Source organism: Chenopodium album, chromosome 3 (assembly GCF_948465745.1).
Source record: "Chenopodium album chromosome 3, dcCheAlbu1.1, whole genome shotgun sequence".
Taxonomy (NCBI): domain Eukaryota; kingdom Viridiplantae; phylum Streptophyta; class Magnoliopsida; order Caryophyllales; family Amaranthaceae; genus Chenopodium; species Chenopodium album.
In genome coordinates, this window is record NC_137836.1 from 70442275 (window position 1) to 70514363 (window position 72089).

At 32.6% G+C, this 72089-nt stretch overlaps 4 protein-coding genes across 4 annotated transcripts; 3 read left to right on the forward strand and 1 right to left on the reverse strand.

Moving 5' to 3' along the window:
• The first annotated feature begins 14778 nt into the window (after nucleotides 1–14778).
• LOC145624107 (endoglucanase 17-like) lies at nucleotides 14779–17564 on the forward strand. Its single transcript, XM_081677066.1, has 8 exons — nucleotides 14779–15087; nucleotides 15208–15414; nucleotides 15550–15750; nucleotides 15861–15953; nucleotides 16050–16211; nucleotides 16355–16466; nucleotides 16589–16752; nucleotides 16852–17564. Exons 1-8 carry the CDS (start codon nucleotides 14836–14838, stop codon nucleotides 17182–17184), a joined length of 1524 nt encoding a protein of 507 aa, XP_081533192.1. The 5' UTR covers nucleotides 14779–14835; the 3' UTR covers nucleotides 17185–17564.
• Nucleotides 17565–23637: 6073 nt separating this feature from the next.
• Nucleotides 23638–33546, reverse strand: LOC145624108 (sucrose synthase-like). The gene is made up of 15 exons (XM_081677067.1): nucleotides 33304–33546; nucleotides 32895–33027; nucleotides 31102–31253; nucleotides 30828–31020; nucleotides 30345–30463; nucleotides 29972–30188; nucleotides 29219–29314; nucleotides 28905–29078; nucleotides 27154–27270; nucleotides 26890–27056; nucleotides 25790–26014; nucleotides 25119–25440; nucleotides 24642–24886; nucleotides 24424–24562; nucleotides 23638–24040 (listed from the first exon to the last, which is right to left on the reverse strand). Exons 1-15 carry the CDS (start codon nucleotides 33396–33398, stop codon nucleotides 23966–23968), a joined length of 2469 nt encoding a protein of 822 aa, XP_081533193.1. The 5' UTR covers nucleotides 33399–33546; the 3' UTR covers nucleotides 23638–23965.
• Nucleotides 33547–36355: 2809 nt separating this feature from the next.
• LOC145615540 (exopolygalacturonase-like) lies at nucleotides 36356–42767 on the forward strand. The gene is made up of 5 exons (XM_081670615.1): nucleotides 36356–36722; nucleotides 37905–38213; nucleotides 38644–38933; nucleotides 40630–40849; nucleotides 41741–42767. Exons 1-5 carry the CDS (start codon nucleotides 36522–36524, stop codon nucleotides 41999–42001), a joined length of 1281 nt encoding a protein of 426 aa, XP_081526741.1. The 5' UTR covers nucleotides 36356–36521; the 3' UTR covers nucleotides 42002–42767.
• Nucleotides 42768–49702: 6935 nt separating this feature from the next.
• On the forward strand, nucleotides 49703–53386 carry LOC145615550 (exopolygalacturonase-like). Its single transcript, XM_081670627.1, has 5 exons — nucleotides 49703–49900; nucleotides 51465–51776; nucleotides 52194–52489; nucleotides 52645–52867; nucleotides 53104–53386. The coding sequence occupies exons 1-5, from the start codon at nucleotides 49703–49705 to the stop codon at nucleotides 53380–53382; spliced, it is 1308 nt and encodes a 435-aa protein (XP_081526753.1). The 3' UTR covers nucleotides 53383–53386.
• The last annotated feature ends 18703 nt before the right edge of the window (nucleotides 53387–72089 follow it).

The following is a 72089-nucleotide window of genomic DNA, read 5'->3' on the forward strand; positions in this document are numbered from 1 at the left end:
TTAAATTCTCTAATGATAATTGCAATTGATTTGCTTAATTGATTGTGCTCATGCCAATACTATATTAGGGATAATTGGTATTGTTATTAATCCATTGTTTTAATCGCAACGGGAGTTGGGTTTTGACGGGTTTGAATAAATCAATTAAGGGTTTGAAGTTCATCACGGGAGTAGTTGAATGGATGATTAGGAAGTTAGAGTAATGTGCTCAAGGTCTTTAATTTACATGATTCCACGGAAGTAGGCTTGATTGTGATTAGAGAAGCCATTGATAACTCGGGAGAGACCAATGGTACTATTTAGGGATTACTTTTCCTCTTTAATCAATTGAATTATATGTTAGGGGTAGAACTATTATTGCATTAATTGTATTCGTGGTAATGCTTGATCTTGGATGTTTTTAGTATTTGATTATCATTTTATTTAGTTTAATCCTCGCTCTTGATATTTAATTATTAATTCTCAATTATTTGATTTGGTTACTTGCTTAGTATTTACTTGAGTCTATTTAATTAGTTGAACCATAGTCTCGTGAGATCCGACTGTAATCCCCCATATTTATAAATATATTATAAATGAATTTTTGTTTTATTAATAATATTTATATGTGTTTTTCCGGGATTTAAGTTTTAAAGTTCCAAATTATTTTTGGGTTGATGATTGATTTTGTTCTAAAAGGATTTTTAATTGTCCATTCAACAATTTATGCCATACATATTAAACAAAGCTAGCCCATTTCATTTATCTTATGAGGCCCATTAATTTTATGAGGCCCAATCTTAAAACTAACCCTACACCACTCTCTCTCCTATAAATACCCCATACATCCCCAAATTTTTCCCTACACAAAAGGTTAGTCTTATTTTTCCTCCTCTTTACTTTCTTTATTTTATTTTTCCCTTTATTTTATTTATTTCCTTTTTCCTTTATTTTATTTTCTTTTCTTTTCCTTTTTCTTTATTTTTGTTCCTTTCTTTCTTTTCTTTTCCTCCTCCTTCCTACGTGAGTTTGCACTCACCTTGCTGCCACCCTTATGCCGCCAGCCACCACCGGCGCGCCCCCCCTGCCGCCGCCGACGACCTTGCCGGCCCACCAGGCAGCCCAGCCATGGCCACCCCCCTTTCTTCTTCCTCCTTTGTTTCTTTTGCTTGATACTTGATTTAATTGTTTTGGGTTTTGTCTTTGTAGTATAAAGATTATATTTTTAGTATCAAAATCATGTTTTTGATGTTTTAAACTAATAATTTCAAATTATAATTGTTGTTATAATTTTCAGATTTTATAATTTTAAAACCTAGGGTTTCAATTTATTTAAATTGAGATTTTAGGGTTCTTATGACTAATTAAATTGGGGCTTTTGTTCCTATTGGATTTCTATTGATTAATTAAGCATACAAACATGTTTTTGATGAAGTTTTAAGGAGTTTTAATCTAAATTATAATGCTGGAAATTTGGTTAAGTATTAATTTATTGTTGTTGGTTGTTTTCTAGGAAGTGATTATTTCTTAGGAGACTTTTAAGTGATTAAAAGTGGCACAAAGGATTGTTTATATGAGGTACGTACATGTCTACTTCGTTATAAGTAGTATCATGTTTAGGTACCAAAGAAAAGAACTTAGTTTCATGATTAGAGAACACTTGGATGAAAATTGTTTGGTTATACATTTAATTAATTCATTTGCTTATGTTTATGAAACATGTTTTGGTGAATTGATTATGTTTGTATGGAATTAAGGATGCAAACATGTTGAATTATATTGGATTAATTGTTTGTATGGAATGTTGATACAAGCATATTTTTATTGGATCGGTTTGTTAACCACATTTGGATTATTAAAGGATTGAAACTGAATGGTTTAAGTGGAATGAATTTATTAATTATTCCACAAGGTTGTTATTTATTTTATTACTCAATCATGAATTGTTAGTATGTTGAGTAAAGGTGGATTAAGCCGAAATGGCTAGGTGGGTTGACTATGTTCAACAATTTTGAATAATTTGGAAGTTTAATGGAATTAAAGGTCAACTTGTGATGGGATCACCATTGTCCTAAATAAGATTAAAAGTAAATTGATGTATGATTTTTATGTATGGTCTATTTGATTGAGTCGACTATTAATTAAAATTGTAATCACGTAAAGTGAAACATGGATGAGCAATAAAACTCTGGAAAGCGTGCACTTCTAGAGTATTGACAATTATGGGTTGGGATACACGGTGGTAGCCCGTGGCTTTCCGAGGCTTGTTTGATCAACATGTCCTCTTCTCTTTTGGTATTTACATTTTTATTTTACAATGAAAGTTAGATGGGATCCTAGACTAACTTTGTGAGAATGGAGTCGCGCCCATTCTTGCATCGCGCTAAACTTTTATTTTAAATAGTCATTTGGGACCAAAATGATTTGGTGGATTGGACAACCTCGTTTATTGCTTACTCCAAACTAAATTGATTAAATTAAATATAAAGAGTCGAGTGTTTAGAATTGATTAGCAAGTATGTTGAGTCAATTGAATTGTTTAAGTGTGGAGTCTTGATTAATGAATTCGTGTTGTATGTTTATTTACTTTAATTAGTTGAGCATGTCAGGTTTTGTGCGTTGTAGCTTGTATGTACTCAGCTTTGCTGATTGCGTGCTTTTGTGTGTTTTCTTTTGGTCATGACCTTCGCCTTTAAATGACCCTGTGATGATCCAATTATTACACTTGTATTATTGGAGAGCAGTATTGCACAGGTTAGCTTGATGATGTGAAGTTCGGGGATTTGACATACGCATTGTCCAGGGATTGGTGTGATTGAGAGTATTCGTTCTTTGTGTTAAACTTATTTATGTTTTACTATTCTAATTATGTTTTGGGATTTTGATTATTGGTTTTTAAATAAGGGTCTTTATGGTTCCAATTTGCAAGCTTTGACTTATTGGTTTTCTAAATTATATTATTTTAATATTTAAGTTGGACTTCCGCTGCAATACTTTGATAAAGCCTTAACGTTTTAACACGTGGCGGTAACATGCCAATGGTTCTCCTCTATTTTTATTTAAAGTAAGTGGTTTGGAAAAGGGAGAATTATTGGGGTGTTACACCGACCCTTGCTTGCCCGTCTACATAGTAGTGGTCTAGTTAGGTTTATTTTTGTTAGGTACGCGACACGCCTATCAAGGAAAGAGGAGAAGAGGCGGCTGAGAGAGAAAGTGAGTTAGGGTTGGGGGGATTTAAGGGGCGGTTTTTTTTTAATAATAAATGGCACCGATTCACTTTAAACCGGTGGGCTATATGTTTTTGCGACCGGTTTGAAGTGAATCGGTGCCATTATAACCGGTTCATTTACTCGCCCATTTTTTAGCCTATTTTTGCCACCGGTTTGGAATGAACCGGTGGCAATTAGGGGGTGTCTTTTTGCTTTTTTCTACTAGTGAATTTAATTTGTATTAATGATATGTGTAGCTTCGTTTAACCAAATATATATGACTAAGTCTTTATAACCACAGAAGTAAAAATTAAAGATTAAGTGATAAGAAAACATAAATTATTTTTTAAAAAAAAATGATCTTAAATGATGTTCATTTTGAAATAATAAGCAAATATTTAGTTGAATTGATCAACATAGTTGTAGCTTTAAAAAATTTGTATTTAATTTACAATTTTTTTTTTTGCTCATCTGATCTGATTTGAACTTTTTTTTTTTTTTCATCTGATTTTTTTTTTTTTTTAATCTGAAATAAGTATATTAAAGGACTTAAACAAGTAGAACTAAACATAGCCTTAGTTTTAAAATGATGATCAAACTCAAAAATCTGAAATAAGCATTAGTTGCTTGTTGATGAATTTTCTCACTAACAATTTATTTATTTATTTTAATAATCCTCACTAACAAATCTCCAAATATGATAATGTAACTTTTTTTTGTAATGAAAAAGTAAGGGCCTGTTTTGATTGAAGCAGAAATGAACTGAACTGAACTAATTGAAGCTGAACTGAACTGAACTGAATATTTTATGAGAGAAGGAAATTAGGAACTGAAATGAACTGATTGGAGCTGAACTAAACTGAACTAAAAATAAGCTGAAGAGAACATGCCCTAAAATAGTTAAATTTATTTTGTTATCTATCCTAATCCCTAATGTATGTCTCTTGTACATACGTTTTGTCAAAATCATGATCTAGCATGTGGGATAGCTTATACGCTTTATTTTTTTGAGTTTATGGGCAGAGAAGAGCAGAGGTCAACAAAATAGGGCATATTTTAGTAGAATAGAGCAGAGCTTTCAACATTGCAGAGCAATGCAGGACAGATCATAAAACAATAAGTCAAAAGAATAGGGCCTAAGTCTATATTATCGATTTATGTTAAGCAAGTTAGCAACTCACTATTGATTATTTATTCAATTCTCTAACATTTTGTTAATCATTTTTTCAATTTTATAGGTGTTAAGGCCAAAATCTAACTGCTAGATTCAACCAGGTTCTATAAGACAATAGCTAGATTAATAAGTATGCAAATAATAGTGTAGGTTCAATGAATGAGGGTGAATAACCTACGAAAGATGAACAAAGGGGAAAGGAAAGAAGAGACACGAAATGATGACGCAGAAAACCCCAGGAATAAGGTAAAAACCTCAGGTGGCATTGAGTCCACCAATCTACTAGTTTGAGAATTAAGTACAGGTACAATGCAAGTTGTTTTTTGATCAAAAACGAACCTGTAATTTAGTGCTAATTACTAACTACTATAGAATATAATGCCTAGGGCTCGTATCTTGTGTTTTTACAATGGTTTTTTTTTATCCTATTTATAATAGAAGAGCCTTTTGAAGTCTTGTAACAGCTTCTTTGATGATTCATTGAAAGTAGGAGTTAGCTACTAGGTTCAGCTTCGAGATTCATGCCACATTCTTCATGCTCTTAGTTGGAGAGTGGTGGGAGTATCCTCTGTAAAAATAGGAGAAGTAGTTTGGCTCTTTGATTTGGTTTTCAACGAATGTGAGCTGATTTGTGGTGCAGATACAATTAACATTTCCAATTGACTTATTTCTGGTGGGAAATATCCCTTCCTTAATCGTAAAAAAAAACTTATAATAACTTTGACTTGTTCAAACTTGGTTTCTCTTAGAATAATCCTTGGAAATATCTTTGTTTAACTTCGTTTAATACCTGGAACCTGATCACGTAGCAATCTGTAACTCACTAACTTGCAATCTAGCAACCGGCGGACATCTAAACATGTAATGAAAATTTAGGCACAACAGTAGGATCCTACTTCAATTCAGTCCAATTTTACCAATTCAAATCTATTTCATATACAAATAATTATTTACTGATTCAAAGTAGAATCTCAATCCTAATAACATTTTCTCTCCATTCATTCTCACCCTACTATTAACCAATTTTATACATCCTAATTTACATAGTATATCCAACCTGGATAAGCATTTTATTCTCTCCTTGACTCGAGGAAGTCAAAGATCCATATAAATAAATTAAACAAGAGGACGTGATATGATAATACATAGTCATACGTAGCTCCCAAAATATACACACAACACATTGGCCTGTTTGACAGTTAATACAGCTCATATTCCTACATCCAATGAGAGATGGCACATGCTCATGGATATACTCTACTTAATTATTTATACAATAATGTTATTTTTTTTGTATTTTATTATTAAATTGCATGTGAAAAAAATAAAGATATGAGGTTATCACATGATGCTATGATATATTTATGTAAATGTGGCATTCTGTTATCATGCCAATTGCCAAATGCTAGAAAACATGATGAAAAGCTCAATCAGAGATCGAGCTCTTTTGTGTGGACCCTTATGGTTTATTTGCTGACCTAAACTTATTGAATCTTCTTTTATCATCCTTTTATCTTTTATTGAGTTATTTATACTCTTTTTTATATGTTATGTTGTGTTATCCAGACTGCCAAATTATATTCTTAGTCTTTTTAATGTAAATTTGTTCCATTTTGGATGTTCTTTAGATGTGACAAAATTGAACCAAATTGATTGATTGATCAGAGTTTAGGCCAATAAAAACTACTTTAGATATAATTTACAATTATGTTTTTAGATCAAGGTTAGACCGGTAATATTATATTGGTCAAAATGTTTGACATTTACAAAGAGACATGTAAATAAGATGAGCGCATGTAGTAAAGAAATAAAATTATAGGAATGACGGTACTTTAACAAATTGAATTAAAGTTGGAACATTGATATTGAATGATATATATGAGAATTGGCTATGATTAGCCATACTTCTTACATAAATTGGCTGATTGGTTAATTATTTTCAACATGTTAGACGTTGGTCAAAGGGTGGATAAAGAAGATCGAGATAATAAAAAGTTCTAAAAAAAACAAAGGAATTACGGAGATGACCAGATTGTATAACAATAGTTAAGAATGATGCCAATTAAGAAAGTGAGTTTGCAACAACATGTATCATAGTGTACTTGTTAATAGATGGGGTAAGAGGATTTTTGTGGATGATTATATGAGAGCGAGATAGATTACCAATTCATGCACACATGGGTAGTCGACTCCATCATCTTTAAGAATACGACTTTGGTTTTTTTGCTCTTTGTGTGTGTGTGTGTGTTATCGTTGCATGTATTAAGTTCAAGCATAGCTAAATTAGGGTTAGTAAAATTATTATCTAGTAATTAGATCATAACAAATTTGAAGAAGGAAAAAAATAACATACAGTATAAGTAAAATTATAAAATTATTCAAGACGACTTAAAATAGTTAGTAATATGACCCAACCCAACTTATCCTAGCCGAAGTAGCTTGGTAAATTGACAGACTCATCAACTTAGATCAACATGACCTAAATACTGAATTATTATTGACTATTTCTTGGCTACATATAATGTTAAATTGTTAATTAATTATAGTAGCATGTACTTGTATATATTATCGTAGTTTATTATCATCTACTCGTACACTTTATCCGAAGGAGTATTCATAATTCATAGAAAAAATTCGTTATGTCCCTTATTAATTGGTTCAATTGATGATTGTATCGCACTTCTCCATGTTATGCTCAGCTGGCTTTATATTCCTCTCTTCATGGCTGTCCCGTGCCATTGCGTATGTTGGTCGTGCGGAATTTCTGTCTCAAATTAAAGTCACTCAATTATTTTGATCTCATTTTTAAATTCCAATTATTGTTACTTTTATTTTTAATTTTATTTGTTTGTCTAAGATTATTTTAAAAAGAATATTAATCATAGTAAACCGATAAACATTGGAAGTTAATAATTAGCCTTGAGTACTTGAGATCATGCATGGTTGTAAAATTTATGTAGTACAGAAATCAGTGTGCATGGGGTAAACTCTTTTTTAAGGGGATTATAAATATTAGTACACATATTATTATTATTATTAAAAAAATGACTCAATACTTATTATTATTATTATTATTATTATTATTATTATTATTATTATTATTATTATTATTATTATTATTATTATTATTATTATTATTATTATTATTATTATTATTATTATTATTATTATTATTATTATTACTATTATTATTATTAATTTATTATTATTATTATTATCTAAAAAAAATATAATTATAATCCACTTAAAAAACATAAATAGCTTTAACTTAATAGTTTATGACACTCAATGACTCAATACTTCAAATAGTGAAATAACATGTATATAAACATATAATACCTATAAAACAACATATAGGGTATTTCATAACAAATTTTTTAATATATATTATTAAAGATGAATGGTCAAAATAAGTATATGAATATTGAACAGTCAAACGTGCTAATTATTTTGAAACAATAAGAATAATTTAGATGAACCTAAGTGCTTGATTATGTACTTCAACTGGAATAATAGTTTGAATTGAATTGAATTGATCAACAACGGTTAACTCAAATTTGATTCACTACGTGCATAAATTGTGATTAGCTAACTACCCTACTCACAAAAGTCACAATACTTTTATTTGTTGTTGGTTATGTACTCATTCCATAATTCCATTATATTCATAAAAATCGAATTCTAGGTTAGTCATTGTTCACAACAAAAGTTTGTTAGAATTGTTAGACCACAGAAAAAATATTCATGCAGTAATAGTCAATGTAAAAAGTATAACTTCCCAATTTGTTATCTAGTCATAAGAAGTAAACATTTATACAATCTACTTTAATTTTAAAAAGTTCAAGACCTCGGATTTTGTCTTCCAATCACCTCACGCAAATTCTATGTTTTACAATAAATAAGTTGTTCCATTATTTCATTATTCCCAGCATCCAATAATAGTAATCATGCTATAAGCCTGTAAAAGTATAAATAGAACGTTTGATCTGCAAAGTTCTTCATTCTTTCTCCAAATTCATGAATGTAAACCTTTAAAAATTGATGAATGCATTCAACTTTTATTTCATTGTCTTTATTTCGAGGGCTATCCAGTTAATTCCCCAGATAAATAAAATTTGTTTATCTGGGATTATAAATGTCTTTTCAAGTATTAATAGCGGGGTACATGAGTCTTTTCATGTACTAGTTGAGGGGCACATGTGTAATTTCCTTATCAAACAGTAAAAGCAAGTTGCAAACAGTAATTGGACAGCTCACCAAAAGTACAGAATAAATAACCATGTTTTTTCAACATATTTACAAAAATATCACCAGATTAACAAAAATTCGTTTATCTGGCAGATAAACTTGTATTTGCCCCTTTACTCGTACTTCTATATTAATTATTGTTTATGTGGACAAATTGAATGCACTTCATGTTAATACTACGTAATAATAATAATAATAACTATAATAATATCCTAATAATAATAATATTACTAAAGGTACTAAATAAACAGATTATAACTAAGACTTTTTGCACAAACTCAATGCATTACCACTATAACAAAGCTAATTTAATGTTATTTATTGTATTAAAATTGTATTTAACGTATAAAGTTATTTATTGTATTTAATGTCGGCGTCGGGGAATAGGTGGGGGAGGGTCACCGGCGCCAGGGGATGGAAGGAGAGGGTGGTCGCCGGCCGCCGACAAGTGGCTAGGTAATGGCAGTGAATGGGGGATGAGTGTGTATATTATAAACCGGACTCACATGAAACGGGCTCACGCAAAACCTTCTTATTAAATAAAGCTATATAATACTGTAATAAGTAAACGAAATATTGTATAGTCACTGACATAGATATTTATGATTTGATTTGATTTGATGTGATGTGATGTGATGTGATTTTGATGAGAATAAGTCACAAATTTTTTACTAGTAAATAAGTTCAAGAAATCAAGTTTCTATTTGAATTCATATAATATTATTCGAGTACATATTAAGCCACAAATTAATTAAGTGTGGTTTCACATAAGCAACCCGAGGCATTCATAGATTAAACTACAAACTTTAATGATATCAAAATTGTATCTCGTTAAAATCTAATTATTCATTTTCTTTTTAATTAAGGAGTTTTTTTTTTTTTTTTTTTTTTTTTTGGTGAAATAGAGGGGCAAGCCCCAAAAAGGAAGAAATAGAAACACAAACTAGAAAGACAAAAAACACAAAGAACAGAAAACAAAGAAAGCAAAAATAAAAAACAGCACAGCTCAAGATTAGCTAGGCTCGCTTCAAAGGCACCAATCTCGCACGAGCTACTCCACTTATATCCTCCAATAAAACGGCGCGAAGACCCCTGGGAATCGCCTCAAAAAGCACTATTTTCTGGTCCGAGAGTTTGCTAACCAGTCAGCAGCTTGGTTAGTTTCTCTATAGCAGTGACTAATCGTCACCTCCCACCCTTGACGAGAAATAAGAGCTCTACATTTTCGAACAATGTGAATTAATTAAGGAGTTATAGGAATAAAGAAAATGATATATGCTACTATGCTAGTTTAGGGGTGGTTTTAAGCTTTAACTTTCTCAATCAGTGAATTAATTTCATAAACAAATTCATATAGTACTCTTTCTATCTCATAATATCTGGGACATTAAACTTTTTTATTTTAACTATTTATCTATTGGTTTTGACCATAATTTTTTTACTAATATAATAAAAAACATATATTGTCATAAAATATGTTGTTAGATAAGTATTAGTAAAAAACTTTATAATGTAATTTTTTGAATATTTTTCATTAAAATTTAATTATATAAAAATAATGTGAAAGTAGTACATTGACATGTGTACGTTACCGTGTTAGGCATTTCGGAACATAGGGATTGGAGTAGTAATTTGTACTCTAAGTCTGTTCACATTCACTAAACTGAACTGAATTGATTGGAGCTGAACTGAACTGAAATTAAGGTGAAATGAATAGGCCCATCACGACACCACATTAAATACATCTTGATCATCAAAAAAAAAAAAAAAAAAAAGTGGATGGATGGGGTTGTAGTCTGAAATCTGAACCAAAATTAAACAGAGAAATGGGAAACTGATGGAAACCCTGAATTGACAATTGTAAGTATTAGGGTGGAATGAAGTAAATAATTGATATTGATCTTCCATATTGCATGTGATATATACGACCATACCATATACTATAAGTCCTTTTATCACTGCAAAACTATAGATGGCATGGGCCTATTAGATCTCGACCGTATTGTGGTCCAGTCAATGAACTTGAGGATGATACTTGAAAAGTGGGTCTTAAACCTTGAACCTAAACAACCCCATAAACTAAGACATCTCTTTTTTCCGACACCATTTTCGGTGTTACTATTACTATACTCGTCTTATTCTTTACTCTATATTTCTTCAGATCGATCACCCATGTGATTCTCTGACGACTTGAGTTTAGTTTTGCTCCTACTTAATGGGAATGCAACCAAGTTTTTGAGTATTTTCCATGCTTGTAAGATTTCTTGGCTTCTTGTAATGATACTTGAGGTGAAAATCGGGTTATAGAAATGAGAATCGATTTGGTTAATTTAGGTTAATTGGTTGAATAGTTTGATCTCCTCGTAATAACTACGTAGTATTTAATTGTGAGTACATCCATATCATACAAGGTTGAACTCGATCTTACCTTAAGAAAATACTATGCATAAATCAAAGGACTTTTTGTAAAAAATTACCTAAGCTAATAAAATCTAGAATTTGTGAGAAACTACCTAATAGAAAAATTGTTGTAAAAAATTACCTAATAAAAGACTACCTCTAGCAAGATTTTCTATACTGACCAATTATTTCAGCATTGACACGCCACAAAATACACCTCGAGAACCACATTTATATTACGATATATCTATCTTTTTCCTTATATTACGATATATCTATCTTTCGGAGGGTGGTTTTGTTCTAATGGAGGTTTTGACCAATTTTACCCTTCTATTACAATATATCTATCTTTTTTTTTTTTTTTGCAATAACTAATCCTAGACAATAAATTAAAACATGTCATTATCCTTATTGGTCATTTTGCATATTCAAATAGCTTTAATTAATTAGGTATATATCAAATGTTTTTATACAAGCAGGCAAGCAGCTAATACATACAATAACATAATATAACCAAGTAATCAAAATCAGCTAACACAATTAGCATTAACTTTTAGTTATTCACCAAAAATGGTACAATCAATATTTACTTTCAAGGTTCATCAAATGAGAATACCAATTGACATTATATACTTTAGCCATCAATAATGTTACGTAAACTCATCATACTACATGAAAAATATAGCTAATTAAAGTCAATATCAACCTGTTGTGGCAGTGTCTGAATATTAAAATGCGTCTAAGTTTGAGGGGATAAACTTACTCTTATGCTACTCCGTAATATATTATTAGTGTCAAAGTAGGGCTTGAAGCTTACCCTTGTTCATTGATTGATCCTCAAATATATAGAGTACATAGTTTCCTAAAGCATAACAAATTAATATCTTCAAGATATATCTTAAGCCTATAAACTAGGAAACTAAGTATATGATAATAATCACAAATATATGATAAGATTTCCTAAATATATTTCTAACACCCCCCCTCAAGTTGGAGCAGGTGGAATGAAGATGCCCAACTTTCCAAGCAATATATCGAATTGAGCCTTGCCAAGAGCCTTGGTAAAGATGTCGGCTAGTTGTTCACGTGTAGGAACATAGGATGGATCAATCAAACCCTCAGAAATAGCATCACGGACGAAGTGACAATCAACTTCAATGTGCTTCGTCCGTTCATGGAAAACCAGATTCTTTGCAATGTGCAAAGCGGATTGACTATCACAAAATAGCTTGATAGCCTTCGGATGTTGTACCCCTAAGCTCAAAAGTAGTCGTTTCAACCACTTTAACTCTATTGTGGTAGCACACATGCAACGATACTCGGCTTCCGAAGAGCTTGTAGAAACCGTCTTCTGCTTTTTGGTTTTCCAAGAAATAGGTGACTTTCCAAGAAATATTAGCCACCCAGTCAAAGATCTACGTGCCAAGGGACATGCGGCCCAATTTGAATCGCACCAACCCTGCAAGGTTAATTCACAGTCCGAGCGTAGCAAAATACCTTGACCCGGAGTTCCTTTCAAATATTTGACAACTCGCAGAGCTGCCTCCTAATGTTCAGTTCTCAGAGCATGCATGAACTGAGACAAAATATGAACTGAATATGCTAAATCGGGCCTAGTGACAGCAAGATAAATCAACCTTCCAACAAGTTTGCGATACGGTTATGGATCATCGAGAAGAGGACCACTGGCTAAGCCGAGCTTGTGATTCTACTCCATGGGAAAGTCGGTTGGCTTTGATCCTAATAATCCTGCTTCTGAAATGATATCAAGAGTATATTTTCTCTGGCATAGGAACAAGCCCGGTGAACTACGAGTCACTTCAATTCCCAAAAAATATTTCAAAGCACCAAGATCTTTCATATGAAAACAATCACTAAGATATGCCTTGAAAGCCCTTCACGCAACGGAATTATTACCAGAAACAATGAGATCATCCACATATACAAGAACATTAATTTGCACGGCACCCTTTGTATACTAACAATTAGGCTTGATGTGTGAGCTTTACAAGGAGACATCAATGGAGTTTATCTATTTTGTTGACTGAAAAGAGACAAAAATTCTATCTTTTTGTCTTTTCGATAACAGTTTATTTACAAGAGTTGAACTCTGTATGAGATCTATCTAAACCGAACATGATTCTCGCTACCAAGAATACCATGCAAGTACTTTGTATTAGTTTGTGTTATTAATCACCTAGCAAATACTCAAATTAGAGAGAGAGAGAGAGAGATTATTATTGTTAGCAAAATATAGGTGAGGGAGGAGTAAATATTGAGAAAGTCCCTTTCCTTGGAATGTATCCTAAAGAAAGACAATATTGTTGACCGTTTTGCAACTTAACTACTTGTACAGTTGTACTACTATTATGAAGTTAGTCACGAGACCACACTTTTGTGAGTAACGTCCCTAACTGACCGGTCCTAATCTAACATCCACGGCCATTAGTCCATCTTGCCCAATTACCGTGATTAACGGCAAGATGATTATATTCTGTTTTTTTCGTTACATGAATTGTTACATTCAAGTTATTCGTTAATTATTATTACCAAGTACTATTTTATACAGTAATATGGAGTATATTCGCCACAATACAATTTTTTTTTTTTTAATTATAAGGATACAATATACTACCTCCGTTTCATATTACTCGCAACAAATGGGTATTATTTGTGAGACATAAAATATTTATTTGTTGTGAATAACATGAATTGGAGGTAGTAATACTTACTAGAATTTGGATAATCTTGTCTTAGTAAAAGTATAGTTTACATTTTGCTCAAACTTGTTTTTTAAAATAGTGTTGAATGTAATGTGTAATTGAGGCAATAAATTTCGCTACTTTGTTGACCTCGAAGTACACCGTACACATTATGCTTGATAAATGAAAATGACAATGTTGTATAGAGCCATTTTTTCTTTTTATCACGAATATTTAGTTTAACATATGAAACATTTATGAAAGTTGGTATGAACCCTGCAAAATATGGATTAGTATGGATCAATTTACCTATTTGAAAAGTATACTATTGGAATTCTAAAACACAATTTTGGCTATATAGAATTTGTATTGTGGTTGTAATAGTGACTGTGTTTTATTTGAAACTCCAAATGTTGACATGAATGGCTAAGGGAACAATATTGTTATCGATAGCTAGAGTAAACCATTATTTTAAATTCCGTTAGACACAATTAAACTTTACTACTATAATTGTTGTGAGAGTGTGAGACATTGTACTATGAAGATAAGTTGGTTTCCACACTCGAACCTGAATTATCTAAAGGCAAAATCTTGTAATCTATGCTACATTACACGACACCAAAACTACACAACTATACAAATTTAATATATCATCCTTGTATACAACATTCTCGGTTCAATCTTGAATCAATTATATCTACCACCAAATGTTATCCAAAACAAACATAATTACCATGGCATGGAATTGATACAAGACCATCCAAAGAGCATGGCATACTGACCTAGAATAAATCATTAATATTGATCATATCCAATCCAATTCAAGATAAAGAAATTAATTGTTGCAAAAAGCACCCTCCTAAAAAAAAATAAAAAAAAAAAAAAAAAAAAGAAAAGAAAAAACACAATCATAGAATGCAAAACCCCTTTTCCCCCACTATAAAACTGAAGCAGAGCACTCTGTTTCCTCTGCCCATCTCATACTCATTTTCTCTCTCCTCTAACTTTTTTCTCTGAAGAAGAGGGCAGTTGTTGGTTACTTAGTCAATTCCAACACTACCCTTTTTTCTCTCCCACTAAAAATCCCTATTTTTACCTCCATTTTCCCTCCAAAAATCCAACAATGGCTTCTTCTTCTTCAACCTCCCCTGTTTTTTTACTGCTCTGTTTTTTCACCTTCTTCCTCCTCTGCAATGGAAACCCTTTCAGAAGCTACCACCACCCCCGCCATTCTCGCTTCGCTTCTCACAATTACCGAGATGCCCTCACAAAATCCATCCTCTTTTTCGAAGGCCAAAGATCAGGAAAACTCCCAGCTAACCAAAGAGTTTCTTGGAGAAAAGACTCTGGTCTTTCTGATGGTGCTCAAGCTCATGTACTTTCCTACATTTTCTCCCTCATTTTTTATAATTTTTTCTTTATTTTTCTGGGAATTTTCTAAGGTTTAATGGGTATTTTTCTGATTATTTTTTGGTGCTGTAAAATTAAAATGCAGGTTGATTTAGTAGGAGGGTATTATGATGCAGGGGACAATGTTAAGTTTGGGTTTCCAATGGCATTTACAACAACAATGTTATCATGGAGTGTGATTGAATTTGGTGGTCTTATGAAAGGAGAACTCCAACATGCTAAACAAGCTGTTCGTTGGGGAACTGATTACCTCCTAAAAGCAACCGCACATCCTGACACCATCTATGTTCAGGTACCCGTAATTAGTTGTCGCGTTGATAGCATAATTTGAACTAGTATTGTGATAACTAAATCCGAACATAACATGTGCCATAATTTTTTTTTATGACAATTGTTAAAATTGGTGTTTTATTAATTTTTTGTTTAGGTGGGAGATGCACAAAAGGATCATGCTTGTTGGGAAAGACCAGAAGATATGGACACACCAAGAACTGTATTAAAAGTTGACAAAAATACCCCTGGTACTGAGGTTGCTGCTGAAACTGCTGCTGCTCTTGCTGCTGCTTCTATGGTCTTTAGGAAGAGTGACCGTGCCTATTCAAGGGTTCTCATTAGCCGTGCCATTAGGGTAATTTAGTACTTTCACACCCTTCATTTTCTTTTTTTTTTTTAATTTATTTAAAATTTTCATTAACATTTTAACTATTTTATTAATTATTTGTTACTTTTTGGGTGAAGGTTTTTGAGTTTGCTGATAAGTACAGAGGGACTTACAGTGATGGGCTCAAGAGCTATGTTTGTCCCTTCTATTGCTCTTACTCTGGTTATCAGGTAACCAAGATTTTCTAATCAAAATATTAAATTACCAATATTCTAATAAACTATTTTAATAATAATAATTTTTAAATTACTTTTTAAATATTTTAGGATGAGCTTTTATGGGGTGCTGCTTGGTTACATAGAGCAACAAGGAACCCAATGTACCTAAACTACATTCAAAGAAATGGTCAAGTTCTTGGTGCTAGTGAAGAAGATAACACTTTTGGTTGGGATAACAAGCATGCTGGTGCTAGAATTCTTCTTTCTAAGGTACTTTCACTCTTTTTTGAGTCTTTTTATACCCTTTAATTACATTAAATATAATTCATATTTCCCGAAGTAGCATAATTGATCAAACAAATCACGCATTGATCGGTGTAATTAATAATGGTATATGCTTACTATTTGGGCAGTCTTTCCTTGTTCAAAGAATGCAAGGACTCCATGAATACAAAAGCCACTCTGATAATTTCATTTGTTCCCTCATTCCTGGTGCACCATTCTCAACTGCCCAATACACTCCAGGTGGGCCCCCTTAACACTCTTTAACAGTAATGTTTTTTTGTTTTTGATATGAATTTTGTTGGTGAATCATGAAATTGGCATTTTCTAACGGCTAAGTTAATAAATACAATGTGTATTTGTAGGAGGACTATTGTTTAAGATGAGTGATGACAACATGCAATATGTGACATCTACCTCATTCCTTCTATTAACCTATGCTAAGTACCTTAAACGTTCTCGCATGACCGTGTCGTGTGGTGGCACCGTTGTTTCTGCCCGAACCCTTCGATCAATCGCCAAAAAACAGGTATATAAGTAAATTCGTGCTTGTATCGACATTTTAATATGTTAACGTGTAACAATAGTTGTTAGATGACTAACATGTTACGTGACTATTAAATTACAGGTAGACTATCTATTGGGTACGAACCCAAAAAAGATGTCCTACATGGTAGGCTACGGACCGAACTACCCGAAACGAATCCATCACCGGGGAGCATCGCTACCGTCGATCACATCACACCCACAAAAGATCCAATGCTCAGCAGGATTTGATTTCATGAAAACAGAATCACCAAACCCAAATGTTCATGTTGGTGCAATTGTTGGTGGGCCAGATCTTCATGATAATTTCCCAGATGAAAGGTCTGATTATGAACAATCTGAGCCATCAACTTACATCAATGCTCCTCTTGTGGGTGCCCTAGCTTACTTGGCTCATTCTTATGGACAACTCTAAAGTAACCCAATTATTTTGGGCACCTTCCCTAATTATTTAGGGCACTTTCCCTAACTACTTTTTTTAAGGGTTTTTTTTAAAAATTAAATGAAGTGTAATTAGTGGGTTTAGGATCTAAAGTTGGAGCCCCTTGAGAAAAGAGTGGTTCTGCTTTTTTTTTTTTTTTTTTTACTACTAATATTATTAATGTTTTAGTAGTACAATAGTTTGAAGAATTTAAGGAGAAATGTTATTAGGGTGGAATTTCCTATTTAACGGGTAATATTTGCTGGTTTCGTGCCACAAACGGCGTGTTCGTTATTGTAAAGTCCATATTGTCAGTGTTTGTATTGGGCATTGGACTTTATTTTCATATTATTATAATATACTCTTTTATCTAAGTTTGCAAATTGTAGATTATTTTTATATTATTAGTTAAAAAAATTAGTGTTCATGTAGATGTATGCTTGATTGTTTAAAGTTATTCTACTATGAAACTTGCAAATTTTTCTTGGGAAGTAATGTGAAAATCTTTTGCTTAATGTGTTGGTTGTTTGATGTTGTTAGATTAATCAGAGTAATCTTCTTCGATGAAGGCAATTGTACCTAAAATAGAGAAGGTTATGGTTTTAAAGAAATTGGTGAAAACCATACAAGTACGGGAGTATAAAATAGTGCTAAAATGTACTTCAAAAAAATAATTGAACAAATTATTTCACCCTTATAATCCTTGATCCTTCGTTTATCACTTTCAAATAATTAGAGTTTTCAAACAACATTCATGTGATCTTAAAAGTGTATCACATTAATGTGTACTCCATCTGTCTTTAAATATAAGTTTAACTACATTTTTATATCTAAATACAAATTTTAATTTTTTTTATATTCAACTTTAATCAATTAAAGCTCAACCTCTTATTTACAATTTCACCTATAATCAGCTAAATTTCAATTATTTTTCATTCACCTTCTCAAAACATACACATGCAAATGTGTAATGAGACTTTTATTTAGTGATTTGATAGAAAGAGCATAAATGTCTGAAGAATAAGTACTACCTCCGTTAAAAGTTATTTGCAACATTTGCCATTTTCGGTTGCTATCTATTATGTGCAACATTTTTTTTTTCTTTCCACTTTCAGTAACTTTTGCCAATTAAATGACCATATTACCCTTACTCAAACAACTTAGACATCTAATTAAATCACTAACTTGATTTAACTCTTTACCTAATGAATCTGATTTTTGTAATCATTTTCACCAAAAATCATTTTCATCAAAATCATTCATCTGCCTCACCATTCATCTCCATCAGAGTAATTCATCTCCCTCACCCTTCTTCATCTTCATCAAAATCATTCATCTCCCTCACCATTCAACTTCATCAAAAGCATCCATCTTCTCTTGCAATTTGGGTTCGTGTGGTCATGGGTTCAAATTCGCGGAATTGCGTTCGCCTGGTTCGTGGGTCTGAGTTCGTGGGGGTGGCTTGAGTTTCGTGGGGATGGGTTTCAGATCTGGTTTGTAGGGGTGGCGTGAGTTTCGTGGGGGTGGTTTTAGATCTGGTTTCATGTTGGTGGCTTAATTGGGAGTAAATTCAATTCGTGGTGGTTTCGATTTAATTGAATTTCGTGGTGGTTTCTTGGGTCGTGGTGGTTTTGTCTGGTTGTGGTGGTTATGGGTGGGTTCGTGGAGGTTTTCTGGGTTTTTATGTGTTCATGGTGGTTTGCTAGGTTCGTGGGTGGTTTGTTGGGTTCGTGGTTGGGTTTTGGTGTTTCTGGCTGGTTCGTGGTTGAGTTTCGGCGGTTTGGGTTCTGAGTGTCGGTGGTGGTCTGGTGGTTGTCGGTGGCGGTCTGGTGGTTGTCGGTGATGGTTCTGGGTTTATGTGGTTATTATGGGTTTTTGTTTATTTCTTTTTGTAGGTAGGATTAATAGTTAATCAAGTGCCCTTAGTTTTTAATAATCATCCTTTAAAAGTTTTGCCTAGGAGTCCGTGCTACCCCCTTGTTGCAAATAACTGTTAACGGAGGTAGTGATTAAGTTGTTCAAGTTCTGTTCATACCACAAGGGTTTGCTTTTAAAAAATTGAAAAAAAATTGTAAGAGAAAAAACTTTAAAACCTAATCTAACCTAAGCTATTGAAAAACTCACTTATCTAGAAACTGACATGTGAAGTTCTAAGTTGTAACATCCTAAGCTTTCTAGTTGTAGATGATTGTAGGCTTGTTCTAGCAATTGGGCTGGACCATTTTCTATAACAATTCTTCAAGAGGGGGAGTTGAAAAGATCTTGATTCCATTAAATTAAGAAACATTTTTAGTTACCTACTACATTATTGTCTTAAGTGTGGGTAAAATTGTTCCAAAATTTCTCCATATTTTGTTTGAAATTGTATCTAAACTTATTTTTTACTAACGCCTTGTTTGTTTCGCCTTAATTTTACTTATTTAAACTTATCTGATCTAATCTGGTCTGATCTAAATGTCATATATGACCAAACTTTGACCTTATATATACGATAATCTATACGGAAAAAATATATCAAGTGGGGTCTTGTTAGATTCGTAATAATGTGTATTTTATTAATATGCGATTTTTATAATTTTTTCATTATGAAATTAAAGATACTTAGCGATAAAAAATCGCACATAAAACGATGATCAAATCTGAACTTTTTTTTTTTTTTTTTGAAATAAGTAAAAATAAGGTGAACTAAACAAGGCCTAAATTTAGTCAAAATAATTTTTATTGGCAAATAATGTGAACAAGATTTGATCTCATGTCTTGTCATTGCATGAGTACACTCTTGGTCAAAGTATGTGTTGTCTACCTCTGATTGCTTGTAACTATGCATTAGGCACATGTAATGATCCACAGAGAAATATTGGCGCATAGGGCCTATGTACCAATGAAACAAATAGGATGACATTTTTGTAAATAATGGGAACATGAGAAAAAGCGGTGGTACAAAATTTGATGGCAAAAAGTACCACTACATGCATAATGGTACCTTAAATATACCACTGCACCATTAAGGGGGAGAAAAAAAATAATAAAAAATCCCAAAATGCCCTCCTATGCGCCTGTGAAACACATAGGCCTTATGCGCCTAGATGCACTCTGCTATTTTTGGCCAATTATTCTAAAACCATGCTATTGTTGTCTAATTATTCTTTTGTTGACTTTCCTTGACCTTAAAACAAATAAAACCATGAAGGAAAGCTCCAACATTTAACAAGAGTGCAAGCTAAAGTTTTGGATATTAATTCTAGTTCATAAGCCCTAAATATGAAACAAGGTTCTAGTTAATAATAATTTAATTATTACAAATAATATACAAAAAAACTCAAGCTTATTCATGAGCTTTCGAGTCGAGCCAAGGAGAGCTCAAACTTGGCTAATTAAAACCTCGAGCCAAAATTGGGGGAGCCTATACCAAGCTTTGACCGAGCCGAGCAGAACCTCGAGCAAATCACAGCAAGCTCGGCTTGTTAACACCCCTAATCCTAGGTATTACTTCAGCATGTTCCAAGAACGTAAATGAGCAAGCCCTCCTTATCTAATGACAAGCATCCATGAAGGAAATCGTCAAACCTTGTACTTATTAACAAGACATGATAGTTGTATCCCGTCCCTCGGTTACTTTCTTGTGTTAGGCCGGTTAAGAGAGTAAAACTATTTCATTGCATTACCTATGGTGTGGGCTCCTCTTTTTACCTTATAAAAAAAAAAAAAAAAAAATAGAAAAATCATACTGTACCTCACTAGTTCACTTTTAGTTGCTATAATTTAACCAAAAGCACTCATAGTTTTAGTCAAATGGATTATTGAAACGAACTAAAATAGGAAGCATATATAGTAAACCTGAAAATCAGTTTGTGATAATTTCGAGTTTGTTATAATTTGGTTAGGTTTGGGTCATTTTGGCTTAGATAATCGATCTGGGTTGATACTTTGGGTCAGGTAAAGTTCGAATTGGGTCCTTCGAGTCAGTTTGAGTTTCTAGTCATGTTCAATCGGATAATTTTGGTTCGGGGTAAGTTTGGATCAAGTCATTTCGAATTGTGACTTTCGCTCAAGCTCAAATTGTGAGATTTATTATTTTCATTGTTGTTACAATTATTAATATTAGTATCATTGTTATTGATGTTAACATTAATGCTATATTATTGTTATTGATTTATTGGGTCACTTATTGTATCAAATATGTTCAAGTCAATAGATTCAGAATAAAATTCGATATGGTCAATTTGGGTATCAGGTAACTTCAGACATCAAATCTACTTCAAATCAGGTCACTTTGTATCTAGTTGACTTAAGATTGTCAGATAGGGTACAATTAGGTCGAATCACTTCGACTATCAAGTTAAGCTGGTCAGCTCCAATTCAAGTAAGGTCGGTTACTTTTCTAATTTCGGGTTAAGTTAGGTCATTGTTTTGAGTCTAGTTTGGGTCCAATAGAGTAATCAGGTACGGGTTGGATGTATTTAGGTGATATTATTCCTTAATAAAGAAAAATCAAATTCAGTCAATTTATAGGATTAGGAATCGAGCAAGGGTAATGGGCGAATATATATTTACAGCGGTAAGAAGAAGTAAAACCGAGGGAATAAAACCCTGACCAATGAAAGTTGAGAAAAAGAGGGAGAGAGCATGAGATGATGAACATGTGATACGGATAAAAAATAATAAGTGAGAGTAGAAAAATGCTATAAAGGTTACTGGAAAAGCTGCATTAGGGGTTTATTGGTAGGGGCAGTTTATGTCATACAAAAAAATAACTGGGAATGAGGAGCTGACTGACTCAATTTTAGCTGACCCTAATCTTTTTCATGCTTCCATTGCCTGATTTCAAGGATTTTCTTTTGCTTTTGGCCCTACTTGTATTAACTTTTTGGATACTCTCTTTAACTATATTCCAATTTTACATTAATTAAAGTTTCATAATTATAAAGAAACTCGATTTCGCAAGACATTCTTTTCATATCTTGCGTGATTTTCTAATTCCATTTTTTATTTTTATTTTTATTATGTAAAGAAGTCTCAAAAGACACTAAATTTCATTGATTATTCTTCCAAAAAAATAAATAAAAAATTTCATTGATTAAAACCATACGACACTTACAATTGGTGATTAATGACAAAGAAAATAGATTTAATAAATACATAGATATAGTATTTTGGCACATCTTCGATTTGTTGTCTCATACAACTTTTTGAATGGATATGTCGTTTCTTAATTTTTGGAGGAAGATCATTCTTTTGACAATTTTGTGTCTTGAATCAGACTAACCAATATCAACCGTAGCCTTGCACAATCTGATACTATTCCAAGTGAAAGAGTTTGAAGGAGATCGAAAAAACCTTGTATTTCGAAGGAGAAAAACTCTTTTTTTTAAGGGAGATAAATTCCTCTCGAGCAGAGGAACCATTATTATAAACTAAAGAAAAACAAAAGACAGAAAAAACTTAAATTGGGGCTTTCCACCGACAAGATTCGGTAGAAACCCTCAAAAATTAATAATGGAGGCTATGGTTGAGGAGAGAGGAAGGAATCAATACTTTCACGGTCTCATCGTTCTACAAAAGAGTGAAATCATAACCTTAAGGAGTGGAAAGAAAATAAAAATTAAAAAGGTTGTGGATCTTTGCAAAAAAAGATAAGCAACATACGAAATTGCAAGTGACTTAGTGAACTAGAGAAGTAGACAAACTAAATTGAATATATCAAAGTAAAATATGAATCTTTCAAACTTGTTTGATTGGTTATATGAAAAATATATCAATGGAATTTAGTCAAAAGTAAAAAGTTACTTTAATTACTTATGGATTATATTCCAATAATTGAACATGTTTAAACTTGTATTCCCACATCATTTGAAAATTAAAATTTCATAGTACTTATATTCACAAAATTACATGCTGGGTAACTTGGGCTGGGTTATTTTACTCTCAAATTTTGCCCTATTTTTAAATTTTAGAAGTTTCTTTGAGTTTGCTCCATAAGTGGGTATGGAAATATACTATTTTTATAAAATATATTAATTGGGAGAAATTAGTGATTCTACTTGCTTGTGATGAGAGTCGAAGCCCTCTCAGGATGGAAGGAGGGCCTTCAACCACTAAACCAACCTTGATTTTGATATGAGGCTGTAAAAAAGGGAGACTAAGGTGCATTACATTTCCTTTTTTCTGGATTGACATCATCTGTTTCTAAATACTTGCAACACTTGTCTTTTATAACCGTTTTATAAAAATGTAAAATAATTATAGCATTTCCTATTTAAAGAGATACAGAGTATAGCTAACCTTACGAATCAATTAAAGTGACTCGGGCAAGAGCCATCCTCAAGTTGGGGTAGAGTTGAGTCACTCCAAAAGCCCTTAATGGTAGCAGCAACGGTCACACTCCTTACATTTTTATCAAGGACAACGATGATTTAGATTTAGGATCAAACTATGCTCATTGGCACATTAAACTTACAATATTTACAACGATTTCGTATCCAACTCTTTCATGAGCCCTGGATACTCACATTCAAAACACATTTCGTTTATTTACAATACACTGGTACTTTGAACACTTAAACATGTTATCATAATGATACATTCTGCGCCATGCAGACTAAAAATGAACAGAGTGATCCCGATTTCCACGAGAACACCAATCATCAACAAAATTACATTATGTCACTCTTTATTTGCATAAAGAAAATACTTACAGGTGAAACCTAGTATAGGCAACACTTATTCGTTCCCTAAGGATGTAACCATAATTATACATCAGAGTAAGCAACAGCTTTCAAGGTCCACGAAATGTCGCAACTGCATCTGTGGAAGAAGGCTCGTCATCTATTGCCAGGGGAACAGACTTAGCCTGGAATAACAACCATATGTTATTACTTTCAGTTATACTTTAACCATTACACTAACTATTTTCATAGAATATGCATGATACACTAGATTATAATAGCTATCTCCTAATATATAATACAAGTATTTCAAAAGAATGCTACACTCGGTGCAATAGTTCCAGGTGCGCGGTAAAGCATGCTGAAATATAGCCTACATCCTGAATCATCACATTTACTACTCTCTAGAGAGAAGGGTGATCTGATTATTAAGCTTGATTTTCAAGAAAAGAAAAAAAAATTCCTCTTTAAGGACAGATTATAAGTACGAAAGGCACATACAAACCTGAAGGAGATAAAATGGGACAGATAAGCTATAAAGACATGGACAGAGAAGAAATGAACTGACCAGATCACGGAACTTCAAAATGTAGAACATCTCAAGATAACGTCGAGTCTCTCTTCTCTCCAGTTTGGAGACATATTTCCAAAATCCATATACTCCTGCTAGGGTCATTAACCTTTCAGAATACTTTTGCCAGGTATACCTGCAATTTAAAACTCAAACCAAGTAAGCAACCTGCCTCTACGCGTGCTTTTAAATATTATGGACGGCTTGATCCTAACCTTTCTTTGATCCTTTGTAACCCAGCATCAGATATTTTATTCCAGTAGCTAGGATCCTCACTGCATTTTGCAAAAAATTCAGCCATATGCTGCGCGGCCTGATCAGGGTGATATGGATCAATATGAAATCCTGAAACACCGTCTTCTATAATCTCAGAAGGACCACCATGGCATGTAACAAATGTTGGTAGACCACAAGTCATTGCTTCCACAACTGTAAGCCCAAATGCTTCATAAAATGCAGGCTGCAAGTCATAAATAAAGCATTCTATGAGTTTCGGTGATAAGAATTTATGTTTTGGCTTTGATTAATGAAAGTTTATCAGAGTAATTTAATGGGAGTTACAATATTTGTACTCTAAATACTTCATCTTGCCTATATCTCCAACATATAGATTATATCTGCGTGTCATATGAACACTTGTTTTACGTATTTGATAGAAAAAAATAGTAATACAGATAAAATGTAAAGCATACCTGCACAAAAATACCTCCTTTGTCACAGATGTAGCGATAAAGTTCACCATTTCTTACTCTATTAGTTTGAGAAGCTATCCAACGGAACTGGCCATTCAATTTGTACTCCTTGATAAGATTGTGCATTTTTTCAATTTCAGCAATCTCTTCCCTGTCATTAGACTTTTTTACATCATTGTACCCAGCAACCACAACCAAGTTTGCCAGTTCCCTGAGTTTAGCATTCTTTGCGTAGCACTCTACCAGTCCTGTTATGTTCTTCACACGGTCTAGCCTCGCCATGGAAAATATCATAGGCTTTGAGGTATCATCAAGTATACCACTGCAATGATGAAAAATGGTAGATAAGCAATAAAAACAATTTGCATGTCAAGCTGAACGACATAAAGCTGCCATTAAGTCTAGTTTTATAATTTTAGATTTTCCTTATGATTTACTATAATCACAGATCCAAATACAATTCTCTCTGAGGCAACAGATTCTGTTCAACAAACTAGACATAGCAAATTTTGAATTGTCATTGTATCGCAGTATAACCAGAGAAAGAATTAAAAAAAAAAACTGTCACTTATTAGCCAAGAGATGAACAACGTCCATAAACATTTCAAATGCTAGTTGCATGATATGGGTTCCATGTGATCAATGTAAATAAAAAAAGAGCAGGAGCTTACATATGTTCATCGTTCTGTTCAGGATTAAATAACAGATCCTCTATGAAGCTATGAAGTGCAGTTAGCCGATTCTCCTTCTCAGAAAATGGGAAATAGATGGTCATATCGGCCCCTGGTGAGACAATGTTAAACTTGGGATCAAAGACATCAATCCCATGAACAACCCGATACAGCCCTGGCAAAGTGAAGGCCTTGTGGCTCTCATATTGGCCGACAGTATTTTTCCTGAAAAAAAAAAGTTTGTATTTAGGTAAGTATTCATTAAGTAAACTAATAATCACAGGTAAAATTTGGAAGCACATTTAGAACTTGCAACAGGTTTTAGTCTATAAACAGAGCTGCACTGGTAATCTTCAACTCCGGAAACAGAAATTAACACACAAACACAGCAATATCGACAAGTTAAAATAACATCTAAAGTCTTTATTGGAGAAACTTGATGAATAAATTTATTTTAATAGACAGAGGCCAAAACAATAAATGGGAAAGAGCATCAGAATTTGCAACCTAATGTACCTAAGATCTCAGCAAGTTGGCATAACTGCAACAAAACTTCTTTATGGTTGGGTGACTAGCTGAATGACAGGAAAAAAATACTCTAAAGATTTCTCTGGTGCATCCTAAAAGTAGAATGTGATTCATTTATTAGGAATTAGGAATTACTCAGAGGTTATATCAAAATTTAGAGGGAAGAATATACTTAGAACTCGCTCTGAGACAACAAACAGCTTATAAGATTAAAACACACTACATCTATTAACATTTTATACTTATAATAGACGTCAGAACATAGTAGTAGTGCAAGAAAGTTGCCACAAGGCAAGACTAGCCTCTCGAATTCAGTTTAATCAACACAATAGATCAGGCTTGATGTAAAATTCGAACATTTTCCTGTAACCACTAAACCACACATAAGATGCAATTACTGCACTCAATTACAAATGATCACATGATCTGGCACAAGGTATGAATGTTTTTTTTTTTTTGTTTTTTTTTTATTTTTTTTTTATTTTATTTTATTTATATTTCACAGTAATCTAACGAGTCAGTGATCTGATGTTACCGCATGGGATTGTTAAAAGTGACAGTTTTGTACTTACGTTCCAGCTATCTCTTGGTAAGTGCTTGTAATGATAAAATCAGCATGATTCATTGCCATCAAGTCAGCTGTGAACTGGCAAGAGAAATGGTATTTCTCCTCAAATTTTTTCCAATAAATATCAGAATCTGGATATTTGGTCTTCTCCAATGCATGGGCAATATTGCACTGAAAATACGTAACATAGAGAGATGAATTTGAAGAGGAAATGAAGAAAAAAATATCCCTAAAAAAAGAAAACAAAAACTAAAATATAAGGCTAGACCTGGGTAACACCCATCTTGTAGGACAATAAAGAAGCAACAATATTCCCATCACTGTAGTTTCCAATTATCAAATCTGGACGACCCTGTAACTCGCCAATAATTTCTCCAGCTGCATCCTGAAAAAACATAACTCACAGCTTATATATGATTGTGATTAGCATATGAACTCAACAACAATAAGCACATGAGCGTGCACGCACACACACAAAATATTCTAATTCGGCAGGTATACTCTGACAAAAGAAATGGGCCATGTCCATATTCTTATCTATAATATTTAAGTTGGATAGTTCCATTAATGGAAATTCTTTGGTTCATTTCACACATTACAGCTATCGACTGGATAGAGCTATGGGGATTTATGAAAACCTTAAACTACATCTCATCACAACACAATGGAGATTTGGAGATCAAGGATTCATCAGGTAGAACCACGTACCAATGGACCAATGGAAGGGTAGCATATAGAATTTCATGGAGAAATTTGAATCACTAAATAGATATTTTATAAATGGACAAATGAACCAGTGGAAGGCTAGCATAAATTACATCTGGTATGGGTGACGGGACTTCCTCGGAGCTGTATAGAAGGTGGATATTGTTATCATTTTCAAAAGTTACATGAACAAAAATATATATATGAAGTAAGCATCATGACATGCTGGGGATCATCTGAGAAATTAAAACAGTCTGAAACTATAAGTAATTTTCATAGGCTTATGCCAGTCAAAAGTGTCTATTATGGTACAAATAATAAATAATATAGTAATTGGCAGAATAATCTGTCTGAACATTACCACACTCCAACTCGACATTAAAAATAATGTTCAACTGCAATAACTTTGGCATTTGACTAGACACTAAAATCAATACACATAATCAGTGAGTACTATATACTAAAAAGGCTAAGGATACACAACAAGGCAGCAACATACAAAGTTCAACTAATACAGCAGCACCTAAATGCATTTAACATTGACAAAGAATCAAAACCATGCATTCAGTAAATCAGCACTTGTGGAATGTCAGGAATCAGAACTGTACTATCACTCAAATAAAGTACAACTAGACATTTGCCAAGGTTCGGAGAGACAAAAAAACAACTGTTCAAACAAAAATTAAAGCTCCATTTCCTGTTATATTAAGAGATTTCCTTTTTTTAAAGTTGTATCGACTTTCCAAACATGATTTATGCAATCTACATTCTAGCAAAGGAAACACCTTACAAACCTAAGTTTCTGAATGAGTACATATACCATCTTCCAAACTCCAACCCCACCACATTCAACCCATTGTAGACTTGGCAAGAAAAATAGTTGTACATTAAGTAACCAGGAGGCAAAAAGCTAGGTAAGCGAGCATGTCATTCTGCCACAATGATACATCCCAATTTAATCCATTACAATGATATTAGTGAAACAGTAACCACACCTTTCATGTCTCATTTACTTGTCTACTTTTAATTTCAATAATCATTAGGATGCCATTACGTCATATCTAACAAGGACAGACAGGGTTATACAACCCTGACCATTATTCCTTTCTATATGAAAAATCATCCACCATAGATAGACACAAGAGGGCAAATTTTTATTCTTCACTAGGTTGAGATGGAAAATAAGAAATTCAAACATTAACATGGAATGTAGCACACATACACCTGAAGTTAAACTTTTACGCAGCAGGCAGATCTCCCAAACATGAATGAGATGCAGATTTGTAAGTCATTTTACTGACAGTAAGGAGTTACCTCAGTAAAAGTTTCTAGATAAGGCCAGACATCAAATCTAGATATCCATTTATGAAGGATTCCTTTTTCTGATCGGAAAGGAACTCTCAAGATACTGGCGTACTCCGTTCCACTGACTTTTTCCAAACGCTGGTTGCATGTGGTCCCTTTAGCATCAGGAATCAACCGGCTCACCTAGAAATAGAAGAACATCATATTTTAAAACTACAGCCACCACTTTGTTGTTCCATCCCTGGAAGCAGATGGGCACTGGCCATTAAATTATCCTATAAAGTATTAGCCCAAACTCTAGGATAAGAGATCTACAGTCTTACAATAAGAATTCTTGGAGTCATATCCAGTCCTTGCTTCTTTATTCGTTGGAGCATTTCATGTTCCAATGCTCGCACTTGATCAAGAATATAAACAATCTACAACTCAAGGAAAAGAGCATACAGGTTAGCAACTTAGCACCATTTGCACATATTGCAAAGCAGTGTATAAAATATTAAAGAGCCGCGCCTTGCTGAGGTGCAAGGCAGAGTTCAAACACATTTTTGCCTAGGTGAGTTGAATAAAAAGAGGTGCAGCCAAGGAACACCCAAGCAAAATTTTTTCACCCATAAAGTGTGACTCACTTCATGAGGCACATGAGGCACACCAAAGTGCTACGACCTGCGCAAGGATCTCTATCACGGTATCACCTCACTGAGTCAGTGCACCTCTGAGCCTTTATTGATTATATACATTCATATAGAGTCCATCTAATCCAGAGGACATAATCTACTGAAACTCCCAACCTCAGCATGGGGGAGCCGCTCCTTAATCCGAACTAAAAAAAAGAATAACCGGGTCTCTAGAAAAGAGAATGAAAAGCCCGGGTGAAAGCAAAAACAAAAAGGAGAGAAGAAAAGTATAAAGAGGGAACGGCTGGTCTGGCTCCCCTGCGGGAGTCCCAGCGGCCTCTTGGGCTGCTTCCGCTTGAGCCGGACCTATCAGTTCAAACTTTAAGGGCAAACCGTGGACCAGGAAAAGAATGTGCATAAAAAATAAAACTCCCCTCATAAAGCAGAAAATTAGCCTCATACCTGCCCACCAGTGTCAGGCAAGCCCAGTACATGTGCCTGGCCAAAGTATCCATGTACAGACAGAATAACCACATTGAACACCATGGGAACTCTTCCAAGAAATGTCTCTAATGTGGATGGATCAGGAGCCTGAAGGATGTCTAGTAGTAAATGCATCATCTCTAAAACTCTTTCTGCAGTGTCTCCCCAACCTCGCTCAAAACCCATACCTTGGAGTCTGCATGCACACGGTAAATAGTGGAATTATAAACTCAAATCTCAAATCAAGCAACCAACTCTTTATTTGTGGAAGAGTTGAACTCAGTTAAAGACAAAAGTATAAAAGAAGACATGCTAATTAGAAGGCATCTGCATTTAACAATATATTTCATACTCAAATTCAAACTCAGAGTAAGGTGTATCTGGTGGAAGCTTGGTTAGATGATCCTCAGCTTTAGACAATGCAGACTGAAGACGAGATATAGTTTGTATCCGATCATTCAACATCATGACCTGCACAATCACTTGCAAGTTACCTACAGCATCCTTAGACCAAGCCAATCATACAAGCAGCGGCTGGTATTATTATTCCCTTCATCCGGAACTAATGGTCACTTTACTCTGACCCTTCATAATTAGGGGTATGACATAATTATACTAGATGAATTATTTCTTAATAGTAGGATTATTGTCACATCCCCGCTACTTAATCAGTAAAGTATTTTGGAAAAATCATCCACAAACCATTATTATTTAAAAATATGTGTTTTAACTTTTCCAGATATATATTCTAACTAGTATTTACGGCTAGAGGGAGTAACATTCATGTTGAATCATTAACATTCTCAAAGTAGTGGACAGTAACAGTGCAACTTACAACTCCTTTGTGTTTGTGAACTCGAAGGAAATTAAGTAACGGCTCCAAGCAGTCTTTATTGCGAAACATAATGGATGATAGGTGTCTGTTGAGGAACTGAACACCATTACCAATTGATGAAGAACGTGTTGGACGTGGAACTGACTCATTGAAAGGCTCAAAATCAAGCTCAAGCGTATAGTGGTCATCAGCCCTATCACACATTACATATATATGAATATCAGGACATGAATTTTGCTATCAGATTTATCAAATTTTAAAATCTTATACTCACTTTCCATCCTCAAGTTCTTCCTTGAAATGGAGATACTCAGATACAGTAAACTGCTCCACATTAAGTTCATAGACATTAACACGAACATATTCCCAAACTCCAGGTCTTGGACGGAGTGCTATAGCAACAAAGGGAGGAACAACTATTGCTTCCTACCATAAAACAAAGTCAAACACATTAAAGATTGACCAAATATAATAGGCTAAATAATCAGAGATCACTGTCAACAGTTCCACAGGACATCATTACACTAATTGTGGAACAAAAAGAAAAAAAAAAAAAAAAAAAAAGCTTCCCTTATTCGCGGTTAAAATTAACAATTCTTATAGGTTTAACAAAAATATTTATTGGAGTATTCAAATAACGTCTCTTCAACCTCCAAATCACCACCTCCAATCACTAACATCCATAGTTTGAGAAAACAATACTCTGTACATCCAAAAATACAACAAAAGCATCCTAAAAACCAAACATTACACAACCATAAGCTAATAGCTAAAGTATTAAAGAGGACATTTCATTGTTTATAATCTATGCAGTTGTTAACATCTGTTTAGTAAGTAGTACGTGTTTTGGAAAAAAATATAACAAATAGAATAGTAAAATAGAATGAATAAGCACATTGTACAAATCAATTTGCCATTTTAGAGGTCTAATTAATATTTCATCTGTCAAAAAAAAAAAAAAAAAAGAAAAGAAAACTTCTTGTTTAACTTTGGAAGTCAAGTTTGTATAAATTTTACCAATAATTTGTTAAAAAATACTGCAATAACAAAGTAGTGATAAAATTGTTAAACATGATCTTTAAAGTAATTAAACATGATCTTTAAAGTAATTACGATCGATTACAAGCCAACATTACTCAAAATTTGCCAATGACTATTGAGTTTCGACTACTCCGTATTTTATTAAAACAAGTAACAATATCCACATCAATTTGGACCGCTTGGCACATACAACCAAAACATTCCAAGAGATAAACCGATAAAGGTACTAACGACGTCTCATTCGACACATAGTTGATGTCCCCCACCTTTTTAATTGTATAAGTGTGACAACAAGGGCTAGATCATACCATATCAGGCAGTTTTGACTACATTTTTTGTGTAATGTTCTCCATCATTCCATAACATGATCAACAAAATCCCCAATCATGCGCACAAAGAGACGTAAATAATTTGAGGACATTCTATCGGTCCCTTCAATTATTACTGTAAAAAAGTTCACATCTTAAAGCGGTGGCAACACACTATCTTACAAAACCCAAGTTTGTCTCTTATTTAATGTCTTACTTCAAGTACTAAGGATCTAGAATCATCATTTGCCACAACTATTTTCGATAACCAATATACGTACTACCCATGGTCCAAATTACTCGCAACTTTGGAATATTTTATATCTCACAAAGACACAAATAATACCCCAAAATTACGAGTAATTTGGACAGGAGGTAGTATTTAAGTACTCCCACTATCCACAAATAATTGTCATGCTCTAGATGTCCGGACAAAATTGTCACATACACTCGAACGTAATTTAACATATTGGTTAAATTTCCAAACATACCGCCACTAAAACGTGTTACGAAATTACCAATCACTACAAACATTGTGAATTCCTTAATTATAATTCCTTAATCACTACAATGACGGGATAATTCCGTGCTAACAAAACAAATGGGTGATTACTGATTAGTTGATTACAGATTTACAGAACATATTTATACCAAACACAAAAACAGAGTACAATCAAAATCAAAGCGAAAAATATTCAAACAAATGAAGAAAAATCACCTGAGCAGACCTAAGAACTTCGCTAAAAGGACCATCTCTAAGAATTTGCTTTCCTTGATCTTCACCAATTATTTGTTCCAATGCATCAATCAAATGATGGGGTTGTAACAAACATTTTCCTTGTGCTACATACCTATATTATTCAATCAATCACCACCCAAAAATCAACAACAAAAAAAATTAAATAAATCAATATATACTTAATACAAATATATTCTACAATAAGAATATAAAAATTAATAGATCAACTAAACATAATAAATAATATCGACTGACACGTGATTTTGTCACACACGTACTTTTACAAATATGTACCATATTTTAGAAACACGGGATTGTTAAATGTTTATAGATTGAATTAAGGGTTGCATATATCAAAACCGTTTAAAAAAACACGAAAAAATCGAACCTAGAGAGAAGAGAAACAAGCTCGTTACGATGAACAGAGAGAGTATCTTGAACTCTCTCACGCATGCTAGGAATTTTGGTAAGCTTAGGCGCCATTTGAATATGATCTGACCGAATTCAGCAGAATCTGGAAAAAAAACTGTTTTTGAAAGAGATGAAAAATGTTATTGTAATGGTAATAATGATCAGAAATAAAGAGGATAAATAAAGGGGAGAATAAGGAGGAGAGATAAAATAAAGAAAGTGAAAGATGGCGGAATAAGAGAGGAACAAGTGGTACAATAAAGGATAACTTTGGGAAAATACCATTAGCTCTTCACTTGCTAACTGTCGTCTGCGTGTTTCAATTTCCGGGTGCGATTATGACTGGCCAATTGTGGATGGGTTCGGATGATAGTTAGTTTAGTTGGTTATATTGTTTAAATAATAAGGGGTAATTTTGAAATATTTACAATTGTGTAATTGATAAATAATATGAAATGAACGAAATACAAATAATTCGGGATGATGGTTGTACAAAATTCTAATTCACAAATTATATATTGTTACGTACGGAGTATCAACAAAATGTTAACTCACTTAAGGTTTTTACCTCAACCGTAAGATTTGAGGTTCACATCCTTAATTCTTCATTCCAAATGAAGGTGACTTGGGGGGGGGGGGGGGGGGTTGAGCATCACACAATATCTTATTAAAGTTGCAAGAATTGGAATCAAAATCGGAACATGTTATAACCGATTCTTCAATGGGAACTGGAACAGGAATCTATAGAGCAGATTCCTGGAAAATGAGTTCAAGGTACCCTGTTTTTAATATACTTAATAATTTTTTGCAAAATTATTTTAAGAAAATGTGGATGGTCACAAATTTATACGGAGTAACTTTTATTCTGCAAATACAACAAAGCAAAAGTAGTTGTTTAGCAAATTTTAAACATATATTTATAATTATTATTTTTATTTTATATTTTAAACTGAATTGGTGTATAATTTGAGCTTCTTAGTGGTATCTTTTAGTTACAGAGCACCCTATAGTTTCGGTCCAAAAAACTAAGAGCCTAAATCAAAATCTGTTACAACTAACAACAGGTTCTCAAGTTAAACTCGAAATCGCGCGAATCCTCTTATCCAGGTACCGGTTTCAATTCCAAAACTTGCGGTTCCAAATATGCTTTGATTGTGATTTAGGGTAACCTAATTTTTTTTTCTTTAGGGGTAGGTATTTCTATACCCTCCCCCTTTCAAGTGTCTCACCTGTAAATATTAAAGTTGAAAAATCACGAAAATTGAGGTCTATCCAAGCTCCTTCATTAAAAATGATAATCATAAAATATGGAGTATTTCTCAAACTATGTCCAGTATGTGGTATTGTGAATAATTGAAAAGTTTTATCTATTAAGTGATGGTGATGGGTGAAATGATTACTCTAGATAATTTCTAAATGGTGATAGATGGATGAGTATACTTTCACTATTTAAACCTTTTTTGTTTAAACGAGTAATTTATTTCAATCTTGTTAATATGGGTCCTTTACCAATCAGTTTACATGGTTTGACAGCCTTCAAACTTGATTTATAGTGTACACCTGCACCATAAACTTATATTGGTCAAACATGTTGATTAAAGGTACAAATTGGCTCAATCACTTGCATGCATATATAATATATTCAAAGAGCAACTTAACAAATAAATTATCATGTTTTGCATTTATAATAAATCGTGACTTCTCATGAGTCATATTGTGCTCACACCATAAATTACAATTCTAATGACAAACCAATTGATATAATAATAAATACTGTAATGTAGACATGACTTGACCTAGAAAACAATTCTAGCTACGAACATACCATGTTGATTGCTTAAGGGGGTTACTCGAAAGACTAAGAGCTTTACTTTAACAGCAAGCTAATTATCAAATTAACTTGTCATGCCATATAAACTTTTAATATATATAATTGTCATTTTAACTACTTTGAGCTCCAGTGGCTAGTTATTAGCTCGCTTACTATTTAAGTAACCTCAACTCATTTAACTTTTATTTATTTCATTTTATTTATTCTTTTTGGCAAATATTTTTCCAAGCTAATTACATTTTCTAGCTCCAATTCAAGCTAGTAGCTAGGCATTATTTTAAATTGCAAGGAAATCCGTATCTACAACAATTGAAGTTGCTTTAATAGAATGCCTGCATATCTTTGGTTTCACTTCCTAAAATTAAGGAAATAATTAGAATTATAAAACTTATAACTAACCTAAGCATGGCCTAGTTTAAATTTCAACAAAATACTAATACTAATATGAAATTATATCAAGTAATATTTTAGGATGTTGAAAGACGAAGGATTTTAAAACCATTAGTATATGTTGCCTAAGTTTCCCTTAATCAATGGAAGAATCTAATACGAAGTAAGATAGAAATAAAGAGATACAAATCATATGATCCATGATCATTGATGGGTTGTTATTATTACTTTGATAACAATTTCCATTATAAACAACATTATAACATCCAATTAAACGTTCTATCGATTCACCCATTTATTATTCAATTTGGATGAATTCATGATTCATATTGACCTTTTATGAAGAAATGAATTTCGTTTCAACAATAATAGTATTGTCTTTCATTAAAAGCGAATTTACAATAGTTTGCCAAAACTTCACCTTATAATTTGTTTACAAGTTTATATACAAATTTCTACTCATCAATAGATGTTTTCCTATTTTAATTTCTATATCTATTGAAAAGAGTAATTGGTCGCAACACAACATTAACACGACTTTTTAAATCGACATCAATAAAAAGAAGAAAATAGTATAATTCCATTGATTGTTAAACCAAACCAAAAAAAAAAAAAAAAAAAAAAAAAAAAAACCAACTTAATTTGCATGTCATAATGTTTAAATTATATCTTAACATGGTTTCCCACTTTCCCTCACAAAAATGCACATAGACCACAACATTGATTAGCTCCCTTCCTTCTCCAAGAGAAAAATCAATACCATAATGCTAAATTAATGATGGTTACAATTAAATGCAGGAATAGATAACACTAATTATAGATTACGATATTTGTGCTAATATTAGTGGAAAATATGATCATTATAACAAAATCTAGCAACCTCCTATATTCTCTAAACTAAATTTTTTGTTTTTCAACATTTTGGTCTTTTGTTAGTGTTTTAAACCCTTGGAATAATTGCTACAAGGTCACCCATGACGATATTATTTCTTCTATTATGCCTAACTTCATTGGTATACAACGTCGATGGCAAACCTAAATTAAAGGGTGGCCCTGGAATTGGTCCTCCGGCTACACCGGTACCGTCTGGAGCAGTTTTTGATATCACCAAACATGGTGCTACACCTGGTGCTGCTGATGATACCGACGATGAAGGAGAATCTGCCAATTCTTTGGTATAGTTTTCATTGTTTTTGGTATTGTATTTTACGTGGAATTGGTAGGAACAATAGTTTTACTAGTTCGTTTGGCGGGTGTTATAACAAATGACAATATTGAAGATGAATTTATAGTAATTTTTCAACGAACTATGAATTCTGCTAATATTCATGATAATGCAATTCATCCCAAACATTTAATTTTCTTCTTAAATTGTAATGAGCATTGTCATAGGATAGCATTTGCACATAAATTCTTTTTCTTTATTGTCAAAAAAAAAAAATAAAAAAAAAAAAAATGCCAAAATGGTCGTATATGGTTTTTATCCTATTGGATGCAAATTTTAATTGGAATTTAGGGTATAAATTTTGACTATCCAATAGCCACATATAATGAAATGATGCATATACCATATATTCATATTATTACAAGGTTTTTTTATTTTTTATTTTTTATTATTTATTTATTTATTTATTTTTATTATTATTTTTACCCTAAATAGAATTGGATCCAACCATCAAAACAAAATTGTTATTGAAATATATTCTCTACATGTCAAATTACTTGTCATATTTTGATTGAATGTACGTTTGCCAATACATAATTATGATCGTTATTATTTTTAATTACTATCTATTGATACAATAAAAAATATATGGAGTATATATTTAGAAAATTTACATATAGTTAAACCTGATAGAATGTTAATTGCTTTTTACATATGAATAAACTTTTTATATGTTAGTAAAAAAAATGGTCAAATTAAAGTATGTGAATAGTGTTAAATTAAAATCAAAATGTTACAGGGTATAATAATTAGGGACAGACTACAGAGGATGTACCACTTCCATTGATCCCATCTCATGTTTACTCCGCATTAAAACTCTTAATCATTACATTAATGGAAATTAAATCAAAAATAAAAAATCCTATACCATTAAGATATATCAGTGACAAAAATTAACTAAACATGGAGTTACAATAAAAGCTAAACCCACACTTCTTTTGTTGCTTTTTTTACACTCTTGTTTGATAGCACACTAGTCAATGTTGTATTTTGATTAACGATATCTTTAATTATCGGCAACTATAAATCATAAAAAGTTGATATTCTGTAACCCTTGTTATTGTTGTGGATAGTAAAATTGTCTAAAACCTAGCTTATAAATACATAATAACAAAATAAAGGTAAAATGCAGGCATTTATCCAGGCATGGAAGGCAGCATGTGGTGGCATAGGGGCAACAAGAGTACTAATTCCGAAAGGGATATTTGTGACAGGTCCAGTTATATTTGCTGGACCATGCAAAGCTAAAGTTACGGTTGAGATTCAAGGTAATGTGTTGGCTAACACTGATATTAGTCTCTACTCTGAGCCTCATGTCATCATGTTTGAGAATGTCGAAGGCGTCACCTTAACCGGTACCGGTGTCGTTGATGGCCAAGGTGCTAAACACTGGCAGAGCAACGATTGCTCTAAGAACTCCAATTGTGCCGCGCTGCCTACTGTAAGTTAATGGTAACCATCCTTTTGATTGGTAGATAGGTTTTAGTAAAACGTGGAAATGGTCATGAATTTTTTTTCATTATTAATAACTTTTTCAAAAGAAATTTTCACGTCATATGTTTATGGTAATGCTTATACATCTTCAAATGTGTTGTCCTCCTTAACATTAAAGCCTAGTTTAACATTTAATCCTGTACCATCTTCATTTTTTTTGTCCGTTGTACTTTAACATTTTGCTGTCATTTTTTTTAATACTATTTAAATAAAAAACCTTGAATAGCTAAAAATATGATTTTTCCCCCCTATTTTTCTTTTCTACGTATTCAATACTTTTACTTTACCACAATTATCTTCAATAGAAAGTTCCCAATAAACACATATTTTCAAAATTTTGTTAACATAATTAACATGAAATTCATTTGGTTTTGTAGTCCATCAAATTCCACAGGGTGAACAACAGTGTGATTGAAGGAGTTCAATCGGTAAATCCCATGTTTTTCCATATGTTTGTTAGCAACTGCCACAATGTGACAATCCGTAATGTGAAAATAGCAGCTCCGTTTAATAGCCCTAACACTGATGGAATTCACATTGGGAGCTCCGATCTTGTTACAATCGCCGATAGCCTAATTGGCACCGGTGACGATTGTGTCTCTATAGGCCATGGATCCAGACAAATCACAGTCACGGGTGTTACATGTGGTCCTGGACATGGTATCAGGTAAATTACACAATTTCTTTTATGAGAATATCAGCTCCGTGTTTGAATTAAATGTTAGAAATTTAAAAATCCCCGTTACAATTCATTGCTAGATTGTCCTTAGATTTGATACACTTTTACTAAAGATGGAATGGTTACCATTTTAGAAAATGAGACAAATTATGTAAAACTTCGAAATTGAAATAGTGATTATGATTTTCACCCTACACCATGGTCTTCTTCTTCCTCCTAGACATTTGGGTAGATTATTATCTTTGAAAAGAAGCTCAACTCCCTAATACACTTAATAATCTATCTACGATTGTAAAATTACCGTCTATTTGGTAAGTGGTTTAAATGGTAATAATGAGAATGAATTTGTATGAGAATTTTAAAAAAAAAATGTTTAATCTTCCTTACCACATCTTGCCACCTTTAATTCTTTATTAAATTTAACAAATCGCAAATTCAAATTTCATTATGTATTTTATTAATCCGTGGTTTATACACACGGGTGTACAGTGCTCATCATACACCCGGATAAATAAAAAAAAGGCGGAAAGAACATCTTGTGTTTCATAAAGAACATACATGTATTTGATAAAGAACATGTTTGTATTTGACAAAAACATGCATTACCAAATAACATAAAGATATAATAAAAAGAACGAGATTAAAACTTAATTAAATTTTCTGAAAAATTACACATTATTAACGGAAAAAATTTAGAGGTGATAAAAAATCTAGTAGGGCCGGGCCATATCATAATTTATCGTGCCCAAACCCGTAGAAAAGTAGCGGGTTTTCGGGCTTTTTTCTAACCCGGTTTGAGTTTTAACTAAAAATGCATTTTTAGGTTTGCCCAAACCCACCCTATTTCGGGCCGGATCGGGTCGGGATGCGAGTCATGCCAATGTTGATCACCTCTTAAAAAATCCTTACCAAAGATATCATTTCCCCAAAAAATAGTTTTCTATCTCTCCAAAAAAAATTCAACTTTCCATAATAATTTAGTTTTTTTTACTCTAATATTATTTTCAATTAAAAATAATTTAAGATTTCAATATCAAATTTCAAAATACCATATGTTAAAAGAACATAATTTATATTGTAAAGTACATATAGTTAATACCTAAATAACACACTAATCAAACTCAAAGAATATACGATAATAAAAGTAATTTAAATATGACATATGATAATAAAAATAGAATTTGGGCATCACTACGACCTTAAAGAACATACATGCCAAATTCAAAGAACATACTTTGTATTATTAAACCCAAAAAAACATATATGTTTATCAACATATGTTAAATAACATAAGTTATAATGTAAAGAACATATAATTTTACTCAAAGAACACACTGATCACACTCAAAGAACATATTAAAGGTATGTTCTTTGTCAAACATTGGTATGTTCTTTATCAAACACTATATGTTCTTTCCGCCTTTTTTTGTTTACCTGGGTGCACTATGAGCATGGTGCACCCGGGTGTATTATCTAATTTTCAGTATTTTATAAGTAAATATTGATTAAGTGAGAAAATTAGATTCATATGCATTGAGGTTGAAAATAGTATCAAAGATTTAATATTAATTAGTTCATACATTTTAAGCATTAAAACATTATAAATTATGAATAAAATTTTCATAATTAATTAAATATTGATGTTTAAATTCTTATGTATAAATGCATGTTTGATTAATAATAGTGTGGGAAGCCTTGGAAAGTATAATAACGAGTTAGAAGTAGTAGGGGTGCTAGTTAAAAATTGCACTCTTAGTGGAACAACAAATGGTGCAAGAATCAAGACTTGGCCAGGAAATAAGGCAAATAAAGCTTCTGCAATCACATATGAAGATTTGATTATGGATCATGTAAAGAATCCAATTATCATTGACCAACAATATGGCAAGAAAAAAAGCTCTGAGGTAAAGGAAGCTTTTATTTACACATGATTTTTTCTTCTGATAAGGTATTGTGTGTGTCTAGACTCACCGTAAGACAGATATAAGTTATTAGACATTTTATATAAATTTTTAAGCACCTCAATTTTTGAAATTTAGATATAATTTAAGATTTTGAACATTGCTCTTAAGTTTTGAAAATAATTTCATACAAAATATTATACTTATACCTCTAGGGTGAGTATAGTAGAATCACACGGTGAAACAGACTCACCTAATATTTTGTGATGTCTTTTATTTAGAAAATACTCACAACTACACTGCTCATTCAATGTCATTGTTAGTTCTTAGCTTTTTGGTTTTATGATTTGGCACCTCATAAGATTTAATTTAGATACACTCATGAACAAAACTAACCCATAATTAATAATCGTGTTAATTTTGAAATCAAATCGGATAACAAAAGGCTAAGAACTTTTTGTGGTTTAAACATTTTTATTTTAAGTTTAGTTTCAGAGAAATTTTTTTTAAACAAATAATGATTACAAACAGGTACATAGTATACATTAAGACTATGTTCAGTTCGTATGATGAGTTGAATTTTTCTGATTTGATATTACTTCTAGGTTTGACCTAATTTGTACACTGATGACTCATAAGTTAAAAAATCATACATCATTTTCAAATATAAAAATTTCATAAATTTTTAGATTACGAAAATAATGATATTTAACAACAAATAAACACAAATAAAAAGATAAAATATGATCTAATTATAAGTTGAAATGGGCATATCCTAAGGGAGTTCTCTTATAATTTTCTGTACAAGCACAAGCACAAGCACATATTTGTGAGTTTATTTTTAAAAGTTGGAGACTTCATAATTAATCTATGATTTGTATATATATATTTTAGACATCTCATGTGAAAATTAGTGATGTGCACTTCAAGAACATAAGAGGAACCTCAGCCACAACAGAGTTGGTGACTTTTGCATGCAGTCCAGCATTACCTTGTGAAGGTATTGAGGTAGCCGATGTAAACCTCTCTTTTGAAGGGAAAGCTGTGTTACATAAACTTAAAAAGCCACTTGGGGCAATTGGTAATTTGGCAACTACTTGTATGAATGCCAAAGTTATCTTCAATGGTAAGAATGGGGGTATTGGTTGCAAGTAATTCATTATTATTTCATTCTAATAATGAATTTGAACATGAGTTTGTGCCTAATTTTATCTTGTACTCCTTTTTTAATTTTAAGGGCCAATACAAAGTGATAGATAGTGAGAGAATGAGAAAATATAAAAGAGAATGATTTCATTTTTTTTTTTTTTACTGATGAAAGTGGCCTACTTTTACGTTTGTTATTATAAATCTTTGATTCATGCAGCCGACGTACCCTATTCTATTGGGATTAAGGCTCTGATACTGTTGTTGCTGTTATTGTATATTATGAGAAGTTTTCTTGTAGGATAATTTAATGTAAATTAGCACACATTTTGCTTGTACATACGCTCATTTCCGGCCTTCCATCAGAAAAATTCTTGTCTAGTATGCAAGGCTACAAGCTAATGAATTTGATTTTAATTAGTAACCTTAAATTTTATATTGGTTACGAGCTAGTCTCAATTCACGATTTTTTTTACATACATTTTTGGCTCATAATTTTCTCCCTATTACTTTCTTTTTAGAATTTTATACTACCATCGTTACATATTCATATTATGTGTAACTTTAGGGTATTATTTATGAGATATGAAAAATTCAAAAGGTGCACATATTATGTAATGCATGTAGTATATTCTATGTCTATTTTACTTTTGTGGATTTTTTGGACAACTTTTCTATTGATCATTAGATAGCTTACCTTTTCTTCAATTTTTTTTATTCAAATTTTTTATTTTATTTTTATTTATTTATTTATTTATTTATTTATTTTTTAACATTTATCATTAGTAATACAAATTGAAACCATTACATTGTCCTTTTACTATAATTTGCAACATGGTTGTATTATTCTATTTACTAGCTTAAGTACAGTACTCTATGCCACGTACGATATTTACAAGATTTTATAATTTGCAACATGGTTGTATTATTCTATTTACTAGCTTAAGTACAATACTCTATTTACTAGCTTAAGTACAGTACTCTATGCCACGTACGATATTAATAAATTATAATGTTAATTCAATAATAACTTATCAAGAACATATAAATATTTACTGTAATTGAAATAAATACCTTAAATTTTAATTTATACTCATACCAAAGACGTTAATAAGAATATTAATACAACAAACTTCATAGTAAAATTAAAGAAATATTGGCATTTTGAGGTTTTATATAAATAAAATGAAAATTTTAGATTAGTTTTTGTACCACTCATATATCCTTCGTCTCTATTTTACGTAGTACAATATAATTTGACTCGCACAACATTTTACGTAAATTTACTTTATTTTATTTTGTGTAATCAGTAATCAACTCATTTTTTTTTTTTTTTAATTTATAGAATATAATTGAGTAGTAGAGTGTTTTTTTATTTAGACAAAAATTGTATTCCGACCAAATTATATATTTATATTGATAAGTAAGGATAAGTATCTATCTATAATTTAATTAAGGTAATAACCGCTGACATTATCATTGTCCAAGTGTCAGTTTCTCATTAAAATGTTTCCATCCGAAATCTTTGGTAATATCATTTTTTTCAAGATAAATAAAGGTTTGAAATTAGTAGATTAATTGCATATTTTCTAAAATATTTATGACTATTTTTTTTGACACAATATTTTATGATTAAATTGAATTGACTAAATACAACCTAGCTTATGGAATAATTACCTCTTTCCTCTCTCCAAAACCCTAGCCTCCATTGTTGAATTTTAAAGGAGCTTCCATCGGTTTTAACCGGTGGAAAGCCCCAATTCTAGTTTCTTTAAAGCTTTTTTAGGTTTTCTAATAATGCTTCCTCCTTTTGGGAGGAATTTTTCTCCCTCGAAAGAAAGGGTTTCCGACCGTTTTCGAAAGACAAAGGTTTTTCGACCTCCTTCGAAAGACAAGGTTTATCTCCTCTTTTCGGGGGTAGAAATTTCTTAGTTTTGAATCCATGGTATTAGATCTAATGGATTGTCGTGAAATTATTTCGTTGGTGAAAAGGTTATCAAGTTTTCGAAAACAGACAGATGAATAACATCCTCACGGCTACAAAGGATCGTTAGATTGTCTCTCCAACAAGGTTGTATTTTCCAGCAATATAAGCGGGAGATGTTCCACAGTGCAAGATCTCCTCAACGATCGTAGTTTTTATGAAGGAAAATTTTATTTGATTCAATAACTTATGTATTTGTTAACGTCGAATCTATATTGTAGATGTCATATGACTTTTAATTAATGAAATATTTTTGCTATTCAAAAAAAAAAAAAAAAAAAATTGAATTGACTAACTACATAATATTCGATGGATTTAAAAAAAAATGGTGGCTGAACTACTTCTTTTTTTCCAGAAACCTTTCATCTCCTCTAAATTAGTTCTTCAAAAAAAAAAAAAATTTAATGAAAGATAAACCAGTAAACTAATGCTAACATGTTAGAAATAAGTTTTAAATTTTATTTAAACTATGAAATATATAGTATCAATCTATACTAATATACTAAAGTAATCACCGGAGGGGCACTTGGCATGATTTCATGAAAAAATTTCCCTCCAAAATGATGTTCTTTTTTTTTAAAAAAAAATTCTATTAAAAAAGTTTAAGGATAGACATTACTAAATTCAAATTTAAAAAAAAAAAGGGTTACAATAGTCATTTAATTTCAATTAACTCTATTTCAATTAACTATTATTATATCATACTTTATAAATCCGTGCATTACACGGGGACAAAACTAGTACGAGTACTTCTATAACTATAACTAAAATTAAAACCGCTTACATCACCATTGTACACATGTCAATTTTTCATGAAAATATTTCCCTCCAAAATCTATAACTATAACTAAAGAAAAAACCGCTTACATCACCTATGTACACATGTCATTTTATCATTAAAAAATTTCCCTCCAATTTGCTTATGTCATCATCATTTTTTTTTTCCCTATTTTTGTCTTTCGAAATTCAAAATTGGAAAAAATAATTCTTAAAAATAAATAAAAGTGTATAACGTGTTGTGAAATAAAGGGAAAATATGAGAGTTTGAGAGAGAATTAATCTATATGTGTTTATTCCATAGAGTAGGGGATATATATACAAATACAATGCTAGGGTTTGCTTTGAGAATGATAAACCCTAAATCTAGAATTTTCTGGAGAGTACAAGAGTATATAGACATCCACAAATATTTCATAACAGAACATCAATTAATCAAAAACATATTAATGATTTTTCTCTTTTCAAAAACCCTCATTTACTTGTTCATATTTACTTATTTTCAGTTCAGTTCAGTTCAGCTCCAATCAGTTCAGTTCAGTTCAGTTCAGCTCCAATCAGTTCAGTTCAGTTCAGCTCTTAATTTCCCTCTCTCATAAAATATTCATTTCAGCTTAGTTCAGTTCAGTTCAGTTCAGCTCCAATCAGTTCAGTTCAGTTCAGTTCAGCTCCAATCAGTTCAGTTCAGTTCAGTTCAGCTCAGTTCAGTAAATATGAACAGGCCCTTCGTGATTAATTATTTTACACTCTCTTATTGATTTTGTTTTATTCTAACTAAATCGTGCATCGCATGAGTACTAATCTAGTATATACTAAAAGACACACCAGCAAGGCAGCAATGACATGTGTCATTTCCTAGTGTGTCCCTTATATTTTAATTTATTTTTATAAAAAATTCCATATAAAAAAAAACAAATGTTATGCATAAATAAAAGATTTGATGTGTCCTTATATTTATTGCCAACTATAAAGTTAATATAAGTATAAAACATAATTTCTTATTTACATAAATAAAATATTTGATGTCTCCTTCCACAATACAATATATAGTCAAATGCATATTTTAAAATATATGTTTGGCAAATAGGATATTTTATAATCCAATATAATATTTACATATGTAAATTTACTTATCCTTATATTTATTGCTAACTATAAAGTTAAAGTATAAAACATAATTTCTTATATACATAAATAAAGTATTTGATGTATCCTTCTCCAATACTATATATAGTCAAATGCATATTTTAAAATATTTTGTTTGGAAAATAAGATATTTTTATAATCCATTATAATATTTACATATGTAAATTTACTTATACAATGTTAAAATTTTGTCTTTTGTTTGTAGGGCTTGGCCCACTTATGCATTAAAAAAAAACACCTTATACAATGTAGATAATTTAAAATTAATTATTAAAAATCTATGTGCATGGCACGGAGTCTAACCTAGTATTATAACTAGGTTAAGTCCCGTGCCACGCACAGTTATTTTTACTATTACTATCAATTCTACACTATTTTAATTAGTGTAATAAAGATTAGTTTAAGAAAGCTCAAGTGTGGTCTGCTGTGCTTGCTCAGTTGCAAATGACTAGGCCCATCCAAAGTCTGTCTTGTCTAATAATTTTGTGAATTAAACTACCAAAATATTTATTCAAATAATCATGGACAATTGGCTAATTATGTATTTAAAAGCTATGCATATGATCATATACTTATTATAATTATGTATTTCAGTGTAGTACCATTATTTTCTTGTTAATTAATTTTTTTTTAAATAGCTATATTATTCCTTTTATAATCACTATTAAAATCACGCTATTATGTTATCTCAAATCAAGTAATTTATAATATTAATACATATGTTTCAAATAACGTATTATTTCTTTATTCAACCTTTCTACTGTTATGAACTCTAATCGGATATTAGTATGTTTTTAAATTATGTTTGGCAATAGCGTATGCAAATAATAAAAATAAAATTATTAGTCATTAATCAATATATTATTTAGTTATTTGTTGATGTTTATTATTACTCGTACATAGTTGTTTTATTAAGGTAATTAGCTTGGCAAAAAAATTGTATAATAATCTTTAGTTATTATTATGGATTGTATTATAATCTACGGAGTATATGATATTTTTTCTAGTGTTGTGATTGAATTTTTTTTTTTTAAATTATTTCTAAAACTAAAGATTTAGATTATAATTAATTTTTAACAATTAGTCTATTAAGGAAATTAGCCTATTAGTCAACTTTTTATTTTACCTCATTTAAACATATCATTACTTAATTAGTGTTTTCCAAAAAAACAAAAAAAAAATCACCTAAGGACACACTAGAAAATGACATGTATCATTGCTGGTGTGTCTTTTAGTATATAGTTATTGATATAAGATTATATATTCCGAATTTGACATCATATCTTTTGTTAAGCATTATGCCACATCATCATAGTTTAACAAAGCATTCCTACCATTATTGATAGATTAATATAAAAAGAAAAACTAGCCTATCATGGGTTTCGAATACTATAACTTAGAAAATTAAGATCAAGTTTCTTACCATCTTAACCAATAATAAATCATGTCATTTTCATAAATAAATACAACTATAAATGTGGCGAGAAATATAAAGGAAAAACTAGATATGCAACTTGGAAAAAATTGTCTTCCTATATTGTTAGTTTACTGTTTAAATCGTGCATCGCACGGGACTAACCTGGTTGTATTATTAGTTTTAGTAAAAAATAAAATTGGTGGGAAATTTTTGCACAAAATTTTGACACACAATATATTTAGTATGACTTTTAAGAGAAGAAAAATAAAGTATATACAAGTATATGTTACTAAAGTCTTAAAAAAAATATGTTACTAAACATATATATTTTTTTAATTAATAAACATGATTGTCCAAATAATAAAGTATAAAACAATAATATTAGCAACTCTTTAGGAAAAATCCTAGCCTTTTCCTCTCTATTTTTTGGTGTGGGGTCGGGGGAGTGGAAGGAGGTCGGAAATGATGGGGTTGGGGATCGAAGAGGGTGGTTCGCGGGTGGGGCTGGCCGGCTAGGGAAGGGGCCACTAGCATTTAGTGGCTGGTGGTTTTTATTTATTTTCTTTTTCTTTTTTATTTCTTTTTTGGTTTTTTTAAAATTTAATTAAATTTTTTTTGAACTAATTATGCAACGCGTGATAAACAATTTTAAAATTTAACCTTTTCTTTAGGTTATAGATAATCGGGATTGAAAAAAGAAACGCAAGTGAAAGTTGAGATTATTGCATAATAAACGAAAGTTAAAAATATTTAAAATTAATTGGCGCAAAATTTGAATTATTAAAATGAATTTTTCTTTCATACATTGAACATTATACTACTAATGAGTTGACCTAAATAATTGACAACGTGCATAACATTTTAACTTAAAGACATGGTCTTAAATTCTTTTACGTACTATGTATTATATAATTTATGTTATTTCGATTAATAATTGAACTTCATATAAACAATGGGGAAACTTGATAGATATCTGAAATAATCAGTAAGGTCCTGTTTGATTCACCTTAATTTTGTTGAACTGAAATTATTTTTACTGAACTGAACTTATTTTTACTGAACTGAACTTAATTTTACTGAACTGAAATTATTTTTACTGAACTTAAATTATTTTTACTGAACTGAAATTATTTTTACTGATTTTCTATTATAATTCTTCTTTAAGAAAACTGAATTTTACTGAACTGAACTTATTTTTACTGAACTGAAATTATTTTTACTGAACTGAAATTATTTTTACTGAACTGAACTTATTTTTACTGAACTTAAATTATTTTTACTTAATATTATTTTTTTAAGGTGAATCAAACAGGGCCTAAGGAATTTATAATCAAACTTTAATTTTTCTAATTTTCAAGATTTGATAACCATTTTTTTTAAACCAGATTTGATAACCATTTAATTATATCTCAATTGTTAATTCTTTCCAATTTTGTCCCAATCAAAGATTTTTTGCCTAAATTGTTCAGATAAGTTTTTTTTTAGATAAATTTATTAATACATAAAGTGAAGGGGTATTTTATTTCTTTGATGAGGCTTGCCCCTCGTTTGTACAAAAAAAAAAAAAAAAAAAATTGAAAATAAAAATTAAGGGGTATTTTGGGTCGTTCATCATTTGGGCAAAATATTTTACTCCTCCTCCCTCTTCACCTATATAATAAAGATAAATATTTGATAAACGGAAATCATACAACTCCATCCGTTCTATTTTTATTCTTTCACAATCCGTTTTGATTTGATTTTTTTAAAAAAATTTATAACTTCCCTCTTTTATTTATTATTCCTTTTATGGTGACGAAAATTTTTATTATTATTAATGGGATCCAATTTTCACTTTTCACAAAGGCCTAAAAAGTAATAACAGATACCCAATTTCCCTCTTTTGTTTTATTCCTTATATGGTAACGAGATAACACCCATGATAACTAACCACATATAAAAATTTGTGAATATTTAATATTTTTATTAATTAACTTTTCTTAAAAAAAAAAATAGAATACTAACTTGGTGTAAGCTAAAAAGAGAAAACTGTGAATGGGACAATGGGTGTTAATATTGTTGTTTATTTCACCTCTTGTTAGGTCATGCATGGACAATGAATTTGTGTCTAATTTATGTTAACAATATTACTGGAACAATAAAAACCCTTGATATACTCATTACTAATGGTCAAGAGAAAATCTCTAAAAATAAGTTTTTGAAATTTAAATAACTATGCTAAAATAAAGAATACATTCCTATTTATAGACAATAAATGAACTATACTTTGATAAATTGTTATATCCATCCAATTTGTTCTTATTCTTATTCTTATATATAAGCAACATTTAACTTCAAATCCCTTAAGTTTCCAATTTCCTTTTAAGTTGCAAGGTCACACTAACAAATGGCTAATTCTAGAGGATACAACTTCACAATCATCCTCATTTTAGCCATTTCTTATTTCCTAATCGCGGTTGAATGTCATCGTGGCCTTGCAACTCCCCCCGCTAGTACCGACATTGAAGTTTTTGTAATCACCAACTTTGGTGCAAAGGGAGATGGGAAACCTATCTATGCCAATGGGGAATCTATGAACGGAATAGTGAGTTTATTCATTAATCACCCTCTTTTATTATCGCAACTTAATTCTTTTAGATAATCTTTTAGCTGGTCGGCTACACCCTAATCGAGGAAGCCCCCGGTTAATCAATTTGATAAACAAAATTTTTTTATCAAATGGCAAAATGGTAAATAATCAAGAATTGCCAATTGATGATTTGTTATCTGTAATAATATGAATGTTGTTTTGTTGTATTACAAAGCATATACTTAAATGTTTTAATACAATAATGCCTATTAGCAGGAATTACATATATGCACAATTAATAATCTTTTCAATTATTAGTAAAAAAAAAAAAAAAATTAATCTTTTCAATTAAAACTTCAAGATTAAAAGTTTTAGTAAATACTTGTATTTTGTTATGTTTGGTGATTTTTTGGTTTTCAAGTGATTCTGTTTACTATCATGTTATTAAAAATGTATTAATATTTTTACTTTATATCAAAATACTCCGTAGTACTCCGTAATTAATATTATTTACCAAAAATCACATCTTTAAATTTCATGAATACGTACTATACCTACCTTTGAATATGTGTTTTAAGTTATTGAACACATAATTAAGTATTGAAAATTGAGAAATATTCTATTACAAGTAAAGATAATATGCATATTCATCTTCAAATATTGATCGAGTATTTTGCATTTTGATTCATAATGCATTACCAATACAATTCATAGCTTTTACATTATTTGTTTATGTAATTGTAATAAACGTGAATACACACAAACATGCGCATGAAAAATACGCACACATTCAGTGGCGGATCCAGGATTTTACGGGTGCTAGGTCACCATTAGCTATCGACCGCATACCAATCATAAATGCATTAATATTCTAAAAGTTAATTAAAAAAAAATCCAAAAGTATTAAATGTTACGGGGAAGGAAAAGGATAATGACAAGTCACTAATGAAATTACCCAAAAAAATTAGAACAATGACCTTTAACAATTTACCAGTTTGAGAACTAAGTAAGTAGTGGTAGATATTATGTAAAAGGGAAAAAAAAAAATGATGCCCGTAGGAATTGATCCATGATCTTTGACAAAATTTATAATGCCTCCCACCACTACAATACTAAGAACTCACTTGTAAAGTTGTAAGTATGCATTATGTTTACATATTAATCTTCTAAATGAAAAAAAAAAAAAAACACGGAGTGTAGCTTCCCCTAGGAGTCGAACCGCTGACATTAGTCTAAAAATATGAAGCCTGCACCATTAGACTACGGAGTACATATCATTACCAAATACAGTATTTAATATTTAAACATTTCCCGTTTTTGTGCTAGGTCACGTGACCCACCTTGCACAAGGGTGGCTCCGCCACTGCACACATTGTACAACAAATTTTGTTTCTCACATGACATTTTCGTAAATAAACCAACAACTTTATTCAACTGTGGAGCCCACAATAATGAAAATGTTGTTGATCTATTCACGAAAATGCCCACATGAGAAACAAATTTCGTTTCTCACCATGAGAAACAGAGAATTTCCCCGATCGACCAAATGTATTCACGAATTATTTGTATGCATGTTTAGGCAATGATGAAAGCATGGCAAAAGGCATGTCATTGTAGTAATGGACCATCAAAGGTTGTGGTACCTCCTGGAACATTTGTAGCGGCAGAGGTTATATTCGCCGGACCATGTAAAAATCATGTAACTATTGAGCTTCAAGGAAATGTGATAGCTGATCCTGATATTAGCCAATTCCCAAACAAAGAATTTATTGTTTTCCAAGATGTCGATCGCGCCACTTTCACTGGACAAGGAACCATTGATGTTAGTAGCCAAGCAAAGAAGTTCTCAAATTCCAATTATAAGGATGTTGATTTCTCTAGTATCATGCCTGTAAGTATCATCTTACATTTATATTATTTTTTATAGAGTATAAAACATATTCTTGGGTCTCAACCATAAGCTTAAGCTGATAGAGTATAAAACATATTCTTAGGCCTCAACCATAAGCTTAAGCTTTTGGTTGAGATGGTCCTTTAACAATTTTAGCAACAAAGAGCGATTTCTAATTACTTCCTCTGTTAATGGTTGATTGCAACAAAGGGGTATGATATGTGAGATATAAAATATTCCTTTGTTGCAATTAACCATTAACGGAGGAAGTATATAGTTTACTTTTATTAATCGTGTTAGTTAAGTAAAATACACTTTTACTCTGCAAAATGAGACATTTGCGATAATATTTCGTCAATTCTAACCTCAAATAAAACTTTTAGATTAGTAGAAATCTTACATATTTTCCTTGTACAGTCAATCAAGTTTTACAAGGCGAAAAACATGGCGGTTGAAGGAATAAGATCAGTTAACCCTGCTGCATACCATGTGTTGATTGTGGAGAGTGAATGCATAACCATTGAAAATGTGAAATTTGAAGCAAAGTCTGTGGAATCTAACACTAACTCAAATGGTATCTACATAAGTGCATCTAGTAAAGTTAATGTGTCTAACAGCTACATCAAAACTAGTGATGATTGTGTCACTGTTGCTCCTGGATCTACTGATATTTCTATCACGGGAATCACTTGTGTTGCAGGCCAAGGCATTAGGTAATTAATTTTTCTTTTTTTTTTTAATTAATTTTCTGAGAGAATCACGGTCTAATATATGAAAAACTTTTAACTCATTTTTAAATGAGAATATACAAGTTTATCAATATGATAAACAAAATTGATTAACTGGGACTTCCTCTTTTTAAATCCAGCATTGGATCGCGACCATACACAACTTCACTTGATGTGATTGGTGTGCTAGTTAAGGGTTGCTCATTCAAGGGAAGCGCATTTGGTGTAAGGATCATTCCTCGCCTAGAATTCAAAGCAAGTCTTATTTCTAACATTAAAGTTGAAGATTTGATAATGGAAGGAGTGCAAAACCCTATTGTCATTGACCAAGTACAAAGCATCCCCATACTAAACAAGGTAAATGTGTTTCTTATGTCAAACCTAAAAAGTTAGTTAATAAAATATGTCCTTGAATTCGGAAAAATGTACTACCCCCGTTACATATTATGTGCAACTTTGGGGAATTATTTGAGAGAGAAAAAAAATTATAAAGTTGCACATAATATTTAACGGAGGTAATATTATGCAAATAGTCCAGTTAGTTTACAAGAATTTTTTTTTTTTGTTTTTTTTTTTTTTTTTGTTTGCTTGCAACACAGTTAATTCAAGCGAAGATAGAAGGTGTATTCTTCAAGAACATTAGAGGAACTACAACCACCAAGAATGCAATATCTTTCTCATGTTGCCCAAAAAATCCTTGTGAAGGCATTAATGTGGTTGATATTGATCTAAGCTTGGATGCAAAGCTTAATGCTAACCTCAACCTTGTTGACAAAACCTTGCCTGCAAAAGGGCTCAACTTTTTGGTCAATTGTTTAAATGCTAAAGTAAATTTTGGGGGTAAACATGATGGATTAAGTTGTGGTATTCTCCCATAAGAAACTTTTTTGCAAGTATTTAAGTTGGAAACTAGCGGGTTACATTAGAGAAACTTAATCGATTAATTTGTAATGAATTAATAAAAATATATTCTCATACTTTATTCACATTACAACAATTATGCTTTTTAATCTTATTTTCTCCTTCCAATCTTGAATATTATTGTTGTTGTCATCATTTTTTTGAGCTACTACTATACTTTATTATTATTGATTTATAGAAACGCAACAATTATCAACATTTATTTAGGCCAACAATTATCAACAAATTAAATATGCTTTCTAATCTTAGCTTCTTTATAATATAAGTAGGGCTGTTCATCGGTCCAAGAACGGACCGACCCGGATTGGACCGAAGACCGAAAATTAAAAATTTAAGAACGACCGAAGACCGGACCTATTAAGTTAGGACCGAACCCGGACCAGACCGAAAGAATCGGTCCAAATCTCGGACCGGACTGCTTTGACCGATTAAAGAATTTTTTTAAAAAGAATACTAAATTTTTAATAAAGTTAAGGAAAACACAAAAAAATTATTGAAAAAACTATATTGTAACGTCATTTTTACGTCTTTTTTTGTATGTTTAGTGCAAAAAAAACTTATAAAGTTAAAGTTTATTAAGGATAATTTTAACCATTATTTAAGGTTTCACACATATTTTTTATAAAAAAATCGGTCCGGTCCAAAACCGGTTTTTATAGGGTTTTGGACCGGACCGGACCGGACCGAAGACCGAAAAAATGAATTTCAAGACCCGAAGACCGGACCGATTAATTCAGTCTGGTCCGATCTGGGTTCGGTCCAGGGTAGTCCGGTCCATTTTTTCAGTCCGGACCGATTTATGAACACCCCTAAATATAATACTATCTTGAATGTTATATTCGTATGTAATGATTTAATGTCTATTATTACATGTTCGCCATATAACTGAAAAGATAATTTCGAAGTTGTAATAATATACTTTTTCCATTTTCAATTAATGGCAATATATGAAATATCACGCGTCTTAATATACAAGTTTAACCTTTAAAGAGGCTTTTCAGTGCTTCAGACCACATGGTGCAGCAAGGGTTACTTGTATTGTAGGGTCACTTGTATGAGTTACTTGTAAATATTACCTGTATTATGGGGTTACTTGTAGGTGTTACTTGTATTCTGATTAATCCCTACAAGTAACACCAAACAAACCCCCAAACCAAACCAGTAACACTTTATAAGTATCCCGAACCAAAACCAATAACACCCTACAAGTAACCCCAAAATAAAGTAACACTTACAAAAATACAAGCTAAGTAAAACCTACGAGCACTACTAGAAAAAGACCCATTTCCGACGGAATCGTTTCGACGCATACGAAAATCCGTCGAAAAGTACGTACTTTCCGACGGATTTTCAAATCCGTCGGAAATTTGCGACGAATTTTACAACCTTTCCGACGGAACTTAGTAAAATAATAATAAACCAAAAAAACCCAACCCTAATTAAAACAACATTCATCCCCTACCCCATTTCATTTCTCATTTCTCTCTCTCTCTCCTCCGCCTCTCTTCTCTCCTATCTTCCTCTCATCTTCTCTTTCTCTCTCCTCAATCTCCTCCTCCCTTCTCTTTAGACTCCCCTTCCCTCCTCTCCTGACTCCTCTTCCCTCCTCTCATCAACGCCTTCTTCTCTTCTCACGATCTTTAATGGTTTTTAATTTAAGGTCGAATTCGACCATAAAGATGCTAGATCTAGTGTTTTCACTACTAGAAAATGGCCAGTTTCCGACCGAATTATGCCGACGGACCAATTTTTCCGTCGCAAAACCTACCATCAACGACGGAATTATGTTTGTCATTAAATTCCCTCAAAAAATCGTTATTCCGACGGAAATTTCCTCGCAAATTTTCCGACGGAAATAATTTCGGTCGGAAAATTAAATTTCCGACAGAATACAAAGTCGACGCCTTTACAATCAGCCACCACCGCCGGTTTGTTTTGTTTTTTTTTTTTTAATATCTGGTTATTTATTTATTTTTTTAGTAATTTCTGGTTTTTTATTTAAACCCTAACCACCACCACCCTTTTTGGACAGGTTCCTCCAATATTGTCCTCGCTCCGACCAGAACCACCACCATCTTCACCACCCGTCGTTCTACAGCCGGTAATTGTACCTTTATTATATATATATATATATAATAAAAATTGACATTTTAATTTTTACTATTTGTAGGATTTGAACATTTACTTGCTTTGAATCTCAATAAAAAGTGCAGATCTTGAGCTTAGTGACATTATAATTTTAAAAATTCTTAGTTTAGTTTATTCAAGTTTTTATTTTAAGTTACTTTAGTTTGGTTTATTTTATTATAATAATGGTTGATATGTTAGTTTAATTTGGTTTATTATAATAATGTAAGACATGACATGTGAAATTGCTTTGATTTAGTATAATAATGTATGACATGATATGTTAGTTTAGGTTGATATTTTATTATAATAATGTACGGGATTATATGTTAGTTTATATTGGTTTAGTTTAGTATAATGATGTATGTTAGCTTAGTTTAATTTATGATAATTTTATAATGTATGTTAGTTTTGTTTTATTTAATATAATGTTCATTAGTTTTGTTTAAACCAAGTTCGAGGGAATTTCGAAGCTTTGTGATTTTTAAGGTGCGTTTTAATGTTTTTATTTTTGTTTTTTAAATTATTGGATGGTTTTAGGTTGGTGTGTTTGATTTTTGGTTCGGTGGTGGTGGTGGTCTTACGTGTTGAGGGTTTTAGGTGGGTGGGTTGGATTGTGGGTTCGGTTGGGTTGGGTGTTTAGGTGGTTATATCTAGGTTAAGTGGGTATGGGTTTGGGTTCGGTGGTGGTGGTGTTCCATGTTGAGGGTCATTAGGTGGGTGGGTTTGGGGGTGGTTCTAGGTTTGGGGAGGGTTCTGGGTTTGGGGAGGGTTCGATCAGGGTGGTTCTGGGTTTGAGTCTGGGTTTGGGGGTGAATCTGGGTTTGGGGAAGGTTCGATTAGGGTGGTCTGGGTGTGGGGAGGGTTTCGGTTAGGGTGGGTTTGTGGGTGGTTCTGGGTTTGGGGAGGTTTTTGGTCAGGGAATAGGTAATGTGGTGGTGGTCTGATGTGTTAGTTGCGGTGGTTAGGAATAGTGGAGGTGGTGATACGCCGCACCGGAGGTGGAGCGGCGTGTTTTTTTTTTTTTAAAAGACATTTCCGATGGAAATTCCATAGGAAATTTTCAAGGGACTTTGAATCCGTCGGAAATTTCCGACGGATTTTTTCGATGCCGGAAATTGTGGTAACGACGGAAATTCCGTCGAAAAAGTGTTTCCAACGGAATTTTCGTCGGAAAAGGTGTTTTTTCCTACCAAGGTGTTTCCGACAACCATTTCCGACGGAAACACCTTTTCCAACGGATTTCAAGGTGTTTTTCCTACCAAGGTGTTTCCAAAGAAAACTGTCGTCGGAAATGAGCTTTTTTTTTCTAGTAGTGGAGTAACCCCTACCGCACCACGTGGCCAGTCGCATACAAAAATTTGTATAACCTTTATTATCTTCAAAAGTCTATCTTTAACCCTTTATCTTAAATAAATCTATGTTTGCATTCGTAATTTAATAAACTTACATTGTTTGAGCGTATTGAGTTTCCTTATGGTGAAACTAATTAATTTTAATAAAGTTTTCTCCTTGGGAAGGATTTTTGGTTTCCTCTAGGGTTTCTCCTTAGTAGGGTTTTTCTAGCTTCTATTGCTAGGTTTTTTTTCTATTTTTTAAAGGAAGATTTTCCTAGCATCCATTGCTAGATTTTATTCTACATTTTTGAAGGTTTTCCTTCACTCCTCTTTTCTCTCTTTCTCTTTCATTTCTTTTCTTCTGTTCTCAATTGTAAATTTTGTAGGGGCTTCCACTGGTGTTTTTACCGATGGTAAGCCCCAAAAACTTAATATTTGCTTTCAATAAATGGATCTCATCTTTATGACGGTGATTATTTTATTAGGCTTTGTTGACTTAGATGGAACACACAAGAGGGGGGGTGAATTGTGTAGGAACTAGTGTTCCCAAATTTTGCGGAAATTAAAAACGTAGAACAAAATAAAGAGATGCAAAGAGATTTTTACGTGGAAACTCCTTGTGCCCAACAAGGAGAAAACCACGACCACTTGGGATTTTTGAACACGACTTCACTAAATAGGGAAACTACTCCGTTACAACCTATAAGGAACTCGACAAAACTTAAGTTCCAATTAGAACCTAAGCCAACCCCAAATGCTCACTCTAGCTTCTACTCCGAAGCCTACACTCAAGACTTAACTCTAAGCCTTTACAAGGATCACTCAACCCTTTCCCAAATTACAACTCAGTAATTTGAACTCTATGTGTTTAGATATCTTACAATAGTTGGAACATAGGAATACTCTCACTGACAAATATATATTTTTTTCTCAAATGTTGTACGATTTTCAGGATTGCCTTAAAACTGAAACACAACTCCTTTTTTACACTGTTTCATCAACCCAACCACCTTCCCCACATTCTCCACTACTTGAGGTGGTGTTCCTAAACTTTAGGAACTAACTCAAGCAATGTAGAGAAGTCAGGAAAGTCGTTCAATATAGAACGTGGGATGAGGTTTGAATAAGTCTTTTCCTTGGAGAGTAATTTAAGGAATCAGTTAAAATCTTTTTACAGAAGATATTTATTTTGTTAAAAAAATATAACAAAGAAATATCATTTTTTAATTTTAACAAAAACCAAAAATAAGATAAAAACCAATTTTATAAAACTGATTGATCGTTTCACTTTTAATTCTAATTAACTCTTGTATTCCTTGTGTTCCAACCAATCATAAAATATCAAACACTTACATAAAGCCTAAAAATAATAACTCATACTTTTTAGTCTTCATGTAATACTCGTTGCTCTTATGATATTCCAATTGGACCTTTGATAACTCTATCTTGCCAAATAGAACATCCAAGCATAAAACCTTCTTTGCTTTCTTCACTTCAAATTGTTGTGTATGCCATATGTAGATTAAGGACTTCTCTTAGTTCCAACCCCGGAACTTTGTTCTTAATAAGAACCTGCCTAAATAACCTGCACACTTAATACACTTTTATCAAATCGAGTTTGCTTTTCATCACCAAAACTAATCGAGGTCAACAATATTCCCCCTTTTTGGTGATGACAAACCTTGCAAACTTATTCAAATAAAGAGACAAAATTATCATAAAGAAAAGCAAATACATGCGTTTAATAATTTAATTAATATTATTAGTAACTAGTTTATATAATAATGTAAAGTAGTAATAATGTAAAGTAGTAAGTACTACCTGATGACTGCTTTGGAAGAAACATGGTATGAGACTTTGTAGGAACTCGAATGACTTATATTCACTGTTTGCATTACTTTCCCCCTTTTGGCATCAACAAAAACAATAGTAATAGCACAATAATCCACACATAGCACCCCTTGTCGAGTTTATATATATATATAGATATAAACAAAGGGTATAAATAGAGCTATGTATCAATTCAACTCATAACCATACAAAACTTTCCAAGGCAATCACACATATGCTAATCAAAAGTACTTATTATCAATAAGCGAAAGTTCCATGTAGCACATATTACCAAAAAATTGCATAGCCAATACTACAGACCCAAATAAAGCAAAATAAAGATAGTGTTCCAGCTGTAATATAAGAAAGCAAAAGATTAAAGAGTAGAAAATGTAGCAGACTAGTCATCAATTTCAGGAACATCTTCAAAAGCAACCTCCTCCAGGCGATGAATAACTGTGTCTTGTGCCTGAGTAACTGACTTTCTATGAGCTTTGGTTACAAGTTGAAGACGGTTTACTAACCCTTTCAAGGAACCTACAGTAGCCTGAAGTGACATGATCTTGTTGTCAATTTTATCTTGCTTAGACATCACTTGCTTCAACATGTCAACCATAGTGTGTAACTTAGGATCACCACCAAAAGGTCCTGTGTTACCCATTGTACCAAACCCAGATGTTCCAAAAGAGGTTGGAACACCAAAACCCGAGCTGCTACCAGTGGTGCCAAAAGTATGTGTGTTCCTTGTAGGAACATGTGGAATGACAGGAAAATTTAAAATCCCCTGTTTTGGTTTATCCTGCTCCACCATAGGCTCAAGTTTTTCTGGGTCACTCTCACTGTCCTCACTCTCTTCACTTTCGTCACTAGCCTTTTCTCACTGCCCTCATCACTTACTTCAACAAAGGTGGGAGGGTTTATAGGTTTAGGTAGGCTAGCCACCCTCATGCTCATTCTCCTTATCACACCAGTTTGGTTTGGTTTAACAACAACTTGCTTCTGCCTTTTTGTTTTGGATGAACTCTCTTTTTTCTCACTTTTCCTTTCTCCCTCTTTTTTCTTTTGTCCAATCTCAGGTTGAATATAATAAGTTTTTTCATCCACCACAGCCAAGCCAAGAGCAGTTAAAGAGTTATATTGAAGAATGGTCTTAGCTTGCATACCAAGTGAATCAAACACACTCAAATCCACACCGAAACTTTCAAACAAAGTGGTTAACAAAGGACCATAACCAACAATATACTTAGGTATACAATGATGAAGATGTTGGATCATAATCGATGGAAAATTAATGTGCAAATTATTGCCTAAACAATAAATTAGAGCACAATCTAGCAAACCCGCTTCATATCTCTTTTGTGGTCGAGGAATTACTCCCTTTCTAACAATGCTAAATAATAATTTCATCAAAGGTGATGAGAAATTATTTTGAGACACCACTGTCATAGTAGAATCACAAGTACTACCCCCAACATACTTCACTATTTGTTCATGAGTAATATCACCAATTTGCACAGTATGTTTGTGCTTAAAATAGTCACAATAACCAACATTAGGAACACTAAACAATTTTGCTAGATATTGTGCATCGAAAGACAGAGAAGTACCATTCACCTTACTTGTACAAACACCATTCACACAACCAACATTAAGCACAAATTCATTGACGGCACCCGGAATTAAGGGTTTCTTTGCATGAACATTTAATAATTGAACCCAACCTTGAAACTCTAGTATATCAAGTAGTTCCGAAAACTTACTAGATTGACACCATTCCAAGTTTAAAGCAAAACCTCGAGTAAGACGATCGGCTTCAAGTGTGAGTGCTTTTAAACGCTCCTTAGCTTCCCCCTTAGATGGACCACCATCTATCTTTCGTCTCTTGGTTGTGCGGTTAGTGGAATTTGGGGAAAAACTAGGTTCGATCGATTGAGGTTTTGTATTTTCCGATATATTTGCCGGTTTTGATACGGAATTGGTTGTTTGTGTAGGGGAGTACGGAGATGCATCCATCGAAGTCGGTGAGTCCGTAGATGGTGAAGAGGTACGGGGTCTTTTCTTTAATTGGTGAGGGAGTGGGGTGTTGTTACTTGTTCTTGCCATTGAAGAGTGTTGGTGTGTTTTACAGAGGAGAGATAAAAAGAAAGGGGTAAAAGGTGTTGGAAAGAAGAAAGGTTATGTGGCTGAGGTAATAAGTAAAGGAGTTTGAGTGGAATAAGGTCATAAGAATGCCTTAGACTTATAATATAGTCTGACAAAAGATTTCTAACTCTTCGATTTTTTTTTTTTTTTTTTTTTTTTTTTTTTTTTAATAAGATTAAAAGATGGAACACAAAAAAATAAAATAAAATTAAAGATAAGTTTTAGAAGAGGTCTTTGGCTATGTTTACGGAAGAGAATGTTTAGGGGGATAAATAAATCTTTTTGTAAATAATAGAGAAAAATAAAAAATAAAAAATTAGAAGATAAAATATGAGTGAAAAAGATAAATAAAAGATACATGCTACATAACACAACAGGAACTTTAACAAGTCAACATGCTTATTTTTCTAATTTATACGATCAATTTGCACACATAGCAATTAACAAGTACTCATCCTGTATGATGATTATTTATCGGATACAACTCTAAATATGCTTTTAAACAATATTTTTATGCTGGATTTTTCATGACACATACTAGTTATTTGAGTCGTACCTGATTAGGAGATTTTCGTGCAATTCAGTGAATTTTTATCATACTGTAGACACCTAAAAATGTCTCCCCAAAACCAAACCCGATGATGAACAACCTTTCACCGCCATTATTGGTCGGGTTGAGTATTTAATCTTGGAGTGCTTAAATCCATATTTCCATTTCATAAAATAACCCAACTTCTAGCCCATTTCCCCAAACCATAACTTATTTTCCATTTTTCGTGCCTTTAAACCCAAAATAATTCATTTCGTGTCCTTTAAAATCATTCATTTCGTGTCCTTTTTATAAAAATGTTAAATCCAGTTTATTTTGGTCCATAATCTGGGTCCAATGATTTAATAGTTGTATGGGGCTTGAAAAGAGCTTTCCAACGATATATTATAAGCCCAAATCCAAGTTATAACGAATAAGTTATGGCCAAAATATTAAACTGAGCCCAAACCAAACCTATGTCCACCTTACCTACGACCCAATGATCATGTGGAGGGTCCAAATTATTTAAACCCATTCCTAAAACAATTAGGATTAATTAGAATCTTCTATAAGTTTCTAAAAGATCCTAATTATCCTTTTTGAAAAGATAAGATTATAGAATTTGAAATTGAATAAAACTCCTTTTTTTAAAGTCCTAATTTTATCCGAATTGAAAGACATTCAAAGATAGACAGATATGAATTTCATGCCTCATATTTTTTATCTGAATTTTATATGGTTGGATAGCCCTTGAAATTATCTTTCCAATGATATATTATAATATCAATTCCGAGCTATAACGGAAAAGATATGAATAAAATGTCAAACTCTATCCAAAACTGACACCGTCTCACTATTTCGGCAATATCTTTTGTTATACAAAATATTTTAATCTGATTCTAATTGGGTTAGAAAGTAGACTTCAAGATCTTTCCAACGATATCTTATTTATCTTATTCTAATTTCTGGATAAAAAGATATGATAAAAACAAAAACCGCAAAAACTGCTGTCTATCGCAAGAGTTTTAATCCGATTCGAACTCGATCTTTTCTTGATTCTTCGACCCTCTTTTTTCCCTATAAATAGAGGTCATATCACCCCTTTTTCAATCATCAACAAGCTTGATCGTCAAATAATTCTCTTCTCCCTCTTTAGCCTAAACACTAGTCTCCCTATTCTTTTATTCTTCTCTTAAGCACTCCAAGGAGTCCATACAATACCCAAAGTTCTATACTTAAACCAAGGCGTGAAAGGTATAATTAACTGAGGGTTTGGACCAAATCAAATCTATCTTTATTTAATTTAATTTTCAATTTGCTTTATATTTTTATTGAAGTTACTAACAGTTTATTCATGATGTAGCAATTTAAAGGAACACGCAGAATGTGAGTAATTAATTAATTTAATTACTCTTATTTTATTTTAATATTGCTAGTATCATGATTAAGTTAATTTTATATTTGATTTGACTAACATTATTATTGTTGAATTGCTTCCAATATTAATGTTTATTCTATTATTATTTATTGATCACTATATTGCATGTTTAAAGGGAATATGTAATTGAAAATCACGCCTAATAAGATAATTTGGACAACCGGTTTAGGTTCCTTTTTAATCTTGTTATTAAATCAAGTGATCATTAATATTTTAGAATAATTTGTTGCATTAATATTAAACCAATTTAGCTTAATAATAGTTTGGAGCAAATTGAATTTTTGTTTGTATGCCTTTGAGATCGCAGGAATGCTTTTCACTATAAGAATCGAGTAGAGGCCAATACGGGCGAATGTGACTCCATGACTCACTTCGTACCATCATCCTCGATCCTCCTTTCGTGGTTCCGAACCATATGGAGTTAGTAATCTCATGGATTATGAATGGGGTGTAACCTTCACGGGTCAATCGTTGTTGCCTACCGTTGTCCCTTATCGTGGTTGCCTTAAATGATCCGTGAACGGTTTACAAGTTCCTTAAAAACTTGTTGGCGGCTCCCTACTTTCCTTGTCCATAATCGTATATGTCAATTCCCACTTCCTATGAGTGCCAAGCATATTCACCACATGCTTTTAACGTAGGCGCACTTCGAGCGACGCCTACACATACCAAGTTCCAATCTCATATTTTCATGCTTCTCCCTGCTTAAAGGTTTAGTCAAAATATCTCCAATTTGATTATCAGTTGGGCAGAAATCTAATTTAATTAAACCTTTTTCAACGTTGTCCTTTAAAAAGTGATGACGAATTTGAATATGCTTTACTCTAGAATGATGTACCGGATCTTTAGAGATGCAAATGGCACTATTATTATCACAATAAATAGGAACACATTCTAGAATACTACCAAAATCTCTTAACTGTTGTTTTATCCAAAGTATTTGGGAGCAGCAAGAGGCCGCAACTACATATTCTGCTTCTGTAGTGGATAAAGTAACAATATTTTGTTTCTTGGAACCCCAAGAAACCAAACATGGACCAAGAAATTGAACCATACCTGATGTACTCTTGCGATTTACCAAGTCTCCAGCATAGTCTGCATCCGCATATCCTCTTAAGTTGAACGTATCACTCTTAGGATAGAATAGACATAGATCGTCTATTCCATTTAGGTACCTCAGAATCCTTTTTACAGCAGTCATATGAGATTCTTTGGGATTTGATTAGAACCTAGCACATAGACCCACACTAAAAGAAATATCTGGTCTACTTGCCGTTAGATATAATAATGAGCCAATCATCCCACGGTATGTACTTGGTTTGATTTACACTTTTTCCTTTGGGATCTTCATCTAGACGTGTAGTCGTTCCCATTGGAGTGTGATTTGTCTTTGAATTGTTGAGCTCATACTTCTTTAATAACTCCTTAATGTACTTTTATTGGTGAATCATTATTCCTCTGTCAGTTTGCTTGATTTGTAGTCCGAGGAAAAAATTTAATTCCCCTATCATACTCATTTCAAATTCACCACTCATTAGCTCAGCAAAATATTTACACAAAGACTGGTTAGTTGCACCAAATATAATGTCATCTACATAAATTTGTACAACTAAAAGATGAGTTCCTTTTGATTTCAAAAATAAAGTTTTATCAATATTTCCTCTTTTAAAATCATTTTGTAAAAGAAACTTTGAAAGTCTTTCGTACCATGCCCTAGGTGCTTGCTTTAGCCCGTAAAGAGCATTGTCAAGCTTAAAGACATGATTAGAAAAGTTTGGATTTTCAAAACCCGGGGGTTGTTCCACATAAACTTATTCTTGAAGATAGCCATTTAAAAAAGCACATTTAACGTCTGATATAATTTAAAACCCATGAAAACAGCAAAAGCAATTAAAATTCGAATAGCTTCTAATCTAGTAACGGGAGCAAAAGTCTCCTCAAAATCAATATCTTCTTGTTGGTTGTAGCCTTTGACAACCAATCGAGCCTTATTTCTTGTAATGTTTCCATGCTCATCTAATTTGTTTCGAAATACCCACTTTAGTCCAATGACCTTATGGTTCTTCGGTTTAGGTTCAAGGTGCCATACCTTATTCCTTTCAAATTCATTTAGCTCTTCTTGCATGGCGTTGATCCAATCTGCATCACCTACGGCTTCGGTATGATTTTTTGGTTCTATAGTAGATAAGTAGGCATAAAAGGCACAAAAATTTCGGAGTTGGGATCTTGTTTGGGTTCCTTTGCTAAGGTCACTTATGATTTTATCAATTGGATGTGTTCTTTGGTGTTTCCAAGGTTTAGGTTGGAAATTTTGCAAAGTTACTCGATTGGATCCTTCAACATTTGTTTTTGCAGCTTCTGTTGCTACTTCATCCACAACCTGTTCCAAATCTTCATCATGTGTTCCATTGTCTTCTGGAACAGGTGTTTTTTCTAGCTCATGTTGTGGTTCTGCTACAATTTTGACATGCTGCTTTATTGGTAAAGGGACTTCTTCTTCATCCTGGTCAGTGGAACGGATCAGACCAATTTTGAAGTCTCCTTGTTCCTGTTCAAGCTCATGTTCCTGTACACTAGATAAATAGTCAGTTTCATCAAAAATAATATGTACAGACTCCTCAACACACATTGTCCTTTTATTATAGACTCTGTAAGCTTTGTTATTCCTTGCATAGCCAAGGAGTACAGCTTCATCACTCCTTTCATCGAATTTCCCTATGTTTCTCTTACCATTGTTGAGGACGAAACACTTGCAACCAAAAGATCTGAAATGAGATATATTTGGTTTTCTACCCTTGAATAACTCATAGGGTGTCCTGTTAGTTATTGGTCGAATCATGACTCTATTGATGATATAACATGCAGTATTTACTGCCTTGGCCCAAAAGTTCCTAGGAAGATTTCTAGCAATAAGCATGGTTCTAGCCATATCTTCCAATGATCTATTTTTCCTTTCTACGACTCCATTTTGCTGTGGAGTTCTTGGAGCCGAGAAATCATGATCATATCCATTCCGTGTTCCCTGCAAAACTCATCAAATCTTGAGTTTTCAAACTCAGTGCCATGGTCAGAACGCATACTTATAAGTTGATAACCACTTGTCTTTTGAATTCTTTTAGCAAATGCAGTAAATTCATCAAAAGTCTCATCTTTGCTAGAAAGAAATATTACCCATGTAAAACGAGAAAAGTCATCAACTATTGCCAGAACATATCTTTTACCACTTCTACTCTGTACCCTCATTGGACCACATAAGTCCATGTGAATGAAATCCAAAGGTTTAGTGGAGCTTACCATTTTCTTACTTTTAAATGAGGATCTTACTTGTTTCCCTTTCACACATGCATTGCAAAATTTTCCACTTAGAAACTTTATTGAGGGAAGCCCCGCAACAAGCTGTTGTGTCCTAAGCTTGTCGATGAGAGGAATACTAGCATGTCCAAGGCGTCTATGCCATAGAAGTGAGTTATCTTCAATGACACTGAGACAAGTTAGGTTGTTCCTAGGAACTGTGTTGAGATCCACAATGTGTGTGTTCCCTTTACGAATTCCTTCCAAGATAACCTCCTCACTGTCATTGTTAAAAATTCTACAGGATTTAGAAGTGAAACTTACAGAGTTGCCTTTATCACAAAATTGTGAGATGCTTAATAAGTTGTGCTTGAGGCCCTCGACTAAAAATACATTGTCAATTGCATGGGAACTTGACTTTCCTACTTTTCCAATTGCGATTATCCCGCCTTTCTTGTTGTCTCCAAAAGTCACCGTTCCTCCATTATAGGTCTCCAGTGAGAGAAATTTAGATTTGTCTCCTGTCATGTGTTTGGAACACCCACTGTCGAGGTACCAAGTGTTGTTCCCCCTCACTGCGACCTGTAAGAAAACTAATTGTTAGTTTCAGGAAATCGGGTTTCCTCGAGTTCCTTTTCATCACTACTAGTTTTCTTAACCCACATCAATTTAACAGTATTTTCATTTTTGAGTATTTTTTTATTCCTTTTGGAACAAACTTCTTTCAAATGTCATGTATTACCACAAAAGGAGCAGAGCTTGTTACTAGGTAAATCTACATATTTATTCTTCTTAGGGCTCTGCTTGGAAAAACCTAATCCTTCTCTTTTTCGAACTTAGGCATCAAGGATATATTTAGGAGTAATCTTAGGAACTTCCTTTTTTCTAGCATTAGCTAAAGCAAGTTCCTTTTCAAGTTTTTCCTTTTGTTCCTTAACGGTAACAAGATCATTATTCAGTTTCTCAAAATCAACATTGAAAATACGCATATGTGTCTCAATAGAACTAGCAGAATCTAGACTAACATTAAACAGTTTATATTGAGCAAGTTCTACCTTAAGAGTAATATTCTCATGCTTAGTGCGTTCAAAACACTCTTTTAGCACATTGTTCTGATCCAAAAGATCAAAGAACCTACTTTGAACGTCTTATCTAGTACTGTTCAGATAGGTGATGTGGTCTTTACTAATTTTGAGAGATTTATCACTTTGTTCCTTTACTATGCTAAGCTTTTTAAAATCATCCAATGTTTCTAACAGCAATTCAATTAATTTTTCCTTAGATAAAACACGAAGGGTTTTGGAACATACCTCATTTGATGGAACATCTTTCTTTTCTTTGATTTTGGCCATTAGACACAGATTAGCCATCTCTTCATTTTGTGGCTCCTCATCATCTTCTGATTCTGAGTCACTACCCCAAGCTGCAATCATTGCCTTGCGATAGTCAGGTTTTCCAAAGGTTGGTTTGTATCTTTCTTTTGTCTGCTCCTTTCCTTTGGTTTTTCCTTGATTAGTTTCCCAGAGAGGACACTCACGAATGAGGTGTTCCGAACTTCCACACTTGAAGCATCCGGAATCAGGTTAAGAATTAGATATTCTCTTGCTTGGATTTTTACCCTTTTGGTTTCCAGTTTTAAGATTTTTATATAATCTACTAAACTTTCTAACCATCATGGCAACTTCTTCTTCATCAAGTTCTGAATCTTCTTGTTCCTCAACCCTAAGCACAAGTCCACGGTTTTTAGAACTCTCTGTGTTACTTGCTCCAAGGTGCAGCTCATGAGTCATGAGAGATCCGGTCAGTTGCTCAATATTGAATTTTGTGAAATCCTTTGTTTCTTGCAACGCAGTAACCTTGGCTCTCCATCTCTCATCTTGTGGAAGGCTCCTTAAGATCTTTTGTACCTGTTCATCAATTGGTGTAGTTCTTCCAAGAGAGACTAACTCATTAGTTATGTTAGTAAAACGAGTAAACATTTCTTGAATAGATTCTTTTGGATTCATTTCAAATCGTTCATATTTAGACATCAAAAGATCTATTTTAGAACGCTTAACTTCGTTTGTTCCTTCGTGTGTGACTTGTAACAAATCCCAAATTTGCTTTGCGTTCTTGCACCCCATGACTCTATTATGTTCATGAGGTCCAAGACCACAGTGGAGTAATTTTACAGCTCTAGCATTAACCTCCATTTTATCAAAATCATCTTTATCATACTCGGATATTGGTTTAGGGATTACCTTGTTTTTGTCATTGGTAGTTTTTACCTTAAAGTCGCCCACTTCAATTACTCGCCACACTTGATAGTTTTCTGCTTTGATGAAGATTTCCATGCGGTTCTTCCAATAGGAAAAGAATTTGCCGTTGAACATTGGAGGTCTCTGAGTAGAGTAACCTTCTTCAAGTTTCTCGTGTGTGTTCATTTTGTTTGGATCACACAACTCAACAGGGTTGCCTGCTTTCCTTGAGTAACCCGCTCTGATACCACTTGTTGACTTAGATGGAACACACAAGAGGGGGGGTGAATTGTGTAGGAACTAGTGTTCCCAAATTTTGCGGAAATTAAAAACGTAGAACAAAATAAAGAGATGCAAAGAGATTTTTATGTGGAAACTCCTTGTGCCCAACAAGGAGAAAACCACGACCACTTGGGATTTTCGAACACGACTTCACTAAATAGGGCAACTACTCCGTTACAACCTATAAGGAACTCGACAAAACTTAAGTTCCAATTAGAACCTAAGCCAACCCCAAATGCTCACTCTAGCTTCTACTCCGAAGCCTACACTCAAGACTTAACTCTAAGTCTTTACAAGGATCACTCAACCCTTTCCCAAATTACAACTCAGTAATTTGAACTCAACGTGTTTAGATATCTTACAATAGTTGGAACATAGGAATACTCTCACTAACAAATATATTTTTTTTTTCTCAAATGTTGTACGATTGTCAGGATTGCCTTAAAACTGAAACTCAACTCCTTTTTTATACTGTTTCATCAACCCAACCACCTTCCCCACATTCTCCACTACTTGAGGTGGTGTTCCTAAACTTTAGGAACTAACTCAAGCAATGTAGAGAAGTCAGGAAAGTCGTTCAATATAGAACGTGGGATGAGGTTTGAATAAGTCTTTTCCTTGGAGAGTAATTTAAGGAATCAGTTAAAATCTTTTTACAGAAGATATGTATTTTGTTAAAAAAATATAACAAAGAAATATCTTTTTTTAATTTTAACAAAAACCAAAAATAAGATAAAAACCAAATTTATAAAACTGATCGATCGTTTCACTTTTAATTCTAATTAACTCTTGTATTCCTTGTGTTCCAACCAATCATAAAATATCAAACACTTACATAAAGCCTAAAAATAATAACTCATACTTTTTAGTCTTCATGTAATACTCGTTGCTCTTATGATATTCCAATTGGACCTTTGATAACTCTATCTTGCCAAATAGAACATCCAAGCATAAAACCTTCTTTGCTTTCTTCACTTCAAATTGTTGTGTATGCCATATGTAGATTAAGGACTTCTCTTAGTTCCAACCCCGGAACTTTGTTCTTAATAAGAACCTGCCTAAATAACATGCACACTTAATACACTTTTATCAAATCGAGTTTGCTTGTCATCACCAAAACTAATCGAGGTCAACAGGCTTAATTTCTTTGTTTGTTCGTCTGCTAAAGTTTGAAGAGTTACGATGTCACAGTCTCCAAAAGTATCTAGAAGGTCATATTAGTTTTTTCACCCAATTAACTACTTATCTGTGGATCTCACGCCGAATTAGTGCTAACTCACATATTGTATTGCTTCAGATGAAGTTTTTTTATTAAGGCGATTGTTGATCAAATCTACAATGTAACTAGTTCTAAGGTGATTTGTACTTGTATTGGAATTTTAGATTTCCTATGAATTGTTTTTAAGAGTCGTTTGACTATCTTTCATGAATGAATTCCTTTTTCTTTTTCTAAAAAAAAATAAAATAAAATAAAATTCTAGTAAATTCTTATGAATTCATTCTAGTATATTGTTAGACTACTATGAAATTAGGTCTTTCATGGTAATTATACCCGCTCGAAACTATTATAAATTTTCTAAATACTATTGGAGATAAGTAGTTTTTGCACCAAATAAATACCCATGAATTTTTGACAAATTCACCAACTACCCTCATTGTTTTCAAAGTATAACAAATAGCCCCAAAATTTTAAAAATTCACCAAATGTCTTTAATGACTAATAACCATTAATACCATTAGCCATTATTCCTTAACCAACCCATTAAATGGTAATTAAATACTGAAAAATGTCTTGGTTCACGTGCAATTTTTTAGCAGCAAATGTTGCTCGATTATAGCTTTAGGTTTATTTTGGAATTTAAGGGCCAAAGTTAAGTCGAAATTAGCAAAAAAAAAAAAAAAAGAGTAAAATTGCCTCGATTTGCTAGCAACGAAATATCTCAATTTGCGTGTTTTAGTTTTCAACCCGTGTAAATTGCTCTATTAAGGTTTTAGGTACTATTTAGTCCTCATGAGTCGTAAAATATAAGATTGAATTGGCAAAATTTGAAAGGAAATGTCTTGTTTTGCATGCAAGGAAATGTCGTTACGTGCTTTATTTTTGAGCGACGGAAATGGTCAAGTTAAAGTTTTAGGGGTTATTTTGGTTCTTAAAAGACAAATTTAAGGTCAAATGGTAAACAATGAGAAAAAGTGTTTCGTTTTGCATGCTAAGACCCATAAAACCTTTACCGACTAGTTTTCCTAGAACTCAAATTAAACCTAGGAATTTTTGGTCATTTTTTGCCAATTTCAACCTTACTTTTAATTCATAAACCCTAACTTTGCAAATTTCATGGCTCATAACTCAAAATGAAGCATATAACTCGAGTCTTGTCCTTGCACGAAAAATAAAAAAATTTCATGGACCAGAACTCAAAATGAAGCATATAAATCGAGTCTTGTCCTTGCACGCAAAAAAAAAAAAAAAATATTATGCATTTGATTTTTGCCAATTTTAACCGTAATTTATTTAACCATGAAGGGTTGAAGTAACCCCTGAAAATGGGCCACTCGAACTAGGCTTGACCATTTTAGTGATTTGGATCAAACCTGACCCTCCACCCGTTTTAGGCCCACTTGATCCTATGTTAGGCCCATAGATTAACACATGCGTGAAGCACGACCCATGGGTCCAAAGCCCAATAAAGCACGGCCAAACACCTTTTGTGCTTTAGAGGTTTTTCAGTGCGGCAAGCCACATGGTGCGGCACGGGTTACTTGTATTTTAGGGTTACTTGTATTCTGGGGTTACTTGTAGGGTGTTACTTGTATTATGAGGTTACTTGTAGGAGTTACTTGTATCGTGGGGTTACTTGTATGTGTTACTTGTATTCTGAGTAACTCCAGACCAAAATCTCACACCAAATCAGTAACACCTGATCAAAACCAGTAACACCCATACAAGTGACCTTATAATACAAGTAACACCTACAAGTAACCCCTGACAAAATCAGTAACACCCTACAAGTAACAACCCCAACCAAAACCGGTGACATCCATACAAGTAACCTCATAATACAAGTAACACCTACGAGTAACCCCTGACAAAACCAGTAACACCCTACAAGTAACCTCGACCAAAACCAGTAACACCCATACAAGTAACCCCGGAATACAAGTAACACCTACAAGTAACCCCTGACAAAACCAGTAACACCTACAAGTAACCCCGATCAAAATCAGTAACACCCATACAAATAACCCCAGAATACAAGTAACACCTACAAGTAACCCCTGACAAAACCAGTAACACCCTACAAGTAACCCTTGCCGCACCATGTGATCAGCCACATACAAAAATTTGTATTTGTGCTTATATTTACCCTTTTTGTAAACATTCTATTGTTTTTAATCACGCATTTTTTTTCCTTTGGTCACCCGTGTACTCATTTTTACCCAATTTTATTTT

Bases quoted from the DNA above. Each gene is read 5' to 3' on its own strand.
- LOC145615540 (XM_081670615.1), top strand. From the start codon at position 36,522: ATGACGATATTATTTCTTCTATTATGCCTAACTTCATTGGTATACAAC. The intron at 36,723-37,904 runs GTATAGTTTTCA...GGTAAAATGCAG, and splicing joins GAGAATCTGCCAATTCTTTG to GCATTTATCCAGGCATGGAA. The intron at 40,850-41,740 runs GTAAAGGAAGCT...TATATATTTTAG, and splicing joins GCAAGAAAAAAAGCTCTGAG to ACATCTCATGTGAAAATTAG.
- LOC145615550 (XM_081670627.1), top strand. From the start codon at position 49,703: ATGGCTAATTCTAGAGGATACAACTTCACAATCATCCTCATTTTAGCC. The intron at 51,777-52,193 runs GTAAGTATCATC...TTCCTTGTACAG, and splicing joins ATTTCTCTAGTATCATGCCT to TCAATCAAGTTTTACAAGGC. The intron at 52,868-53,103 runs GTGTTTCTTATG...CTTGCAACACAG, and splicing joins CCATACTAAACAAGGTAAAT to TTAATTCAAGCGAAGATAGA.
- LOC145624108 (XM_081677067.1), bottom strand. From the start codon at position 33,398: ATGGCGCCTAAGCTTACCAAAATTCCTAGCATGCGTGAGAGAGTTCAA. The intron at 33,028-33,303 runs GTTCGATTTTTT...TGAATAATATAG, and splicing joins CTTGTTTCTCTTCTCTCTAG to GTATGTAGCACAAGGAAAAT. The intron at 31,254-32,894 runs GTGATTTTTCTT...GTTTTATGGTAG, and splicing joins AAGTTCTTAGGTCTGCTCAG to GAAGCAATAGTTGTTCCTCC.
- LOC145624107 (XM_081677066.1), top strand. From the start codon at position 14,836: ATGGCTTCTTCTTCTTCAACCTCCCCTGTTTTTTTACTGCTCTGTTTT. The intron at 15,088-15,207 runs GTACTTTCCTAC...ATTAAAATGCAG, and splicing joins CTGATGGTGCTCAAGCTCAT to GTTGATTTAGTAGGAGGGTA. The intron at 16,467-16,588 runs GTGGGCCCCCTT...GTGTATTTGTAG, and splicing joins AACTGCCCAATACACTCCAG to GAGGACTATTGTTTAAGATG.